Here is a 70658-nt window from a genome sequence, read left to right on the forward strand (position 1 = left end):
TCTCCTGGGAATGCATCTCCCTGTGCTTTGTTTTCTGCCAAGGCATCTCTTCAAAGGACTGTAGAAAATCATTCTCTGTGCTGACCTGCTTGTACTGCAGAGCTGCCTGTCTTGTTGCAATTGTTGTTGTTGTTGTTGTTGTTACCCAGCTGGCCACAAAGGACTCAGAAGGCCAGACTGTAGAGCCCCAGCAGGGCTGCCTTTTGTATCTCTTGGATAGTGGGATGTCTGCTTTCAAGTGAGCATTTTGCATTTTGTTTCCCTCAGGGCAAATGGTGAGCACAGAAAATCCCCGGAGGAAATACACCGAAAAGGAAATTGTTGGCAGAGGGTGAGTCCAACCACAGTTGCTTCTACACAGTCATGGGGCAGCTGATTTGCTGCTGGAATATCTGTCAAGTGTGAAGTCAGGCAAGCTGCAAACATATTCAGACACTGGGGTTAGTCTGCCCCATCTCTCAGTACCGGCCAGAATTTGGAAGTGTGGTCAGAAGGCATTATCAAAGACACTTCTATTTCATTGCCAGAAACAGCAACCTACCCCCTATCATAGCAGTCAGATAACACTTCTCAGGAGCATTTCTTCCCAAGAGTTTGCTGAAGGAAATAGTCTGTGGTGAGGATAAAAACCGCCCAGTTTAGAAACTGAAATCCACGATGAAAGAATCACCTGGCCTTTGGAGCTGAGGCACTAAACCCCAATGCTTCAGAAACAGGCCCAGTGCCCATGCACTGGAGAGGAACATGCATCATCTGCCTTCTGGCAGTGCCCTCCTGCATGCTGCAGGTTGGAGGCATTTCCAGCAGACATCTCCTGTCTGGGCTGGCTTTCACTCCAAGGTCTAAATGGCTTCTCCTTTCTTTGCTGCTGTTTTGTTTCTAGGGCTTTTGGAGAGGTTTGCAGAGCCATCGACACTGCCACGGGCGGAGAGGTAAATGTCAAGAGCCCCTGCAGATTCTGCTGCTCTCCAGGGCTTTCCTGTCTCGTGTCAGCTGCGGCTGCAGCTGTGGCTAGAGCTGTGCTGCAAAGGCACAAGAAGCACAGACTGGTGCCAGCCTGCCAACTGCATTTGGGGCAGCCTTTGTCCTGCTCAGCTGCCAGAAGGAAGGCAAGGAGGACAGCGGTTCCTTTCAGAGAAGGATGCTCTCCCTGGCTCTCAGATGCTCCAACAAAGGAGCATCTCACTGCTCTCTGGGGCTACGGCTTCAGAGTCCTGAATTCTCATTTCTGGCTGCCAGCAAATACATCTGAATGTTCCTGGCAGTTCCTTAGCCACCTGCAGTGCTGCACTTGGGAACTGCACGTAGGGAGAGATCTGCAAGGTGTCCCTAAAAGCCCCAAGCCCTGCCTATAGCCCGAGATGTATCCACAGAGTACCAAGTCACGCATTACTTCTTCTCAAGTACAGACAGACAGAGAGTGTGCTCAGAGCTTTGGGGGGGTGAGAGTTGACACACCATTGCTAACAAGTGGACAAGGCAAAATGTGGTCAGTGGCCACGTGTCCTGGATCTGGCCCCCAAAGGAGCAGAGAAATGGGCTGTAGGAATGTCACTTCCTAATTACTCCTTTGTCTAATTACAAGGCACTTTGGCACGGCTTGGCGGTGTCATTGCAAAATCTCTCTCCCCATGTGTGTTTTGGTCTCATTCCTCCAACTTCTAAAGTTACTGATTTTCAATGTCATTCTAGGTGGCTATCAAGAAAATCTATCTTCGGGGACCGAGCGAGATGGAGGATATTGTTACTGAAATCACGGTCATGAAGAGGAATATGAGTCCCCATCTTGTCCATTATTTAGACGGGTGAGTGGTCATGGTCTCATCCCATGAAGGTTTGTTTACATAGTAAAAGTATGCAAGGTTAAAACCCCACTTTGGACACTAGCAGAAAAGAAAGCTGTTAATTATTGCTTCATTATTATTTCTCTACTCATCTCCAATGGATGGGAAGAGAGTGCAGTTTATCTCCGTGAGTCATCCCTGGCTTTCCAACACATAGTTGAAAAATGGTTCAAAAACCTGCATCAACTCTACCATAAGAAGTCAGTACCCTGTAAGTTGGCTGCCTCCATGTTGTCTCAGGATGGATTTTTTAAGGTTTCTTCAATGCTGATGAAGCATGCTAGGGAGGATTTCCCTTGGATTGTTGCCCCTCTTTTTCAGGGCTGGCCATGCCAGGAACACTAGGTGCTTCTTTCCAGAAATACCACGCGGGACAGGTTTTTCATCTTGGCGTATACTAAACTGCACTTTTTGATTGCTGGCCATCAGAGACATCTCCTTTTGACAGATGTGCTGTTCTCCTTGAGACTGCACAGACTGCAAACAACCCACAGCCCGGAGGGAATGTCTTTAATTCTTTTAATTCTGTCCTTGTCACAAAGCAACCCGGAAACAAGAATCAAGCAAAGGAGCCAACGAATGCATGTTCATCTGCATGGCCTTGTTCCCTTCTTTCAGCTACCTTGTGCATGAAGAACTGTGGCTGGTGATGGAGTACATGGATGGAGGCAGTCTTTACGACACAATCCAAAAGACTCGCCTGACAGAAGACGAGATTGCCATCATCAGTCGGGAGGTCAGTCGGGGATCCCAGCTGTGCTTCCCAGAGCTTGGGCAGGATTGTCTGGGAAAGGGGCTCAGAGCAGGAGCGATTCCGTGAGCCAGGCTTTGTTTCTGTGTGGCTGATATGCTCTGGGCAAGCAAGAGCCTCTCAAATGAACTGCCTGCCAGTGCCCCTGCACTCACTGGACTCTGTTCTTGTCCTCTTGTCTCCTGCTGTTGCATTCTCACTCTGGCTCTTGTATTTGCTCTTCTCCATCTTGCCTCTCTAAACTTTGGTCTGTTGGCACTGCATTCCTTGCCTGTAAAAGCAAAGGTGGTGATGGTGGGAGCATTTGAAAGGAACAGCAAAGAAGAAAGAGAGACTCATTTCTCTGAGTCCTCAGCTGGAAAGGTTAGCAGTGCAGCCAGAGTGCTGTGTGCTTCTGAGCACATCCACTGCAGCAGCAGTCATCCTGGCTGGTTTGCAGGGCAGAGTCTACACCAGCAGTTGCTGTTGCTCTTTGGCAAGCTGACATGCCTTTCTTTAGAAAGGTGCTGCTCTGCCTGTGTTGGAGCAGCGAGCTCTTCCCCTCAGTGGCACTGTGTTCTGCCATTACTCCTCATTCCCCTGGAGAGGGAATCTTGGAGAGCTCTTTCCTTTCTTGTGTGATGAAATCACATCACTGATATTTGCCCTCCTGTTTCTGGTTTCTCTCTCAGTGCCTGCAAGGACTGCATTTTCTCCACGCCAACCACGTGATGCACAGAGATTTGAAAAGCCTCAACATCCTTCTCAAAACGGATGGCTCTGTCAAGCTGGGTCAGTATATTCTTGGGCAGGTGCAGCGTTCCAGGGATATGTGGGCTGTGGGGCTGCTTTTGAGTGAGTGCCAGCCCCCCCAAAATGGCGCTGGTGGCAGTGCAGGGAGCCTGTTGTGAGCTGACCACGCGGTGGCAACGTGCACAGACCTATGGCAAGGCTCGAGCAGTCCACAGTGGCATTGCTCTGTGCGTGTCCCTTCCAGAGGGAGGGAGCTACATGTCTAAAGTTTGAAAAGCCCCTGCTGGAGGCAGTGTAAAAAATGTGGGGATTTCTGAAGCAGCCAGCACCATATTTCCTTGGCTAAAGTCCTGAGGAAACAAGGCAGGGACGGTTGTCCAGGAGATTCAAGAGCACATTCTCAAACTTCTACCGGGAAATTCTTTTGCGTGCTTTCCTAATTGCACAGGATTCAAATAAAAACGGTCTTTTGCTCTCTCCCCAGCTGATTTTGGCCTCTCTGCTCAACTCACCCCTGAGCAGAGTAGACGGAGATCGGTGGTCGGGACTCTTCAGTGGATGGCACCTGAAGTGAACGGTGAACCCTATGGCCCCAAAGTGGACATATGGTCTTTGGGAATCGTGGTCATTGAAATGGTGGAAGGAGAAGCTCCTGACTGGGAGGAAAATTCTGCCATGGTAAGGTGTAAATACTCTCTGATCCCGCTGTCTTTCTCCCCCATCCCACTTTGTGTGTGCCACTGGACAAAATGCCATTGCCATCCGCTGGAACTACTTCCACCACAGTCCCTTTCTGAAAATGTCCCGGCAGCACATCAGCATCTGCTGGGGTTTTGGTTGCATCCGTGGGGGAACTCAAGCCTTAGCCCAGGCAAACAATCTCCCTTCTCAGGCAACACTGGGCTTTGGCTTAGAAGTCGTTCCAGCTCTTTTGGCTTTGTAGACAGCCCTAATAGCAGCAAACAAGCATCTTAGAAGTGGTGTTATCTTTCCTGAAATGAAGGAAAGTAACCCAAACCCGAGGATGTTTATAAAACAGTGGTTTGGAGAGAAGAAGTGCACCCCCATTCTTCTCACAAGGAAATTTGCCTGAAACCTTAACAAGAGGGTGTGAAGGCCACAGAGTCTCTTGTGCTTCTTGTGCGGTGCTGCTGAAACACTCAGTGACCGTCTTTCTTTCCTAACCCAAGCCGTCACCTCCATGTCACTAAGATGAAGCCTGGTCATGTGGAGAGCCGGCCAAACCCACCCCTTTGTTTCCAGGCACTTTCTAGGATGGCCATGCCATTAATGCATTGACTTGAGTGTCCAAATGAGCAGAGGGCTACCACATGGATGGCGTTTCTCCCTCTTCTGCTTTGACCACCAAAATTTTCCTTTTGCTGCCTAAGGGAAGCTGAAATTTGCAGTCTGATGAGAGACGGAGCTGCAGGTGTTTCCTGTGTGCCCAAAGAGGCATTTTCGTCCCACGACATTTGTGCATGCATCTTCATGTGTCTGTGTGGAAGATGAGATTCCAAATGTTTGTTTCCTTACCTGAGGAATAACTGAGGGATTTCCTTTCTTTGCTTGCAATTCCCATTGTTTTCAAGAACCAAGGAAAAAGCTTGATGACTTTGGTTTGATGGCAGCTGTGCTTAAGGGACCAACAAGAGCTGCAGAGATGCTTTTCATGTAATTATCTTTGGAAATAGTAGAGTGAGTTAGTAGAGCAAAGTCCCTCTTCCAAATAGCCTGTCAAGCTGCTCAGGTGAACCCTCAGAGAAGGAAACCTGCTTTTGCTGCTATTGTTTCCACTAACAAGGCCAGTCAATGAAATCAACTGCCAAGGCAAGAGCTGCTGGATGCTGGGAAAGCTGTGGCTGCATCGGGCTTTGGGTGTTTTGTTGGTCAGGAAAGTCATCTCTGCCTCTGTGCCACGGCAGAAAGTGCCACTGCAGAGTGCACCTGAAACAATGGGATCTGGGAGAGCAGTTCCAGATGTGAAAGAAGCGGGTGAGAAACTCGTGTTTCCTTTCTCTTCAGGCTCAACTCCTGAAAGCCACCAAAGGGATCCCAAAGCTGCAGCAGCCCAAGCTCCGCTCCCCTTTGCTGTGTGACTTCCTGAGCTGCTGCCTGCAGAGAGACGAGGCGCGGCGCTGGTCTGCCAAGGAGCTGCTGCAGGTAAAATGCCAAGGGGCTGCAGGGGAAACAGTGTCCCAGGGACGGGCTCCTCCTGCACTGAAGTGCAAGGCATCAGGGGAGCCTCCTCCTCCTCACCTCCACTCTTGGTGCTGTTCAAATGAGAACAGTCAGGAATCCTAGACTGGGCTGGGCTGGCAAGGGCCTGTAAGGGTCATCTGCTCCAAGTGCCCTGCAATATGACCAGGGACCTCTTTCAAGAGATCAGGATGCTCAGACCGGAGATATTTCCAGGCCTGGGGCACATAGCAGCTCTTGCAGCAAGCTGTGCCAATGTGGCCCCACTGTTGCTCCTTAGATGTACTCTGATTCAATCTCCTTTTCCTTTGAAAAATATTGCCCTGCCTTTGAGGCTCTTAGCTTGCAAAGTAATGGTTCATTCTTGTTTTTTTTTTTTTCTTTGTGCAGCATCCATTTGTAACATCAGCCAAGCCTGTGTCCAGCCTGGTGCCACTGATCACTTCAGTGAAAGAGTGGAAGGAGGAGACAGGAATCAGACAACTGTTTTCTCCAACACCAGTATAGAGAAGGATTGTAGAATAGGACTGTAGAGTAGGATTGCAGCTAGGACAGTGGAGTAGGATAGTAGCATAGGATTGGAAATAAAGTTTGTGAAACCTCAACTCCTTTCAAAGATTCCCCTCCTTCTGAGCCTCTGAGAAAGCTCAACATTTTCTTCTGAAGTGTCAGTTTTTTCTTAGAGGTGGAGAGTGACATTGATGGCTTCTTTGGTACAGTTGGAAAGTGGGGAAGGCTCTCCCGAGGGGAAGCGTGGCCGTGCTGGGCACAGCACAGACCGGTGGCATCGGCCGTCCGGAGCATGCACAGGAGCAGAGAAAGGCAAACCACAGGCGAGGGCTGCAGGCCTGGCTGAGGATTGCCACCCTTGTGCCGGCTGCCCTCTAACTCCTGGCCAAGGTGAGCAGTGTGTGCAGCGCTCTGGGCACAGGGGAGGGAGCCGGGCTGCTCCGCAGGCTCCGGCACAGGGCAGCCTCCTTCAGGCACGGCGCTTCTGCCGGGGGAAGCGAGGCCAGCGGCAGGCAGGGACAGCTTGTCAGCTCACATCTGCAGGAGCCGGGGCCTCACACGGCTCTGGGAGGAAGCGCCTGCAGTGCTGGAGTTGTGCACTGAGCCAGAGCAAAAGAGTGAAATGCAGAGTGTTCTGCAGAAATATTCCGGGGCGCCAGGCCAGCCTGCTTTGAGCTCTCTGGCACACAGCAAGCACTGTGCAATGCAGCCCTGAGCTGCTGGGAGATAGAGAGGTGTTAGAGAGGAGCCAACTGTCAGATGAAATTTAATGGGGTGACAACGTCATCAAAGCCAAAGAGAACTGTTTTTTAGGATGGATTCACCTGAGCTGGGTGTCTATCTCCCTCTCCCAAGAGCCAAACACACACACAACACACACACAGAAAATGCTGCTTTTTATTGCCTTTCCCAGCCCAGGGCGAACCGTGTCCCCTTTCCCTTTGGCCGGGAAATAGGAAACTTGTATTCTGTCCCCACCGCCTCCTTTTCTGTCCCCTCCCCTCTTCTCCTACTTCCCTTTTGGTTTGGTCTTCACGCTGGCCCCTCTCCCAGCTCACAGCAACACCCAACAAATCAACTAGAACAAACCCAAACCCTAAATAACAACCCCAAGAACCAACAGCTTTCGTTCTTTCTTCTCATAACCCTGCAGCTGCAGCAAAATATTACCTCCTATCTCACAGAGGGAATCGGGCAGGAGCCTGTGGCTCGTGCTTGAGCAGTGAACTGATTTGGAAGGGAGCAGAAGGGTTTCAGCAGGCAGTTTGTGTTTTTCTTCTGAATTGCTGAAGGAAAGACACAATGTGGCTTCAGTCAGCAAAAACATTTTCAAGGTGAATTAAAGAAATGCTTGTGAGCAATGCCCAGAGAAGGCAGGTTTTGAGAAAATATTGAACTGTAACAAATTGTGAATTCCCTTTGCATTAACAGACTGTTGAGCCCTCTATTCCTCCAGAGCAGTGATTGATGTGTGCAAGTGACTACCTTAGCCTTGAAAATAGTCTTCCCAAGAATGTAGCTGGAATGCATTCAAGGGGAAAAGAGTGGTTGTAGGAGGCTCTTGAGCATCAGAGGAGAATTGCAGCAATGGGATGTTCCCCAAATGACCACCCGAGACTCTCAAGAGAGCCCCACTCTCCTGTCAGTAACTTCTGAGAAGTGATTTAAATATGTCAACTAATTTGAGGGAATGTTTAGCCTGTGAGTTTCAGCAAAGTAATGAGTAGGTCTTGTTTCCATGGTTACAAATGAGTAGGTGGGATTTCTGGCTGAGCACGTGTTAGGAAAGTGATTCCCCACGCACCCAGCACTGAAATAAAGTCATCTATTGACAGGTGAAAATGAAACCTTTTCCAGCTGTTCCCCTCGGGTTTGCCTTTCTGGGGGCCAAAGCTCTGTGCTGCAGGTGGCCCGGGTGTGTGCAGAGCAAGGCAGCCTCCACAAAGCCCTTGGTTTCCCCACAAGTCGTCATGATTTGTTGCCAGGTGTGCCCAGCTGTGGCAGGAGAAAGAGCCCGCAGTGCAGTGGGCGCCGTGCCCTGCCCAGCCAGGGCTCTCTGGCACAGAGGAGCAGCAGCAGCACCTTTCAACCCACTCCTGCCCTGGCCTCACCTGGGACACAGAAGCCTCTGGAAATCAGCACCACCTGGCCCCTTCCCAGCTTGGAGCAGCTCCTGCTGGTGGGCACATCCTGCACTTCTACTGCTTCCGAACAGGAATCAAGGCACAGGGGGAGACGGACATACAGAGAAGCCCTGGGCTAGTGCAATAAATGGGCAAATGCATGGGGGAATGTGTTAGGAATCATTTCAGCTGTCATGCCAATCCTGCCTTCTCTCCTTTTCTCCCTTCACATTTCCTGTTCTTTTCCCTCTCACATTTCCACCCCTTCCCCCTCTCGAGTCTCACAGTTTTCCTCTCATGTTTGCCTCCCAAGTTTTACTCATTTTCCCCACCCTTTTCAGCTCCCTTTCCTCACGCTTTGCCTCTCACATTTCCCCAACTTCCCGCTTTTTCCTGCTTTTTTGTTCTCCCACGATTCTCACAATTTTCCCCTCACTTATCCTGCCCTTTTCTCCCCTCATGCTTTTCTCCTTTCCTCAGTCATTTTTCTCCAAGTTGTCTCCTCATGTTTCTCACTTTTGCCCTCATGTTTCCCAGGCTTTCCCTCTTACATTTCTCCCACTTTTCCCCTCACGTTTATCATTCTTTCCCCCTCATGTTGCTTCTACTTTTCCTCTAGCATTTTCTGCCCTTTTTTCACTCCTGTTTTCTGCCACTTTTCCCATCCAACTTCCCACCCTTTTTTCCCCCCTAATGTTTCCTGCCTTTTTCTGCCCTCTGGTTTCTCCCTCTTTTCCCCTCAGGATTCTCACAATGTTCCCCTCACATTTGCTGCCTGTTTCTCTCTCTCTGCCAGTAATTTTCTCACTCTCTTCCCCTCACATTTCCCTCCATTTTTTCCTCTATGTTTTTCAGCCTTCCCTGATCATGTTTCTTAGAATTTTCCCATCATATGTCCTGCCTTTTCCTCCTCTCACCTTCCTCTCCTACTTTCACTCACATCTTCACCATTTTCCCCTCCGTTTTCTCAGCCTTTCCCACACAGGTTTCCTACGCTTTTCTTCCCTCACACTTCCCTCCTTTTTCCTCTCCCATTTCTCACACTTGTCACCTCATGTTTTCTGCCTTTTTCCCCCTCACATTTCTTAACCCACTGCTTCCTGTCAGTGACTCTTCCTCTTCAGTAGTTGATGAGCTTCTTTTCTTCTTTCCTGCAATCCCCTCCTCCAAAGAATGGGTGCCAGAGCAGCGCTCCAAGAAGCCCCTGCCCGTGTGTCTGCTGAACAGAATGGCTGTGCTCGACTTGAACAATCTCGTGAAGAACAACCTAAACTGCAGTGGACTTTCAATTCCCTCTAGTCTTCATAGTGTTCTAAAGAAATAGGTACCCTGAGGGATACACGTCGCAGGTGCGCAGCCGCTGCACCATCCGCCTCAAGCAGATCCCATCTCCGTTTTCATCACCTCACAGTGACTGTGACTCCTGCCTGGACGAAACCACTTGTGATGCTGCTTGATGCTAATTGGAGTCCATGTGCACAAGGAGTGCTTTTAGCCCTCTTTCAAAAAAAAAAAAAAAAAAAAAAAAAGTTTTTATTTTAAAACGTTCAATGCCTGGAGTTTCGTATTTTCACCTATTTGAATTGCCTTGACATCAAAGTACTGCCAGTTGGCTTTCCAAACTGGCTGGTCTATGTTTGTGTGCACAGAGCAAAGGTGCCAGACCGTGTCCTTTTCCCGGGTGTCCGTTAATGTCCATTTCAACAGGCACTGAAGGGGGGCTCCTCCTGCCCCACACAGGATGGCAGCCAGAGGGCTGAGGCTGCGTCTCCTAGTGAGATCAGCCGCCCTGGCAGCCCAGCCCCAGCCGCCATCTTGTGTGTGGCTCTCCAGCCCTGGCCGCCATCTTGTGTGTGGCTCCCTCAGCCCTGGCCGCCATCTTTTGCACTGACCTAGTCCAGCTCTTAAGCGAATGTGTTGCTGTTTTGTCGGCAGTCAGGGTCCGCCCCAAAGACACCAACACCAGCAGGACAGGCTACAGGGAATGGCACGGGTTTGGCTCAAAGCAGCCAGCCCTGACTTGTCACTGTCCTTTATCCATGAACACGTGCCCATATGCAGCCACAGCAAATGTCCAACAGCAGCTCCATCAGCCACTTCCTCCCGCTGGCGTTGGCAGACACGCGGCAGCTGCAGCTCCTGCACTTCTGCCTCTTCCTGGGCATCTCCCTGGCTGCCCTCCTGGGCCACGGCCTCGTCACCAGCGCCGTAGCCTGCGGCCACCACCTGCACAGCCCCATGTTCTTCTTCCTGCTCAACCTGGCCCTCAGCGACCTGGGCTCCATCTGCACCACTGTCCCCAAAGCCATGCACAATTCCCTCTGGGACACCAGGACCATCTCCTACGCAGGATGTGCTGCACTGCGCAGGATTTCGGCGAGGGAAGAATGCAATCAATCAATACGATTGGTAAAGCATTGTTCAACTTTATTGCTCATAACATCCGTTCTTATACTTTTGCCCCAAGCATTCAGCATACTTGTCAAATTATAATTGGTTAGCATACACTACTCATCTATACTTGATTGGCTATATCAAGCGTGAGAAGGTTCCTCCCCTTGGCATGCTGAAAACTTTGTATACGTGCTTACTGCTACGCTCTATTAAGCACAAGTTCTTTTATCTTTGGCCTGTATCCGTGCTTACTGCTGTCCCAAGGACAGCTTATCTTAGCAGCGCGTAGGCTGCTAGCACTTGGTATCGGGCCATGAGGCCTCTAATGATCCGTGGCCTTGCTCTGCTAACCATTCTTCAACAATTCCCTCTTTTTTATTTTGTGCAGCAAACGCAGTGTGTCGAGTAGTTACTGTTTCTGCTATGCGATACATCATCTGTTGCAAGCAGCAAAAAAAGCAAGATACAAAAAGTACAAGCAGTATAATAACAATCACAATATTGATTACATGTTGCAGTAGGGAGGTTATCCAAGGCCCTAGCCCGAAAGATCATAGCCAATCTGTTAAACCCAAGCCTGTGTCTTGCTGCAAATGACTAGTGAGTTCTTACAACTTAGCTATTTGGGTATGAATTGACATGGAGTGATCTCTCTGTACTACCTTGTCAAACTGCCAGAGCAGTTGTAGGTTTTCTCTTGCCCTTAAGTCTTCAATTAAGTGTACCCCCTCTAACCCTGGCTGTCCAGTATCGATGTCGCTCTTGCAGGGTCATTAGCAGGACGGATCCATTTACTAGGTATCCATTGGGGCCCTGTGGGGGTAAGAACACAAACATAACCTCTACCCATGTACTGAACCTCTGCGGGACCTTCCCATACTCCAGTTTTGGGATCTCGGTACATGACTTTAAACAATGGCTTAGTTGCTTCCTCCTTTACTCCGCCTGAGTGGATGACCGCAGGGGGCTCCGAGTGGTCCCCCATTACACACAGATAGTTTAATACAAATAGTGTTTTTGATAGCATGGTCTGCGCATCCACCTCCTCCTTATATTTTAACAGATAATCCTTGAGTGTTTGGTGGGCTCGCTCCACAATCGCCTGACCTGTTGGTGAATGTGGGATACCTGTGATGTGTGTCACACCCCACTTCTGTAAGAACCTTTGGATCCTGCTGCTCACATATGCAGGGCCATTATCTGTCTTAATCTGTTCTGGCACCCCCATCACCGCAAAGCAAGTAGTTAGGTGTCGTACCACGTGGAGAGCTTTCTCTCCCGGCTGCGCTGAAGCCCAAATAAATTTACTGAAAGTATCAATTGTAACATGCACATATTTCAATCTACCAAAGGAGGATACGTGAGTTACATCCATTTGCCAGATGTGATTGGGTCCAAGGCCCCGTGGGTTTACTCCCATCCCTAGTCCAGGCCCATGCTGACTACAGAGAGGACAGGATCTGACAATACCACGGGCATCATTCAGAGATATGCGAAACTGTTTCTTTAGGCCTCGCGCATTCTGGTGAAAAGTCTCATGAGCAATACGTGCCTGCTGAAATCCGTCTTGTGGTACTGCAACAGAAACCAACTGATCAGCTATGGCATTACCCTGACCCAAACCTTCTGACCATTTGTGGCTTCGAATATGCAAAATCGCAAAAGGAGCTGAGCGCAGCCGAACAGCTTGCCTCAGCTGCCTCAAAAGTTCCCATAACCTGTCATTCTTTATATCCTTTATCAATGCATCCTCAATCCGCAGCACCACCCCTACTACGTATCATGAGTCTGTGACAATATTTACACCCTGATCAGGCCAATTCATAATGATCCAAAGGACAGCCCTTAATTCTAGCATCTGCAATGAGTCCTCAGTAGTCAAGTCCACGTGCCCTCCTCCATCCATCCAGATCAAGGCAGAGCGTTTACTTTGTGATGTCAGGGCACGGTTGTCACGTGGTCGTGGTGACATCACAAGGTTGCCTTGGTGCACGGAAGGCCTCAGGGGTGTCAGAGCAGCTCTTGGCCTTGCTCAGTGCAGGAACTTGGTCCTGTGCTTGAGGCTTTTGTCAGGGGGCAGCTGCTGACTGACAGGAGACTTCTTTTAGCTAGCGTTAGAGCGCAGTCTGCAAACTTGCACAGCAGTTGCCACAATGATTGGGCAACTCGCCGCTGCAGTTTTCACTGTTTATGGAGTTGCCTATTCCTGCTATTTCCTAACTAACCTGGCAGGTAAGTAGAGGTTTTCCCTGAGTGTCACCTAACCTGGTTTTTGTGTCTTCCTGCTCTTTCTTAGTGACTGAGTTCATTTGGAAACAGAAAGGCCATCCAGATGCCGCTTGGGTAAAGCTCCTGTCAACATGTTCAGCTCCAAAGGGGGTGTGTGTAGCCACGGCCGTGCGGGCAGCATTTGCAAGGGAGCCTGCAGGGGTTGCGTTCCCTCTGTTGGAGAGTCTGTGGCAGCAGAGTTTGCCAATTCCTCCCTTGCTGGGTCAAGCAGGACAACTTTGAAAATGTAGACTGGGAGGCCTTGGAAGGTCTTCTAAAAATGCTCTGGTTGTCTCCAGTTTTCTCAAAGCATCTGCTTCATTTTCCCTTGCCCACTGCAGGTCACCTGAGCCGGGTATTCAGAGGTGCTGATCCCAAGGTGAGTAAGGAAAGAACATTTGATGTTCTTGGCGTTTAAGAATTGTGCAGCAAGCTGTGAGCTTGGCCTGTGGCAGTAGAGTGTAGAGGGCCAGCTGAGTAGGCTGCAAGAAAATCCATTTCCATGTCTACAGCAGCAAGAGCAAAGGCATCACTGCCTATTTCCTAATTTTCCATTTCAGAGCTTTAAAAGAACTAAAAGATAAGTTTTGCAGAGAGAATGTGCTTCCTGATAGTAGTCAGGGGGGAATATGTAATTTGGAGCAATTTGCAGTGTCCAGTTGAATCAGCCCATTAGAATTTAGTCTGAGGGACTTAGAATCCCCTTGCTCTGCAAGTTGATGATTTGTGCTTAGTAGAGCTGGTTCTAGAGCTGAAGAGAAAGAAGGTTCTAAATGATAGGTCATGGCCTGTGTCTAACGCTCCTGTCTGTCCACAGATCCCAGAACCAAGAGCAGACTCTCCTCTGGCTTCCTCTGCTCCTAGACGAGAAGGCAAAGAGGAGCCAAATGACCACAAGGCTCCAGCTGTGGTCACACCACAGCCGCAACTTTCCAAGACGGTAAGTGCCACTTCTGGAGGGCGCTGTCTTTAGTGCGAGGCAGAGCTGCAAGTTTCTGAGCAGCCAGCTCTTGCTGTTGGTGGCTGAGGATGCCGAGTGCTGCAGTCCTGCCAGACCTAGCCATTCCCCTCAGCCAGTGACAGCTGGAAAATGGGCTTTGAGCTGCCATGTTTAGGCCCCAGCTTGCTGGGATTCTGATAGAGGCCAGCCTGGAGCAGGAAGGTTCCCTGTCTGCAGAGGAGGGAGCATGTCAAAGGCACTGTGCTCAGCCTTGGTGGATACGTAGGGGACGCTGTGGTCTGGGGACACCTGTCCCCCTCCACAGACTCGCCAAGTACCCACAGGCACAAAAAGTATTGATGTGACAACACAAGCTTTTTGGGGCGGTTTGTCCCCACGAGCTTCTTGGCTGTGCTTACCTGGGAGCATTTCAGAGACACACTGGGGACGTGGAGTTTCTGCTTCAAGTCAGGGATTTTGGTGCCTTGGTTGCCAGGTTGTTCTTTTGGTAAAATGGAAGCAGAGGTGGGCAGGGAAGCAGAAAGAAGTGGCTGAATTAATGTGAATTGTGGGCAGAAAGGTGAAAAAGCTGAGCTTGACAGCAGCTCCCAGTCACTGGCTGACAGCACCTTCCTAAGGGCTTGCATTTAAAATGGGATCTGGGGCTAATCTCTGCCAGCCACTTTTCTGACACAAACTCTTTTGTTGTCTCAGATCTCCACAGGCTCTTCTATTGAAGCTGCAGCAGCAGGAGCAGCAGTGTCACCTGAAGGGGCCTGGCCTGCCCCAGCTGAGCAGTGGAGCCTGGGCAGTTCCTTCATCTCCAGCACTGACAAAGCTGCTGCTCAGCAACAGGAGATGGAGTATGAGGAGGATGACTTCCTGGGGTTCATGAGTACGTCTTGTGTCTTTCTTCTCTGAGGGACAGTGTATTGTGAGCATGTGTCAGCATAGCTGGACCCATTGATCCTCCTCATCTCAGTGCCCTTTGTGATTGTACAGCACAAGTCATTGAAGCTGCTTCTTGCCCAGAGCAGCTGCCCGTCCTGTGCCCTCAGATAAGACCTGGTGGGGCTGAGAAGAGAGCCCAGCTGACTCTCTGCCTCCCATCACCTGTTGGCACAAAAGGGCACTGACGTGCACCTGGGTGTGTCTGCTCTCCAAGCCAATCCTGCTGTGTCCTCAGTGGGGGCAGCAGCTTGGAAGGGGCTGGGTGTGGCCGTGCCTTCTTGCCATTGCTTGTCAGTGCTGGTGCCTGGGCTTTGGCAGCTTTGTGGCGGTGGCTGCCCTGGCCCTGAGGGCTGGTGTGAGCACCGAGGCTGGAGCCTTCCTTAGCTGGGAGAGTGCCGCTGCCGGCCGGCCGCTGCAGCGCGGAGCTGCCCCGAGGCAGCAGCCCCTGCTCTGGGCCGGCTCCTGCACGGCCTGGGCTGGGCTCACAGAGGGTCAGCATCTCCTCTGGGCAGCTGTCCGTGTCCCGCCGGCACCTGAGGAGCACTGCTGTCCTTGCTGCCCTTGCCCGCTGCGGGAAGGTGGGCACGTGTGCGGGGCTGAGAGGGCGAGTGCAATGGCAGGGACTGATCCCTGCTGTCAGGGGGAGGAGAAGCAGTGTGGTTCTTCACGTGGGCCACGGGCAAGGGCGTCTTCCAGCTCAGCCTGCTCATCAAGGGTGAGGGTCCTGCTGCTGAAGGCCCCTTGGGGTTGGTTAGAGCATGAGCTGCTTGGGTTTACAAAGGGAAAGGCATTCCTTTGGGAAACTGCTGCAAGGTGGGGAAGATGCCCTCCTCTCCTGCGAATGCATCTCCCTGTGCTTTGTTTTCTGCCAAGGCATCTCTTCAAAGGACTGTAGAAAATCATTCTCTGTGCTGACCTGCTTGTACTGCAGAGCTGCCTGTCTTGTTGCAATTGTTGTTGTTGTTGTTGTTGTTACCCAGCTGGCCACAAAGGACTCAGAAGGCCAGACTGTAGAGCCCCAGCAGGGCTGCCTTTTGTATCTCTTGGATAGTGGGATGTCTGCTTTCAAGTGAGCATTTTGCATTTTGTTTCCCTCAGGGCAAATGGTGAGCACAGAAAATCCCCGGAGGAAATACACCGAAAAGGAAATTGTTGGCAGAGGGTGAGTCCAACCACAGTTGCTTCTACGCAGTCATGGGGCAGCTGATTTGCTGCTGGAATATCTGTCAAGTGTGAAGTCAGGCAAGCTGCAAACATATTCAGACACGCGGGTTAGTCTGCCCCATCTCTCAGTACCGGCCAGAATTTGGAAGTGTGGTCAGAAGGCATTATCAAAGACACTTCTATTTCATTGCCAGAAACAGCAACCTACCCCCTATCATAGCAGTCAGATAACACTTCTCAGGAGCATTTCTTCCCAAGAGTTTGCTGAAGGAAATAGTCTGTGGTGAGGATAAAAACCGCCCAGTTTAGAAACTGAAATCCACGATGAAAGAATCACCTGGCCTTTGGAGCTGAGGCACTAAACCCCAATGCTTCAGAAACAGGCCCAGTGCCCATGCACTGGAGAGGAACATGCATCATCTGCCTTCTGGCAGAGCCCTCCTGCATGCTGCAGGTTGGAGGCATTTCCAGCAGACATCTCCTGTCTGGGCTGGCTTTCACTCCAAGGTCTAAATGGCTTCTCCTTTCTTTGCTGCTGTTTTGTTTCTAGGGCTTTTGGAGAGGTTTGCAGAGCCATCGACACTGCCACGGGCGGAGAGGTAAATGTCAAGAGCCCCTGCAGATTCTGCTGCTCTCCAGGGCTTTCCTGTCTCGTGTCAGCTGCGGCTGCAGCTGTGGCTAGAGCTGTGCTGCAAAGGCACAAGAAGCACAGACTGGTGCCAGCCTGCCAACTGCATTTGGGGCAGCCTTTGTCCTGCTCAGCTGCCAGAAGGAAGGCAAGGAGGACAGCGGTTCCTTTCAGAGAAGGATGCTCTCTCCCTGGCTCTCAGATGCTCCAACAAAGGAGCATCTCACTGCTCTCTGGGGCTACGGCTTCAGAGTCCTGAATTCTCATTTCTGGCTGCCAGCAAATACATCTGAATGTTCCTGGCAGTTCCTTAGCCACCTGCAGTGCTGCACTTGGGAACTGCACGTAGGGAGAGATCTGCAAGGTGTCCCTAAAAGCCCCAAGCCCTGCCTATAGCCCGAGATGTATCCACAGAGTACCAAGTCACGCATTACTTCTTCTCAAGTACAGACAGACAGAGAGTGTGCTCAGAGCTTTGGGGGGGTGAGAGTTGACACACCATTGCTAACAAGTGGACAAGGCAAAATGTGGTCAGTGGCCACGTGTCCTGGATCTGGCCCCCAAAGGAGCAGAGAAATGGGCTGTAGGAATGTCACTTCCTAATTACTCCTTTGTCTAATTACAAGGCACTTTGGCACGGCTTGGCGGTGTCATTGCAAAATCTCTCTCCCCATGTGTGTTTTGGTCTCATTCCTCCAACTTCTAAAGTTACTGATTTTCAATGTCATTCTAGGTGGCTATCAAGAAAATCTATCTTCGGGGACCGAGCGAGATGGAGGATATTGTTACTGAAATCACGGTCATGAAGAGGAATATGAGTCCCCATCTTGTCCATTATTTAGACGGGTGAGTGGTCATGGTCTCATCCCATGAAGGTTTGTTTACATAGTAAAAGTATGCAAGGTTAAAACCCCACTTTGGACACTAGCAGAAAAGAAAGCTGTTAATTATTGCTTCATTATTATTTCTCTACTCATCTCCAATGGATGGGAAGAGAGTGCAGTTTATCTCCGTGAGTCATCCCTGGCTTTCCAACACATAGTTGAAAAATTGTTCAAAAACCTGCATCAACTCTACCATAAGAAGTCAGTACCCTGTAAGTTGGCTGCCTCCATGTTGTCTCAGGATGGATTTTTTAAGGTTTCTTCAATGCTGATGAAGCATGCTAGGGAGGATTTCCCTTGGATTGTTGCCCCTCTTTTCCAGGGCTGGCCATGCCAGGAACACTAGGTGCTTCTTTCCAGAAATACCACGCGGGACAGGTTTTTCATCTTGGCGTATACTAAACTGCACTTTTTGATTGCTGGCCATCAGAGACATCTCCTTTTGACAGATGTGCTGTTCTCCTTGAGACTGCACAGACTGCAAACAACCCACAGCCCGGAGGGAATGTCTTTAATTCTTTTAATTCTGTCCTTGTCACAAAGCAACCCGGAAACAAGAATCAAGCAAAGGAGCCAACGAATGCATGTTCATCTGCATGGCCTTGTTCCCTTCTTTCAGCTACCTTGTGCATGAAGAACTGTGGCTGGTGATGGAGTACATGGATGGAGGCAGTCTTTACGACACAATCCAAAAGACTCGCCTGACAGAAGACGAGATTGCCATCATCAGTCGGGAGGTCAGTCGGGGATCCCAGCTGTGCTTCCCAGAGCTTGGGCAGGATTGTCTGGGAAAGGGGCTCAGAGCAGGAGCGATTCCGTGAGCCAGGCTTTGTTTCTGTGTGGCTGATATGCTCTGGGCAAGCAAGAGCCTCTCAAATGAACTGCCTGCCAGTGCCCCTGCACTCACTGGACTCTGTTCTTGTCCTCTTGTCTCCTGCTGTTGCATTCTCACTCTGGCTCTTGTATTTGCTCTTCTCCATCTTGCCTCTCTAAACTTTGGTCTGTTGGCACTGCATTCCTTGCCTGTAAAAGCAAAGGTGGTGATGGTGGGAGCATTTGAAAGGAACAGCAAAGAAGAAAGAGAGACTCATTTCTCTGAGTCCTCAGCTGGAAAGGTTAGCAGTGCAGCCAGAGTGCTGTGTGCTTCTGAGCACATCCACTGCAGCAGCAGTCATCCTGGCTGGTTTGCAGGGCAGAGTCTACACCAGCAGTTGCTGTTGCTCTTTGGCAAGCTGACATGCCTTTCTTTAGAAAGGTGCTGCTCTGCCTCTGTTGGAGCAGCGAGCTCTTCCCCTCAGTGGCACTGTGTTCTGCCATTACTCCTCATTCCCCTGGAGAGGGAATCTTGGAGAGCTCTTTCCTTTCTTGTGTGATGAAATCACATCACTGATATTTGCCCTCCTGTTTCTGGTTTCTCTCTCAGTGCCTGCAAGGACTGCATTTTCTCCACGCCAACCACGTGATGCACAGAGATTTGAAAAGCCTCAACATCCTTCTCAAAACGGATGGCTCTGTCAAGCTGGGTCAGTATATTCTTGGGCAGGTGCAGCGTTCCAGGGATATGTGGGCTGTGGGGCTGCTTTTGAGTGAGTGCCAGCCCCCCCAAAATGGCGCTGGTGGCAGTGCAGGGAGCCTGTTGTGAGCTGACCACGCGGTGGCAACGTGCACAGACCTATGGCAAGGCTCGAGCAGTCCACAGTGGCATTGCTCTGTGCGTGCCCCTTCCAGAGGGAGGGAGCTACATGTCTAAAGTTTGAAAAGCCCCTGCTGGAGGCAGTGTAAAAAATGTGGGGATTTCTGAAGCAGCCAGCACCATATTTCCTTGGCTAAAGTCCTGAGGAAACAAGGCAGGGACGGTTGTCCAGGAGATTCAAGAGCACATTCTCAAACTTCTACCGGGAAATTCTTTTGCGTGCTTTCCTAATTGCACAGGATTCAAATAAAAACGGTCTTTTGCTCTCTCCCCAGCTGATTTTGGCCTCTCTGCTCAACTCACCCCTGAGCAGAGTAGACGGAGATCGGTGGTCGGGACTCTTCAGTGGATGGCACCTGAAGTGAACGGTGAACCCTATGGCCCCAAAGTGGACATATGGTCTTTGGGAATCGTGGTCATTGAAATGGTGGAAGGAGAAGCTCCTGACTGGGAGGAAAATTCTGCCATGGTAAGGTGTAAATACTCTCTGATCCCGCTGTCTTTCTCCCCCATCCCACTTTGTGTGTGCCACTGGACAAAATGCCATTGCCATCCGCTGGAACTACTTCCACCACAGTCCCTTTCTGAAAATGTCCCGGCAGCACATCAGCATCTGCTGGGGTTTTGGTTGCATCCGTGGGGGAACTCAAGCCTTAGCCCAGGCAAACAATCTCCCTTCTCAGGCAACACTGGGCTTTGGCTTAGAAGTCGTTCCAGCTCTTTTGGCTTTGTAGACAGCCCTAATAGCAGCAAACAAGCATCTTAGAAGTGGTGTTATCTTTCCTGAAATGAAGGAAAGTAACCCAAACCCGAGGATGTTTATAAAACAGTGGTTTGGAGAGAAGAAGTGCACCCCCATTCTTCTCACAAGGAAATTTGCCTGAAACCTTAACAAGAGGGTGTGAAGGCCACAGAGTCTCTTGTGCTTCTTGTGCGGTGCTGCTGAAACACTCAGTGACCGTCTTTCTTTCCTAACCCAAGCCGTCACCTCCATGTCACTAAGATGAAGCCTGGTCATGTGGAGAGCCGGCCAAACCCACCCCTTTGTTTCCAGGCACTTTCTAGGATGGCCATGCCATTAATGCATTGACTTGAGTGTCCAAATGAGCAGAGGGCTACCACATGGATGGCGTTTCTCCCTCTTCTGCTTTGACCACCAAAATTTTCCTTTTGCTGCCTAAGGGAAGCTGAAATTTGCAGTCTGATGAGAGACGGAGCTGCAGGTGTTTCCTGTGTGCCCAAAGAGGCATTTTCGTCCCACGACATTTGTGCATGCATCTTCATGTGTCTGTGTGGAAGATGAGATTCCAAATGTTTGTTTCCTTACCTGAGGAATAACTGAGGGATTTCCTTTCTTTGCTTGCAATTCCCATTGTTTTCAAGAACCAAGGAAAAAGCTTGATGACTTTGGTTTGATGGCAGCTGTGCTTAAGGGACCAACAAGAGCTGCAGAGATGCTTTTCATGTAATTATCTTTGGAAATAGTAGAGTGAGTTAGTAGAGCAAAGTCCCTCTTCCAAATAGCCTGTCAAGCTGCTCAGGTGAACCCTCAGAGAAGGAAACCTGCTTTTGCTGCTATTGTTTCCACTAACAAGGCCAGTCAATGAAATCAACTGCCAAGGCAAGAGCTGCTGGATGCTGGGAAAGCTGTGGCTGCATCGGGCTTTGGGTGTTTTGTTGGTCAGGAAAGTCATCTCTGCCTCTGTGCCACGGCAGAAAGTGCCACTGCAGAGTGCACCTGAAACAATGGGATCTGGGAGAGCAGTTCCAGATGTGAAAGAAGCGGGTGAGAAACTCGTGTTTCCTTTCTCTTCAGGCTCAACTCCTGAAAGCCACCAAAGGGATCCCAAAGCTGCAGCAGCCCAAGCTCCGCTCCCCTTTGCTGTGTGACTTCCTGAGCTGCTGCCTGCAGAGAGACGAGGCGCGGCGCTGGTCTGCCAAGGAGCTGCTGCAGGTAAAATGCCAAGGGGCTGCAGGGGAAACAGTGTCCCAGGGACGGGCTCTTCCTGCACTGAAGTGCAAGGCATCAGGGGAGCCTCCTCCTCCTCACCTCCACTCTTGGTGCTGTTCAAATGAGAACAGTCAGGAATCCTAGACTGGGCTGGGCTGGCAAGGGCCTGTAAGGGTCATCTGCTCCAAGTGCCCTGCAATATGACCAGGGACCTCTTTCAAGAGATCAGGATGCTCAGACCGGAGATATTTCCAGGCCTGGGGCACATAGCAGCTCTTGCAGCAAGCTGTGCCAATGTGGCCCCACTGTTGCTCCTTAGATGTACTCTGATTCAATCTCCTTTTCCTTTGAAAAATATTGCCCTGCCTTTGAGGCTCTTAGCTTGCAAAGTAATGGTTCATTCTTGTTTTTTTTTTTTTCTTTGTGCAGCATCCATTTGTAACATCAGCCAAGCCTGTGTCCAGCCTGGTGCCACTGATCACTTCAGTGAAAGAGTGGAAGGAGGAGACAGGAATCAGACAACTGTTTTCTCCAACACCAGTATAGAGAAGGATTGTAGAATAGGACTGTAGAGTAGGATTGCAGCTAGGACAGTGGAGTAGGATAGTAGCATAGGATTGGAAATAAAGTTTGTGAAACCTCAACTCCTTTCAAAGATTCCCCTCCTTCTGAGCCTCTGACAAAGCTCAACATTTTCTTCTGAAGTGTCAGTTTTTTCTTAGAGGTGGAGAGTGACATTGATGGCTTCTTTGGTACAGTTGGAAAGTGGGGAAGGCTCTCCCGAGGGGAAGCGTGGCCGTGCTGGGCACAGCACAGACCGGTGGCATCGGCCGTCCGGAGCGTGCACAGGAGCAGAGAAAGGCAAACCACAGGCGAGGGCTGCAGGCCTGGCTGAGGATTGCCACCCTTGTGCCGGCTGCCCTCTAACTCCTGGCCAAGGTGAGCAGTGTGTGCAGCGCTCTGGGCACAGGGGAGGGAGCCGGGCTGCTCCGCAGGCTCCGGCACAGGGCAGCCTCCTTCAGGCACGGCGCTTCTGCCGGGGGAAGCGAGGCCAGCGGCAGGCAGGGACAGCTTGTCAGCTCACATCTGCAGGAGCCGGGGCCTCACACGGCTCTGGGAGGAAGCGCCTGCAGTGCTGGAGTTGTGCACTGAGCCAGAGCAAAAGAGTGAAATGCAGAGTGTTCTGCAGAAATATTCCGGGGCGCCAGGCCAGCCTGCTTTGAGCTCTCTGGCACACAGCAAGCACTGTGCAATGCAGCCCTGAGCTGCTGGGAGATAGAGAGGTGTTAGAGAGGAGCCAACTGTCAGATGAAATTTAATGGGGTGACAACGTCATCAAAGCCAAAGAGAACTGTTTTTTAGGATGGATTCACCTGAGCTGGGTGTGTATCTCCCTCTCCCAAGAGCCAAACACACACACAACACACACACAGAAAATGCTGCTTTTTATTGCCTTTCCCAGCCCAGGGCGAACCGTGTCCCCTTTCCCTTTGGCCGGGAAATAGGAAACTTGTATTCTGTCCCCACCGCCTCCTTTTCTGTCCCCTCCCCTCTTCTCCTACTTCCCTTTTGGTTTGGTCTTCACGCTGGCCCCTCTCCCAGCTCACAGCAACACCCAACAAATCAACTAGAACAAACCCAAACCCTAAATAACAACCCCAAGAACCAACAGCTTTCGTTCTTTCTTCTCATAACCCTGCAGCTGCAGCAAAATATTACCTCCTATCTCACAGAGGGAATCGGGCAGGAGCCTGTGGCTCGTGCTTGAGCAGTGAACTGATTTGGAAGGGAGCAGAAGGGTTTCAGCAGGCAGTTTGTGTTTTTCTTCTGAATTGCTGAAGGAAAGACACAATGTGGCTCCAGTCAGCAAAAACATTTTCAAGGTGAATTAAAGAAATGCTTGTGAGCAATGCCCAGAGAAGGCAGGTTTTGAGAAAATATTGAACTGTAACAAATTGTGAATTCCCTTTGCATTAACAGACTGTTGAGCCCTCTATTCCTCCAGAGCAGTGATTGATGTGTGCAAGTGACTACCTTAGCCTTGAGAATAGTCTTCCCAAGAATGTAGCTGGAATGCATTCAAGGGGAAAAGAGTGGTTGTAGGAGGCTCTTGAGCATCAGAGGAGAATTGCAGCAATGGGATGTTCCCCAAATGACCAGCCGAGACTCTCAAGAGAGCCCTACTCTCCTGTCAGTAACTTCTGAGAAGTGATTTAAATATGTCAACTAATTTGAGGGAATGTTTAGCCTGTGAGTTTCAGCAAAGTAATGAGTAGGTCTTGTTTCCATGGTTACAAATGAGTAGGTGGGATTTCTGGCTGAGCACGTGTTAGGAAAGTGATTCCCCACGCACCCAGCACTGAAATAAAGTCATCTATTGACAGGTGAAAATGAAACCTTTTCCAGCTGTTCCCCTCGGGTTTACCTTTCTGGGGGCCAAAGCTCTGTGCTGCAGGTGGCCCGGGTGTGTGCAGAGCAAGGCAGCCTCCACAAAGCCCTTGGTTTCCCCACAAGTCGTCATGATTTGTTGCCAGGTGTGCCCAGCTGTGGCAGGAGAAAGAGCCCGCAGTGCAGTGGGCGCCGTGCCCTGCCCAGCCAGGGCTCTCTGGCACAGAGGAGCAGCAGCAGCACCTTTCAACCCGCTCCTGCCCTGGCCTCACCTGGGACACAGAAGCCTCTGGAAATCAGCACCACCTGGCCCCTTCCCAGCTTGGAGCAGCTCCTGCTGGTGGGCACATCCTGCACTTCTACTGCTTCCAAACAGGAATCAAGGCACAGGGGGAGACGGACATACAGAGAAGCCCTGGGCTAGTGCAATAAATGGGCAAATGCATGGGGGAATGTGTTAGGAATCATTTCAGCTGTCATGCCAATCCTGCCTTCTCTCCTTTTCTCCCTTCACATTTCCTGTTCTTTTCCCTCTCACATTTCCACCCCTTCCCCCTCTCGAGTCTCACAGTTTTCCTCTCATGTTTGCCTCCCAAGTTTTACTCATTTTCCCCACCCTTTTCAGCTCCCTTTCCTCACGCTTTGCCTCTCACATTTCCCCAACTTCCCGCTTTTTCCTGCTTTTTTGTTCTCCCACGATTCTCACAATTTTCCCCTCACTTATCCTGCCCTTTTCTCCCCTCATGCTTTTCTCCTTTCCTCAGTCATTTTTCTCCAAGTTGTCTCCTCATGTTTCTCACTTTTGCCCTCATGTTTCCCAGGCTTTCCCTCTTACATTTCTCCCACTTTTCCCCTCACGTTTATCATTCTTTCCCCCTCATGTTGCTTCTACTTTTCCTCTAGCATTTTCTGCCCTTTTTTCACTCCTGTTTTCTGCCACTTTTCCCATCCAACTTCCCACCCTTTTTTCCCCCCTAATGTTTCCTGCCTTTTTCTGCCCTCTGGTTTCTCCCTCTTTTCCCCTCAGGATTCTCACAATGTTCCCCTCACATTTGCTGCCTGTTTCTCTCTCTCTGCCAGTAATTTTCTCACTCTCTTCCCCTCACATTTCCCTCCATTTTTTCCTCTATGTTTTTCAGCCTTCCCTGATCATGTTTCTTAGAATTTTCCCATCATATGTCCTGCCTTTTCCTCCTCTCACCTTCCTCTCCTACTTTCACTCACATCTTCACCATTTTCCCCTCCGTTTTCTCAGCCTTTCCCACACAGGTTTCCTACGCTTTTCTTCCCTCACACTTCCCTCCTTTTTCCTCTCCCATTTCTCACACTTGTCACCTCATGTTTTCTGCCTTTTTCCCCCTCACATTTCTTAACCCACTGCTTCCTGTCAGTGACTCTTCCTCTTCAGTAGTTGATGAGCTTCTTTTCTTCTTTCCTGCAATCCCCTCCTCCAAAGAATGGGTGCCAGAGCAGCGCTCCAAGAAGCCCCTGCCCGTGTGTCTGCTGAACAGAATGGCTGTGCTCGACTTGAACAATCTCGTGAAGAACAACCTAAACTGCAGTGGACTTTCAATTCCCTCTAGTCTTCATAGTGTTCTAAAGAAATAGGTACCCTGAGGGATACACGTCGCAGGTGCGCAGCCGCTGCACCATCCGCCTCAAGCAGATCCCATCTCCGTTTTCATCACCTCACAGTGACTGTGACTCCTGCCTGGACGAAACCACTTGTGATGCTGCTTGATGCTAATTGGAGTCCATGTGCACAAGGAGTGCTTTTAGCCCTCTTTCAAAAAAAAAAAAGAAAAAAAAAAAAAAGTTTTTATTTTAAAACGTTCAATGCCTGGAGTTTCGTATTTTCACCTATTTGAATTGCCTTGACATCAAAGTACTGCCAGTTGGCGTTCCAAACTGGCTGGTCTATGTTTGTGTGCACAGAGCAAAGGTGCCAGACCGTGTCCTTTTCCCGGGTGTCCGTTAATGTCCATTTCAACAGGCACTGAAGGGGGGCTCTGCCTGCCCCACACAGGATGGCAGCCAGAGGGCTGAGGCTGCGCCTCCTAGTGAGATCAGCCGCCCTGGCAGCCCAGCCCCAGCCGCCATCTTGTGTGTGGCTCTCCAGCCCTGGCCGCCATCTTGTGTGTGGCTCCCTCAGCCCTGGCCGCCATCTTTTGCACTGACCTAGTCCAGCTCTTAAGCGAATGTGTTGCTGTTTTGTCGGCAGTCAGGGTCCGCCCCAAAGACACCAACACCAGCAGGACAGGCTACAGGGAATGGCACGGGTTTGGCTCAAAGCAGCCAGCCCTGACTTGTCACTGTCCTTTATCCATGAACACGTGCCCATATGCAGCCACAGCAAATGTCCAACAGCAGCTCCATCAGCCACTTCCTCCCGCTGGCGTTGGCAGACACGCGGCAGCTGCAGCTCCTGCACTTCTGCCTCTTCCTGGGCATCTCCCTGGCTGCCCTCCTGGGCCACGGCCTCGTCACCAGCGCCGTAGCCTGCGGCCACCACCTGCACAGCCCCATGTTCTTCTTCCTGCTCAACCTGGCCCTCAGCGACCTGGGCTCCATCTGCACCACTGTCCCCAAAGCCATGCACAATTCCCTCTGGGACACCAGGACCATCTCCTACGCAGGATGTGCTGCACTGCGGAGGATTTCGGCGAGGGAAGAATGCAATCAATCAATACGATTGGTAAAGCATTGTTCAACTTTATTGCTCATAACATCCGTTCTTATACTTTTGCCCCAAGCATTCAGCATACTTGTCAAATTATAATTGGTTAGCATACACTACTCATCTATACTTGATTGGCTATATCAAGCGTGAGAAGGTTCCTCCTCTTGGCATGCTGAAAACTTTGTATACGTGCTTACTGCTACGCTCTATTAAGCACAAGTTCTTTTATCTTTGGCCTGTATCCGTGCTTACTGCTGTCCCAAGGACAGCTTATCTTAGCAGCGCGTAGGCTGCTAGCACTTGGTATCGGGCCATGAGGCCTCTAATGATCCGTGGCCTTGCTCTGCTAACCATTCTTCAACAATTATCTCTTTTTTATTTTGTGCAGCAAACGCAGCGTGCCGAGTAGTTACTGTTTCTGCTATGCGATACATCATCTGTTGCAAGCAGCAAAAAAAGCAAGATACAAAAAGTACAAGCAGTATAATAACAATCACAATATTGATTACATGTTGCAGTAGGGAGGTTATCCAAGGCCCTAGCCCGAAAGATCATAGCCAATCTGTTAAACCCAAGCCTGTGTCTTGCTGCAAATGACTAGTGAGTTCTTACAACTTAGCTATTTGGGTATGAATTGACATGGAGTGATCTCTCTGTACTACCTTGTCAAACTGCCAGAGCAGTTGTAGGTTTTCTCTTGCCCTTAAGTCTTCAATTAAGTGTACCCCCTCTAACCCTGGCTGTCCAGTATCGATGTCGCTCTTGCAGGGTCATTAGCAGGACGGATCCATTTACTAGGTATCCATTGGGGCCCTGTGGGGGTAAGAACACAAACATAACCTCTACCCATGTACTGAACCTCTGCGGGACCTTCCCATACTCCAGTTTTGGGATCTCGGTACATGACTTTAAACAATGGCTTAGTTGCTTCCTCCTTTACTCCGCCTGAGTGGATGACCGCAGGGGGCTCCGAGTGGTCCCCCATTACACACAGATAGTTTAATACAAATAGTGTTTTTGATAGCATGGTCTGCGCATCCACCTCCTCCTTATATTTTAACAGATAATCCTTGAGTGTTTGGTGGGCTCGCTCCACAATCGCCTGACCTGTTGGTGAATGTGGGATACCTGTGATGTGTGTCACACCCCACTTCTGTAAGAACCTTTGGATCCTGCTGCTCACATATGCAGGGCCATTATCTGTCTTAATCTGTTCTGGCACCCCCATCACCGCAAAGCAAGTAGTTAGGTGTCGTACCACGTGGAGAGCTTTCTCTCCCGGCTGCGCTGAAGCCCAAATAAATTTACTGAAAGTATCAATTGTAACATGCACATATTTCAATCTACCAAAGGAGGATACGTGAGTTACATCCATTTGCCAGATGTGATTGGGTCCAAGGCCCCGTGGGTTTACTCCCATCCCTAGTCCAGGCCCATGCTGACTACAGAGAGGACAGGATCTGACAATACCACGGGCATCATTCAGAGATATGCGAAACTGTTTCTTTAGGCCTCGCGCATTCTGGTGAAAAGTCTCATGAGCAATACGTGCCTGCTGAAATCCGTCTTGTGGTACTGCAACAGAAACCAACTGATCAGCTATGGCATTACCCTGACCCAAACCTTCTGACCATTTGTGGCTTCGAATATGCAAAATCGCAAAAGGAGCTGAGCGCAGCCGAACAGCTTGCCTCAGCTGCCTCAAAAGTTCCCATAACCTGTCATTCTTTATATCCTTTATCAATGCATCCTCAATCCGCAGCACCACCCCTACTACGTATCATGAGTCTGTGACAATATTTACACCCTGATCAGGCCAATTCATAATGATCCAAAGGACAGCCCTTAATTCTAGCATCTGCAATGAGTCCTCAGTAGTCAAGTCCACGTGCCCTCCTCCATCCATCCAGATCAAGGCAGAGCGTTTACTTTGTGATGTCAGGGCACGGTTGTCACGTGGTCGTGGTGACATCACAAGGTTGCCTTGGTGCACGGAAGGCCTCAGGGGTGTCAGAGCAGCTCTTGGCCTTGCTCAGTGCAGGAACTTGGTCCTGTGCTTGAGGCTTTTGTCAGGGGGCAGCTGCTGACTGACAGGAGACTTCTTTTAGCTAGCGTTAGAGCGCAGTCTGCAAACTTGCACAGCAGTTGCCACAATGATTGGGCAACTCGCCGCTGCAGTTTTCACTGTTTATGGAGTTGCCTATTCCTGCTATTTCCTAACTAACCTGGCAGGTAAGTAGAGGTTTTCCCTGAGTGTCACCTAACCTGGTTTTTGTGTCTTCCTGCTCTTTCTTAGTGACTGAGTTCATTTGGAAACAGAAAGGCCATCCAGATGCCGCTTGGGTAAAGCTCCTGTCAACATGTTCAGCTCCAAAGGGGGTGTGTGTAGCCACGGCCGTGCGGGCAGCATTTGCAAGGGAGCCTGCAGGGGTTGCGTTCCCTCTGTTGGAGAGTCTGTGGCAGCAGAGTTTGCCAATTCCTCCCTTGCTGGGTCAAGCAGGACAACTTTGAAAATGTAGACTGGGAGGCCTTGGAAGGTCTTCTAAAAATGCTCTGGTTGTCTCCAGTTTTCTCAAAGCATCTGCTTCATTTTCCCTTGCCCACTGCAGGTCACCTGAGCCGGGTATTCAGAGGTGCTGATCCCAAGGTGAGTAAGGAAAGAACATTTGATGTTCTTGGCGTTTAAGAATTGTGCAGCAAGCTGTGAGCTTGGCCTGTGGCAGTAGAGTGTAGAGGGCCAGCTGAGTAGGCTGCAAGAAAATCCATTTCCATGTCTACAGCAGCAAGAGCAAAGGCATCACTGCCTATTTCCTAATTTTCCATTTCAGAGCTTTAAAAGAACTAAAAGATAAGTTTTGCAGAGAGAATGTGCTTCCTGATAGTAGTCAGGGGGGAATATGTAATTTGGAGCAATTTGCAGTGTCCAGTTGAATCAGCCCATTAGAATTTAGTCTGAGGGACTTAGAATCCCCTTGCTCTGCAAGTTGATGATTTGTGCTTAGTAGAGCTGGTTCTAGAGCTGAAGAGAAAGAAGGTTCTAAATGATAGGTCATGGCCTGTGTCTAACGCTCCTGTCTGTCCACAGATCCCAGAACCAAGAGCAGACTCTCCTCTGGCTTCCTCTGCTCCTGGACGAGAAGGCAAAGAGGAGCCAAATGACCACAAGGCTCCAGCTGTGGTCACACCACAGCCGCAACTTTCCAAGACGGTAAGTGCCACTTCTGGAGGGCGCTGTCTTTAGTGCGAGGCAGAGCTGCAAGTTTCTGAGCAGCCAGCTCTTGCTATTGGTGGCTGAGGATGCCGAGTGCTGCAGTCCTGCCAGACCTAGCCATTCCCCTCAGCCAGTGACAGCTGGAAAATGGGCTTTGAGCTGCCATGTTTAGGCCCCAGCTTGCTGGGATTCTGATAGAGGCCAGCCTGGAGCAGGAAGGTTCCCTGTCTGCAGAGGAGGGAGCATGTCAAAGGCACTGTGCTCAGCCTTGGTGGATACGTAGGGGACGCTGTGGTCTGGGGACACCTGTCCCCCTCCACAGACTCGCCAAGTACCCACAGGCACAAAAAGTATTGATGTGACAACACAAGCTTTTTGGGGCGGTTTGTCCCCACGAGCTTCTTGGCTGTGCTTACCTGGGAGCATTTCAGAGACACACTGGGGACGTGGAGTTTCTGCTTCAAGTCAGGGATTTTGGTGCCTTGGTTGCCAGGTTGTTCTTTTGGTAAAATGGAAGCAGAGGTGGGCAGGGAAGCAGAAAGAAGTGGCTGAATTAATGTGAATTGTGGGCAGAAAGGTGAAAAAGCTGAGCTTGACAGCAGCTCCCAGTCACTGGCTGACAGCACCTTCCTAAGGGCTTGCATTTAAAATGGGATCTGGGGCTAATCTCTGCCAGCCACTTTTCTGACACAAACTCTTTTGTTGTCTCAGATCTCCACAGGCTCTTCTATTGAAGCTGCAGCAGCAGGAGCAGCAGTGTCACCTGAAGGGGCCTGGCCTGCCCCAGCTGAGCAGTGGAGCCTGGGCAGTTCCTTCATCTCCAGCACTGACAAAGCTGCTGCTCAGCAACAGGAGATGGAGTATGAGGAGGATGACTTCCTGGGGTTCATGAGTACGTCTTGTGTCTTTCTTCTCTGAGGGACAGTGTATTGTGAGCATGTGTCAGCATAGCTGGACCCATTGATCCTCCTCATCTCAGTGCCCTTTGTGATTGTACAGCACAAGTCATTGAAGCTGCTTCTTGCCCAGAGCAGCTGCCCGTCCTGTGCCCTCAGATAAGACCTGGTGGGGCTGAGAAGAGAGCCCAGCTGACTCTCTGCCTCCCATCACCTGCTGGCACAAAAGGGCACTGACGTGCACCTGGGTGTGTCTGCTCTCCAAGCCAATCCTGCTGTGTCCTCAGTGGGGGCACCAGCTTGGAAGGGGCTGGGTGTGGCCGTGCCTTCTTGCCATTACTTGTCAGTGCTGGTGCCTGGGCTTTGGCAGCTTTGTGGCGGTGGCTGCCCTGGCCCTGAGGGCTGGTGTGAGCGCCGAGGCTGGAGCCTTCCTTAGCTGGGAGAGTGCCGCTGCCGGCCGGCCGCTGCAGCGCGGAGCTGCCCCGAGGCAGCAGCCCCTGCTCTGGGCCGGCTCCTGCACGGCCTGGGCTGGGCTCACAGAGGGTCAGCATCTCCTCTGGGCAGCTGTCCGTGTCCCGCCGGCACCTGAGGAGCACTGCTGTCCTTGCTGCCCTTGCCCGCTGCGGGAAGGTGGGCACGTGTGCGGGGCTGAGAGGGCGAGTGCAATGGCAGGGACTGATCCCTGCTGTCAGGGGGAGGAGAAGCAGTGTGGTTCTTCACGTGGGCCACGGGCAAGGGCGTCTTCCAGCTCAGCCTGCTCATCAAGGGTGAGGGTCCTGCTGCTGAAGGCCCCTTGGGGTTGTTTAGAGCATGAGCTGCTAGGGTTTACAAAGGGAAAGGCATTCCTTTGGGAAACTGCTGCAAGGTGGGGAAGATGCCCTCCTCTCCTGGGAATGCATCTCCCTGTGCTTTGTTTTCTGCCAAGGCATCTCTTCAAAGGACTGTAGAAAATCATTCTCTGTGCTGACCTGCTTGTACTGCAGAGCTGCCTGTCTTGTTGCAATTGTTGTTGTTGTTGTTGTTGTTACCCAGCTGGCCACAAAGGACTCAGAAGGCCAGACTGTAGAGCCCCAGCAGGGCTGCCTTTTGTATCTCTTGGATAGTGGGATGTCTGCTTTCAAGTGAGCATTTTGCATTTTGTTTCCCTCAGGGCAAATGGTGAGCACAGAAAATCCCCGGAGGAAATACACCGAAAAGGAAATTGTTGGCAGAGGGTGAGTCCAACCACAGTTGCTTCTACACAGTCATGGGGCAGCTGATTTGCTGCTGGAATATCTGTCAAGTGTGAAGTCAGGCAAGCTGCAAACATATTCAGACACTGGGGTTAGTCTGCCCCATCTCTCAGTACCGGCCAGAATTTGGAAGTGTGGTCAGAAGGCATTATCAAAGACACTTCTATTTCATTGCCAGAAACAGCAACCTACCCCCTATCATAGCAGTCAGATAACACTTCTCAGGAGCATTTCTTCCCAAGAGTTTGCTGAAGGAAATAGTCTGTGGTGAGGATAAAAACCGCCCAGTTTAGAAACTGAAATCCACGATGAAAGAATCACCTGGCCTTTGGAGCTGAGGCACTAAACCCCAATGCTTCAGAAACAGGCCCAGTGCCCATGCACTGGAGAGGAACATGCATCATCTGCCTTCTGGCAGTGCCCTCCTGCATGCTGCAGGTTGGAGGCATTTCCAGCAGACATCTCCTGTCTGGGCTGGCTTTCACTCCAAGGTCTAAATGGCTTCTCCTTTCTTTGCTGCTGTTTTGTTTCTAGGGCTTTTGGAGAGGTTTGCAGAGCCATCGACACTGCCACGGGCGGAGAGGTAAATGTCAAGAGCCCCTGCAGATTCTGCTGCTCTCCAGGGCTTTCCTGTCTCGTGTCAGCTGCGGCTGCAGCTGTGGCTAGAGCTGTGCTGCAAAGGCACAAGAAGCACAGACTGGTGCCAGCCTGCCAACTGCATTTGGGGCAGTCTTTGTCCTGCTCAGCTGCCAGAAGGAAGGCAAGGAGGACAGCGGTTCCTTTCAGAGAAGGATGCTCTCCCTGGCTCTCAGATGCTCCAACAAAGGAGCATCTCACTGCTCTCTGGGGCTACGGCTTCAGAGTCCTGAATTCTCATTTCTGGCTGCCAGCAAATACATCTGAATGTTCCTGGCAGTTCCTTAGCCACCTGCAGTGCTGCACTTGGGAACTGCACGTAGGGAGAGATCTGCAAGGTGTCCCTAAAAGCCCCAAGCCCTGCCTATAGCCCGAGATGTATCCACAGAGTACCAAGTCACGCATTACTTCTTCTCAAGTACAGACAGACAGAGAGTGTGCTCAGAGCTTTGGGGGGGTGAGAGTTGACACACCATTGCTAACAAGTGGACAAGGCAAAATGTGGTCAGTGGCCACGTGTCCTGGATCTGGCCCCCAAAGGAGCAGAGAAATGGGCTGTAGGAATGTCACTTCCTAATTACTCCTTTGTCTAATTACAAGGCACTTTGGCACGGCTTGGCGGTGTCATTGCAAAATCTCTCTCCCCATGTGTGTTTTGGTCTCATTCCTCCAACTTCTAAAGTTACTGATTTTCAATGTCATTCTAGGTGGCTATCAAGAAAATCTATCTTCGGGGACCGAGCGAGATGGAGGATATTGTTACTGAAATCACGGTCATGAAGAGGAATATGAGTCCCCATCTTGTCCATTATTTAGACGGGTGAGTGGTCATGGTCTCATCCCATGAAGGTTTGTTTACATAGTAAAAGTATGCAAGGTTAAAACCCCACTTTGGACACTAGCAGAAAAGAAAGCTGTTAATTATTGCTTCATTATTATTTCTCTACTCATCTCCAATGGATGGGAAGAGAGTGCAGTTTATCTCCGTGAGTCATCCCTGGCTTTCCAACACATAGTTGAAAAATTGTTCAAAAACCTGCATCAACTCTACCATAAGAAGTCAGTACCCTGTAAGTTGGCTGCCTCCATGTTGTCTCAGGATGGATTTTTTAAGGTTTCTTCAATGCTGATGAAGCATGCTAGGGAGGATTTCCCTTGGATTGTTGCCCCTCTTTTCCAGGGCTGGCCATGCCAGGAACACTAGGTGCTTCTTTCCAGAAATACCACGCGGGACAGGTTTTTCATCTTGGCGTATACTAAACTGCACTTTTTGATTGCTGGCCATCAGAGACATCTCCTTTTGACAGATGTGCTGTTCTCCTTGAGACTGCACAGACTGCAAACAACCCACAGCCCGGAGGGAATGTCTTTAATTCTTTTAATTCTGTCCTTGTCACAAAGCAACCCGGAAACAAGAATCAAGCAAAGGAGCCAACGAATGCATGTTCATCTGCATGGCCTTGTTCCCTTCTTTCAGCTACCTTGTGCATGAAGAACTGTGGCTGGTGATGGAGTACATGGATGGAGGCAGTCTTTACGACACAATCCAAAAGACTCGCCTGACAGAAGACGAGATTGCCATCATCAGTCGGGAGGTCAGTCGGGGATCCCAGCTGTGCTTCCCAGAGCTTGGGCAGGATTGTCTGGGAAAGGGGCTCAGAGCAGGAGCGATTCCGTGAGCCAGGCTTTGTTTCTGTGTGGCTGATATGCTCTGGGCAAGCAAGAGCCTCTCAAATGAACTGCCTGCCAGTGCCCCTGCACTCACTGGACTCTGTTCTTGTCCTCTTGTCTCCTGCTGTTGCATTCTCACTCTGGCTCTTGTATTTGCTCTTCTCCATCTTGCCTCTCTAAACTTTGGTCTGTTGGCACTGCATTCCTTGCCTGTAAAAGCAAAGGTGGTGATGGTGGGAGCATTTGAAAGGAACAGCAAAGAAGAAAGAGAGACTCATTTCTCTGAGTCCTCAGCTGGAAAGGTTAGCAGTGCAGCCAGAGTGCTGTGTGCTTCTGAGCACATCCACTGCAGCAGCAGTCATCCTGGCTGGTTTGCAGGGCAGAGTCTACACCAGCAGTTGCTGTTGCTCTTTGGCAAGCTGACATGCCTTTCTTTAGAAAGGTGCTGCTCTGCCTCTGTTGGAGCAGCGAGCTCTTCCCCTCAGTGGCACTGTGTTCTGCCATTACTCCTCATTCCCCTGGAGAGGGAATCTTGGAGAGCTCTTTCCTTTCTTGTGTGATGAAATCACATCACTGATATTTGCCCTCCTGTTTCTGGTTTCTCTCTCAGTGCCTGCAAGGACTGCATTTTCTCCACGCCAACCACGTGATGCACAGAGATTTGAAAAGCCTCAACATCCTTCTCAAAACGGATGGCTCTGTCAAGCTGGGTCAGTATATTCTTGGGCAGGTGCAGCGTTCCAGGGATATGTGGGCTGTGGGGCTGCTTTTGAGTGAGTGCCAGCCCCCCCAAAATGGCGCTGGTGGCAGTGCAGGGAGCCTGTTGTGAGCTGACCACGCGGTGGCAACGTGCACAGACCTATGGCAAGGCTCGAGCAGTCCACAGTGGCATTGCTCTGTGCGTGCCCCTTCCAGAGGGAGGGAGCTACATGTCTAAAGTTTGAAAAGCCCCTGCTGGAGGCAGTGTAAAAAATGTGGGGATTTCTGAAGCAGCCAGCACCATATTTCCTTGGCTAAAGTCCTGAGGAAACAAGGCAGGGACGGTTGTCCAGGAGATTCAAGAGCACATTCTCAAACTTCTACCGGGAAATTCTTTTGCGTGCTTTCCTAATTGCACAGGATTCAAATAAAAACGGTCTTTTGCTCTCTCCCCAGCTGATTTTGGCCTCTCTGCTCAACTCACCCCTGAGCAGAGTAGACGGAGATCGGTGGTCGGGACTCTTCAGTGGATGGCACCTGAAGTGAACGGTGAACCCTATGGCCCCAAAGTGGACATATGGTCTTTGGGAATCGTGGTCATTGAAATGGTGGAAGGAGAAGCTCCTGACTGGGAGGAAAATTCTGCCATGGTAAGGTGTAAATACTCTCTGATCCCGCTGTCTTTCTCCCCCATCCCACTTTGTGTGTGCCACTGGACAAAATGCCATTGCCATCCGCTGGAACTACTTCCACCACAGTCCCTTTCTGAAAATGTCCCGGCAGCACATCAGCATCTGCTGGGGTTTTGGTTGCATCCGTGGGGGAACTCAAGCCTTAGCCCAGGCAAACAATCTCCCTTCTCAGGCAACACTGGGCTTTGGCTTAGAAGTCGTTCCAGCTCTTTTGGCTTTGTAGACAGCCCTAATAGCAGCAAACAAGCATCTTAGAAGTGGTGTTATCTTTCCTGAAATGAAGGAAAGTAACCCAAACCCGAGGATGTTTATAAAACAGTGGTTTGGAGAGAAGAAGTGCACCCCCATTCTTCTCACAAGGAAATTTGCCTGAAACCTTAACAAGAGGGTGTGAAGGCCACAGAGTCTCTTGTGCTTCTTGTGCGGTGCTGCTGAAACACTCAGTGACCGTCTTTCTTTCCTAACCCAAGCCGTCACCTCCATGTCACTAAGATGAAGCCTGGTCATGTGGAGAGCCGGCCAAACCCACCCCTTTGTTTCCAGGCACTTTCTAGGATGGCCATGCCATTAATGCATTGACTTGAGTGTCCAAATGAGCAGAGGGCTACCACATGGATGGCGTTTCTCCCTCTTCTGCTTTGACCACCAAAATTTTCCTTTTGCTGCCTAAGGGAAGCTGAAATTTGCAGTCTGATGAGAGACGGAGCTGCAGGTGTTTCCTGTGTGCCCAAAGAGGCATTTTCGTCCCACGACATTTGTGCATGCATCTTCATGTGTCTGTGTGGAAGATGAGATTCCAAATGTTTGTTTCCTTACCTGAGGAATAACTGAGGGATTTCCTTTCTTTGCTTGCAATTCCCATTGTTTTCAAGAACCAAGGAAAAAGCTTGATGACTTTGGTTTGATGGCAGCTGTGCTTAAGGGACCAACAAGAGCTGCAGAGATGCTTTTCATGTAATTATCTTTGGAAATAGTAGAGTGAGTTAGTAGAGCAAAGTCCCTCTTCCAAATAGCCTGTCAAGCTGCTCAGGTGAACCCTCAGAGAAGGAAACCTGCTTTTGCTGCTATTGTTTCCACTAACAAGGCCAGTCAATGAAATCAACTGCCAAGGCAAGAGCTGCTGGATGCTGGGAAAGCTGTGGCTGCATCGGGCTTTGGGTGTTTTGTTGGTCAGGAAAGTCATCTCTGCCTCTGTGCCACGGCAGAAAGTGCCACTGCAGAGTGCACCTGAAACAATGGGATCTGGGAGAGCAGTTCCAGATGTGAAAGAAGCGGGTGAGAAACTCGTGTTTCCTTTCTCTTCAGGCTCAACTCCTGAAAGCCACCAAAGGGATCCCAAAGCTGCAGCAGCCCAAGCTCCGCTCCCCTTTGCTGTGTGACTTCCTGAGCTGCTGCCTGCAGAGAGACGAGGCGCGGCGCTGGTCTGCCAAGGAGCTGCTGCAGGTAAAATGCCAAGGGGCTGCAGGGGAAACAGTGTCCCAGGGACGGGCTCCTCCTGCACTGAAGTGCAAGGCATCAGGGGAGCCTCCTCCTCCTCACCTCCACTCTTGGTGCTGTTCAAATGAGAACAGTCAGGAATCCTAGACTGGGCTGGGCTGGCAAGGGCCTGTAAGGGTCATCTGCTCCAAGTGCCCTGCAATATGACCAGGGACCTCTTTCAAGAGATCAGGATGCTCAGACCGGAGATATTTCCAGGCCTGGGGCACATAGCAGCTCTTGCAGCAAGCTGTGCCAATGTGGCCCCACTGTTGCTCCTTAGATGTACTCTGATTCAATCTCCTTTTCCTTTGAAAAATATTGCCCTGCCTTTGAGGCTCTTAGCTTGCAAAGTAATGGTTCATTCTTGTTTTTTTTTTTTTTCTTTGTGCAGCATCCATTTGTAACATCAGCCAAGCCTGTGTCCAGCCTGGTGCCACTGATCACTTCAGTGAAAGAGTGGAAGGAGGAGACAGGAATCAGACAACTGTTTTCTCCAACACCAGTATAGAGAAGGATTGTAGAATAGGACTGTAGAGTAGGATTGCAGCTAGGACAGTGGAGTAGGATAGTAGCATAGGATTGGAAATAAAGTTTGTGAAACCTCAACTCCTTTCAAAGATTCCCCTCCTTCTGAGCCTCTGACAAAGCTCAACATTTTCTTCTGAAGTGTCAGTTTTTTCTTAGAGGTGGAGAGTGACATTGATGGCTTCTTTGGTACAGTTGGAAAGTGGGGAAGGCTCTCCCGAGGGGAAGCGTGGCCGTGCTGGGCACAGCACAGACCGGTGGCATCGGCCGTCCGGAGCGTGCACAGGAGCAGAGAAAGGCAAACCACAGGCGAGGGCTGCAGGCCTGGCTGAGGATTGCCACCCTTGTGCCGGCTGCCCTCTAACTCCTGGCCAAGGTGAGCAGTGTGTGCAGCGCTCTGGGCACAGGGGAGGGAGCCGGGCTGCTCCGCAGGCTCCGGCACAGGGCAGCCTCCTTCAGGCACGGCGCTTCTGCCGGGGGAAGCGAGGCCAGCGGCAGGCAGGGACAGCTTGTCAGCTCACATCTGCAGGAGCCGGGGCCTCACACGGCTCTGGGAGGAAGCGCCTGCAGTGCTGGAGTTGTGCACTGAGCCAGAGCAAAAGAGTGAAATGCAGAGTGTTCTGCAGAAATATTCCGGGGCGCCAGGCCAGCCTGCTTTGAGCTCTCTGGCACACAGCAAGCACTGTGCAATGCAGCCCTGAGCTGCTGGGAGATAGAGAGGTGTTAGAGAGGAGCCAACTGTCAGATGAAATTTAATGGGGTGACAACGTCATCAAAGCCAAAGAGAACTGTTTTTTAGGATGGATTCACCTGAGCTGGGTGTCTATCTCCCTCTCCCAAGAGCCAAACACACACACAACACACACACAGAAAATGCTGCTTTTTATTGCCTTTCCCAGCCCAGGGCGAACCGTGTCCCCTTTCCCTTTGGCCGGGAAATAGGAAACTTGTATTCTGTCCCCACCGCCTCCTTTTCTGTCCCCTCCCCTCTTCTCCTACTTCCCTTTTGGTTTGGTCTTCACGCTGGCCCCTCTCCCAGCTCACAGCAACACCCAACAAATCAACTAGAACAAACCCAAACCCTAAATAACAACCCCAAGAACCAACAGCTTTCGTTCTTTCTTCTCATAACCCTGCAGCTGCAGCAAAATATTACCTCCTATCTCACAGAGGGAATCGGGCAGGAGCCTGTGGCTCGTGCTTGAGCAGTGAACTGATTTGGAAGGGAGCAGAAGGGTTTCAGCAGGCAGTTTGTGTTTTTCTTCTGAATTGCTGAAGGAAAGACACAATGTGGCTCCAGTCAGCAAAAACATTTTCAAGGTGAATTAAAGAAATGCTTGTGAGCAATGCCCAGAGAAGGCAGGTTTTGAGAAAATATTGAACTGTAACAAATTGTGAATTCCCTTTGCATTAACAGACTGTTGAGCCCTCTATTCCTCCAGAGCAGTGATTGATGTGTGCAAGTGACTACCTTAGCCTTGAGAATAGTCTTCCCAAGAATGTAGCTGGAATGCATTCAAGGGGAAAAGAGTGGTTGTAGGAGGCTCTTGAGCATCAGAGGAGAATTGCAGCAATGGGATGTTCCCCAAATGACCAGCCGAGACTCTCAAGAGAGCCCTACTCTCCTGTCAGTAACTTCTGAGAAGTGATTTAAATATGTCAACTAATTTGAGGGAATGTTTAGCCTGTGAGTTTCAGCAAAGTAATGAGTAGGTCTTGTTTCCATGGTTACAAATGAGTAGGTGGGATTTCTGGCTGAGCACGTGTTAGGAAAGTGATTCCCCACGCACCCAGCACTGAAATAAAGTCATCTATTGACAGGTGAAAATGAAACCTTTTCCAGCTGTTCCCCTCGGGTTTACCTTTCTGGGGGCCAAAGCTCTGTGCTGCAGGTGGCCCGGGTGTGTGCAGAGCAAGGCAGCCTCCACAAAGCCCTTGGTTTCCCCACAAGTCGTCATGATTTGTTGCCAGGTGTGCCCAGCTGTGGCAGGAGAAAGAGCCCGCAGTGCAGTGGGCGCCGTGCCCTGCCCGGCCAGGGCTCTCTGGCACAGAGGAGCAGCAGCAGCACCTTTCAACCCACTCCTGCCCTGGCCTCACCTGGGACACAGAAGCCTCTGGAAATCAGCACCACCTGGCCCCTTCCCAGCTTGGAGCAGCTCCTGCTGGTGGGCATATCCTGCACTTCTACTGCTTCCGAACAGGAATCAAGGCACAGGGGGAGACGGACATACAGAGAAGCCCCGGGCTAGTGCAATAAATGGGCAAATGCATGGGGGAATGTGTTAGGAATCATTTCAGCTGTCATGCCAATCCTGCCTTCTCTCCTTTTCTCCCTTCACATTTCCTGTTCTTTTCCCTCTCACATTTCCACCCCTTCCCCCTCTCGAGTCTCACAGTTTTCCTCTCATGTTTGCCTCCCAAGTTTTACTCATTTTCCCCACCCTTTTCAGCTCCCTTTCCTCACGCTTTGCCTCTCACATTTCCCCAACTTCCCGCTTTTTCCTGCTTTTTTGTTCTCCCACGATTCTCACAATTTTCCCCTCACTTATCCTGCCCTTTTCTCCCCTCATGCTTTTCTCCTTTCCTCAGTCATTTTTCTCCAAGTTGTCTCCTCATGTTTCTCACTTTTGCCCTCATGTTTCCCAGGCTTTCCCTCTTACATTTCTCCCACTTTTCCCCTCACGTTTATCATTCTTTCCCCCTCATGTTGCTTCTACTTTTCCTCTAGCATTTTCTGCCCTTTTTTCACTCCTGTTTTCTGCCACTTTTCCCATCCAACTTCCCACCCTTTTTTCCCCCCTAATGTTTCCTGCCTTTTTCTGCCCTCTGGCTTCTCCCTCTTTTCCCCTCAGGATTCTCACAATGTTCCCCTCACATTTGCTGCCTGTTTCTCTCTCTCTGCCAGTAATTTTCTCACTCTCTTCCCCTCACATTTCCCTCCATTTTTTCCTCTATGTTTTTCAGCCTTCCCTGATCATGTTTCTTAGAATTTTCCCATCATATGTCCTGCCTTTTCCTCCTCTCACCTTCCTCTCCTACTTTCACTCACATCTTCACCATTTTCCCCTCCGTTTTCTCAGCCTTTCCCACACAGGTTTCCTACGCTTTTCTTCCCTCACACTTCCCTCCTTTTTCCTCTCCCATTTCTCACACTTGTCACCTCATGTTTTCTGCCTTTTTCCCCCTCACATTTCTTAACCCACTGCTTCCTGTCAGTGACTCTTCCTCTTCAGTAGTTGATGAGCTTCTTTTCTTCTTTCCTGCAATCCCCTCCTCCAAAGAATGGGTGCCAGAGCAGCGCTCCAAGAAGCCCCTGCCCGTGTGTCTGCTGAACAGAATGGCTGTGCTCGACTTGAACAATCTCGTGAAGAACAACCTAAACTGCAGTGGACTTTCAATTCCCTCTAGTCTTCATAGTGTTCTAAAGAAATAGGTACCCTGAGGGATACACGTCGCAGGTGCGCAGCCGCTGCACCATCCGCCTCAAGCAGATCCCATCTCCGTTTTCATCACCTCACAGTGACTGTGACTCCTGCCTGGACGAAACCACTTGTGATGCTGCTTGATGCTAATTGGAGTCCATGTGCACAAGGAGTGCTTTTAGCCCTCTTTCAAAAAAAAAAAAGAAAAAAAAAAAAAAGTTTTTATTTTAAAACGTTCAATGCCTGGAGTTTCGTATTTTCACCTATTTGAATTGCCTTGACATCAAAGTACTGCCAGTTGGCGTTCCAAACTGGCTGGTCTATGTTTGTGTGCACAGAGCAAAGGTGCCAGACCGTGTCCTTTTCCCGGGTGTCCGTTAATGTCCATTTCAACAGGCACTGAAGGGGGGCTCTGCCTGCCCCACACAGGATGGCAGCCAGAGGGCTGAGGCTGCGCCTCCTAGTGAGATCAGCCGCCCTGGCAGCCCAGCCCCAGCCGCCATCTTGTGTGTGGCTCTCCAGCCCTGGCCGCCATCTTGTGTGTGGCTCCCTCAGCCCTGGCCGCCATCTTTTGCACTGACCTAGTCCAGCTCTTAAGCGAATGTGTTGCTGTTTTGTCGGCAGTCAGGGTCCGCCCCAAAGACACCAACACCAGCAGGACAGGCTACAGGGAATGGCACGGGTTTGGCTCAAAGCAGCCAGCCCTGACTTGTCACTGTCCTTTATCCATGAACACGTGCCCATATGCAGCCACAGCAAATGTCCAACAGCAGCTCCATCAGCCACTTCCTCCCGCTGGCGTTGGCAGACACGCGGCAGCTGCAGCTCCTGCACTTCTGCCTCTTCCTGGGCATCTCCCTGGCTGCCCTCCTGGGCCACGGCCTCGTCACCAGCGCCGTAGCCTGCGGCCACCACCTGCACAGCCCCATGTTCTTCTTCCTGCTCAACCTGGCCCTCAGCGACCTGGGCTCCATCTGCACCACTGTCCCCAAAGCCATGCACAATTCCCTCTGGGACACCAGGACCATCTCCTACGCAGGATGTGCTGCACTGCGGAGGATTTCGGCGAGGGAAGAATGCAATCAATCAATACGATTGGTAAAGCATTGTTCAACTTTATTGCTCATAACATCCGTTCTTATACTTTTGCCCCAAGCATTCAGCATACTTGTCAAATTATAATTGGTTAGCATACACTACTCATCTATACTTGATTGGCTATATCAAGCGTGAGAAGGTTCCTCCTCTTGGCATGCTGAAAACTTTGTATACGTGCTTACTGCTACGCTCTATTAAGCACAAGTTCTTTTATCTTTGGCCTGTATCCGTGCTTACTGCTGTCCCAAGGACAGCTTATCTTAGCAGCGCGTAGGCTGCTAGCACTTGGTATCGGGCCATGAGGCCTCTAATGATCCGTGGCCTTGCTCTGCTAACCATTCTTCAACAATTCCCTCTTTTTTATTTTGTGCAGCAAACGCAGCGTGCCGAGTAGTTACTGTTTCTGCTATGCGATACATCATCTGTTGCAAGCAGCAAAAAAAGCAAGATACAAAAAGTACAAGCAGTATAATAACAATCACAATATTGATTACATGTTGCAGTAGGGAGGTTATCCAAGGCCCTAGCCCGAAAGATCATAGCCAATCTGTTAAACCCAAGCCTGTGTCTTGCTGCAAATGACTAGTGAGTTCTTACAACTTAGCTATTTGGGTATGAATTGACATGGAGTGATCTCTCTGTACTACCTTGTCAAACTGCCAGAGCAGTTGTAGGTTTTCTCTTGCCCTTAAGTCTTCAATTAAGTGTACCCCCTCTAACCCTGGCTGTCCAGTATCGATGTCGCTCTTGCAGGGTCATTAGCAGGACGGATCCATTTACTAGGTATCCATTGGGGCCCTGTGGGGGTAAGAACACAAACATAACCTCTACCCATGTACTGAACCTCTGCGGGACCTTCCCATACTCCAGTTTTGGGATCTCGGTACATGACTTTAAACAATGGCTTAGTTGCTTCCTCCTTTACTCCGCCTGAGTGGATGACCGCAGGGGGCTCCGAGTGGTCCCCCATTACACACAGATAGTTTAATACAAATAGTGTTTTTGATAGCATGGTCTGCGCATCCACCTCCTCCTTATATTTTAACAGATAATCCTTGAGTGTTTGGTGGGCTCGCTCCACAATCGCCTGACCTGTTGGTGAATGTGGGATACCTGTGATGTGTGTCACACCCCACTTCTGTAAGAACCTTTGGATCCTGCTGCTCACATATGCAGGGCCATTATCTGTCTTAATCTGTTCTGGCACCCCCATCACCGCAAAGCAAGTAGTTAGGTGTCGTACCACGTGGAGAGCTTTCTCTCCCGGCTGCGCTGAAGCCCAAATAAATTTACTGAAAGTATCAATTGTAACATGCACATATTTCAATCTACCAAAGGAGGATACGTGAGTTACATCCATTTGCCAGATGTGATTGGGTCCAAGGCCCCGTGGGTTTACTCCCATCCCTAGTCCAGGCCCATGCTGACTACAGAGAGGACAGGATCTGACAATACCACGGGCATCATTCAGAGATATGCGAAACTGTTTCTTTAGGCCTCGCGCATTCTGGTGAAAAGTCTCATGAGCAATACGTGCCTGCTGAAATCCGTCTTGTGGTACTGCAACAGAAACCAACTGATCAGCTATGGCATTACCCTGACCCAAACCTTCTGACCATTTGTGGCTTCGAATATGCAAAATCGCAAAAGGAGCTGAGCGCAGCCGAACAGCTTGCCTCAGCTGCCTCAAAAGTTCCCATAACCTGTCATTCTTTATATCCTTTATCAATGCATCCTCAATCCGCAGCACCACCCCTACTACGTATCATGAGTCTGTGACAATATTTACACCCTGATCAGGCCAATTCATAATGATCCAAAGGACAGCCCTTAATTCTAGCATCTGCAATGAGTCCTCAGTAGTCGAGTCCACGTGCCCTCCTCCATCCATCCAGATCAAGGCAGAGCGTTTGCTTTGTGATGTCAGGGCACGGTTGTCACGTGGTCGTGGTGACATCACAAGGTTGCCTTGGTGCACGGAAGGCCTCAGGGGTGTCAGAGCAGCTCTTGGCCTTGCTCAGTGCAGGAACTTGGTCCTGTGCTTGAGGCTTTTGTCAGGGGGCAGCTGCTGACTGACAGGAGACTTCTTTTAGCTAGCGTTAGAGCGCAGTCTGCAAACTTGCACAGCAGTTGCCACAATGATTGGGCAACTCGCCGCTGCAGTTTTCACTGTTTATGGAGTTGCCTATTCCTGCTATTTCCTAACTAACCTGGCAGGTAAGTAGAGGTTTTCCCTGAGTGTCACCTAACCTGGTTTTTGTGTCTTCCTGCTCTTTCTTAGTGACTGAGTTCATTTGGAAACAGAAAGGCCATCCAGATGCCGCTTGGGTAAAGCTCCTGTCAACATGTTCAGCTCCAAAGGGGGTGTGTGTAGCCACGGCCGTGCGGGCAGCATTTGCAAGGGAGCCTGCAGGGGTTGCGTTCCCTCTGTTGGAGAGTCTGTGGCAGCAGAGTTTGCCAATTCCTCCCTTGCTGGGTCAAGCAGGACAACTTTGAAAATGTAGACTGGGAGGCCTTGGAAGGTCTTCTAAAAATGCTCTGGTTGTCTCCAGTTTTCTCAAAGCATCTGCTTCATTTTCCCTTGCCCACTGCAGGTCACCTGAGCCGGGTATTCAGAGGTGCTGATCCCAAGGTGAGTAAGGAAAGAACATTTGATGTTCTTGGCGTTTAAGAATTGTGCAGCAAGCTGTGAGCTTGGCCTGTGGCAGTAGAGTGTAGAGGGCCAGCTGAGTAGGCTGCAAGAAAATCCATTTCCATGTCTACAGCAGCAAGAGCAAAGGCATCACTGCCTATTTCCTAATTTTCCATTTCAGAGCTTTAAAAGAACTAAAAGATAAGTTTTGCAGAGAGAATGTGCTTCCTGATAGTAGTCAGGTAGGAATATGTAATTTGGAGCAATTTGCAGTGTCCAGTTGAATCAGCCCATTAGAATTTAGTCTGAGGGACTTAGAATCCCCTTGCTCTGCAAGTTGATGATTTGTGCTTAGTAGAGCTGGTTCTAGAGCTGAAGAGAAAGAAGGTTCTAAATGATAGGTCATGGCCTGTGTCTAACGCTCCTGTCTGTCCACAGATCCCAGAACCAAGAGCAGACTCTCCTCTGGCTTCCTCTGCTCCTGGACGAGAAGGCAAAGAGGAGCCAAATGACCACAAGGCTCCAGCTGTGGTCACACCACAGCCGCAACTTTCCAAGACGGTAAGTGCCACTTCTGGAGGGCGCTGTCTTTAGTGCGAGGCAGAGCTGCAAGTTTCTGAGCAGCCAGCTCTTGCTGTTGGTGGCTGAGGATGCCGAGTGCTGCAGTCCTGCCAGACCTAGCCATTCCCCTCAGCCAGTGACAGCTGGAAAATGGGCTTTGAGCTGCCATGTTTAGGCCCCAGCTTGCTGGGATTCTGATAGAGGCCAGCCTGGAGCAGGAAGGTTCCCTGTCTGCAGAGGAGGGAGCATGTCAAAGGCACTGTGCTCAGCCTTGGTGGATACGTAGGGGACGCTGTGGTCTGGGGACACCTGTCCCCCTCCACAGACTCGCCAAGTACCCACAGGCACAAAAAGTATTGATGTGACAACACAAGCTTTTTGGGGCGGTTTGTCCCCACGAGCTTCTTGGCTGTGCTTACCTGGGAGCATTTCAGAGACACACTGGGGACGTGGAGTTTCTGCTTCAAGTCAGGGATTTTGGTGCCTTGGTTGCCAGGTTGTTCTTTTGGTAAAATGGAAGCAGAGGTGGGCAGGGAAGCAGAAAGAAGTGGCTGAATTAATGTGAATTGTGGGCAGAAAGGTGAAAAAGCTGAGCTTGACAGCAGCTCCCAGTCACTGGCTGACAGCACCTTCCTAAGGGCTTGCATTTAAAATGGGATCTGGGGCTAATCTCTGCCAGCCACTTTTCTGACACAAACTCTTTTGTTGTCTCAGATCTCCACAGGCTCTTCTATTGAAGCTGCAGCAGCAGGAGCAGCAGTGTCACCTGAAGGGGCCTGGCCTGCCCCAGCTGAGCAGTGGAGCCTGGGCAGTTCCTTCATCTCCAGCACTGACAAAGCTGCTGCTCAGCAACAGGAGATGGAGTATGAGGAGGATGACTTCCTGGGGTTCATGAGTACGTCTTGTGTCTTTCTTCTCTGAGGGACAGTGTATTGTGAGCATGTGTCAGCATAGCTGGACCCATTGATCCTCCTCATCTCAGTGCCCTTTGTGATTGTACAGCACAAGTCATTGAAGCTGCTTCTTGCCCAGAGCAGCTGCCCGTCCTGTGCCCTCAGATAAGACCTGGTGGGGCTGAGAAGAGAGCCCAGCTGACTCTCTGCCTCCCATCACCTGTTGGCACAAAAGGGCACTGACGTGCACCTGGGTGTGTCTGCTCTCCAAGCCAATCCTGCTGTGTCCTCAGTGGGGGCACCAGCTTGGAAGGGGCTGGGTGTGGCCGTGCCTTCTTGCCATTGCTTGTCAGTGCTGGTGCCTGGGCTTTGGCAGCTTTGTGGCGGTGGCTGCCCTGGCCCTGAGGGCTGGTGTGAGCGCCGAGGCTGGAGCCTTCCTTAGCTGGGAGAGTGCCGCTGCCGGCCGGCCGCTGCAGCGCGGAGCTGCCCCGAGGCAGCAGCCCCTGCTCTGGGCCGGCTCCTGCACGGCCTGGGCTGGGCTCACAGAGGGTCAGCATCTCCTCTGGGCAGCTGTCCGTGTCCCGCCGGCACCTGAGGAGCACTGCTGTCCTTCCTGCCCTTGCCCGCTGCGGGAAGGTGGGCACGTGTGCGGGGCTGAGAGGGCGAGTGCAATGGCAGGGACTGATCCCTGCTGTCAGGGGGAGGAGAAGCAGTGTGGTTCTTCACGTGGGCCACGGGCAAGGGTGTCTTCCAGCTCAGCCTGCTCATCAAGGGTGAGGGTCCTGCTGCTGAAGGCCCCTTGGGGTTGTTTAGAGCATGAGCTGCTTGGGTTTACAAAGGGAAAGGCATTCCTTTGGGAAACTGCTGCAAGGTGGGGAAGATGCCCTCCTCTCCTGGGAATGCATCTCCCTGTGCTTTGTTTTCTGCCAAGGCATCTCTTCAAAGGACTGTAGAAAATCATTCTCTGTGCTGACCTGCTTGTACTGCAGAGCTGCCTGTCTTGTTGCAATTGTTGTTGTTGTTGTTGTTGTTACCCAGCTGGCCACAAAGGACTCAGAAGGCCAGACTGTAGAGCCCCAGCAGGGCTGCCTTTTGTATCTCTTGGATAGTGGGATGTCTGCTTTCAAGTGAGCATTTTGCATTTTGTTTCCCTCAGGGCAAATGGTGAGCACAGAAAATCCCCGGAGGAAATACACCGAAAAGGAAATTGTTGGCAGAGGGTGAGTCCAACCACAGTTGCTTCTACACAGTCATGGGGCAGCTGATTTGCTGCTGGAATATCTGTCAAGTGTGAAGTCAGGCAAGCTGCAAACATATTCAGACACGCGGGTTAGTCTGCCCCATCTCTCAGTACCGGCCAGAATTTGGAAGTGTGGTCAGAAGGCATTATCAAAGACACTTCTATTTCATTGCCAGAAACAGCAACCTACCCCCTATCATAGCAGTCAGATAACACTTCTCAGGAGCATTTCTTCCCAAGAGTTTGCTGAAGGAAATAGTCTGTGGTGAGGATAAAAACCGCCCAGTTTAGAAACTGAAATCCACGATGAAAGAATCACCTGGCCTTTGGAGCTGAGGCACTAAACCCCAATGCTTCAGAAACAGGCCCAGTGCCCATGCACTGGAGAGGAACATGCATCATCTGCCTTCTGGCAGTGCCCTCCTGCATGCTGCAGGTTGGAGGCATTTCCAGCAGACATCTCCTGTCTGGGCTGGCTTTCACTCCAAGGTCTAAATGGCTTCTCCTTTCTTTGCTGCTGTTTTGTTTCTAGGGCTTTTGGAGAGGTTTGCAGAGCCATCGACACTGCCACGGGCGGAGAGGTAAATGTCAAGAGCCCCTGCAGATTCTGCTGCTCTCCAGGGCTTTCCTGTCTCGTGTCAGCTGCGGCTGCAGCTGTGGCTAGAGCTGTGCTGCAAAGGCACAAGAAGCACAGACTGGTGCCAGCCTGCCAACTGCATTTGGGGCAGCCTTTGTCCTGCTCAGCTGCCAGAAGGAAGGCAAGGAGGACAGCGGTTCCTTTCAGAGAAGGATGCTCTCCCTGGCTCTCAGATGCTCAGACAAAGGAGCATCTCACTGCTCTCTGGGGCTACGGCTTCAGAGTCCTGAATTCTCATTTCTGGCTGCCAGCAAATACATCTGAATGTTCCTGGCAGTTCCTTAGCCACCTGCAGTGCTGCACTTGGGAACTGCACGTAGGGAGAGATCTGCAAGGTGTCCCTAAAAGCCCCAAGCCCTGCCTATAGCCCGAGATGTATCCACAGAGTACCAAGTCACGCATTACTTCTTCTCAAGTACAGACAGACAGAGAGTGTGCTCAGAGCTTTGGGGGGGTGAGAGTTGACACACCATTGCTAACAAGTGGACAAGGCAAAATGTGGTCAGTGGCCACGTGTCCTGGATCTGGCCCCCAAAGGAGCAGAGAAATGGGCTGTAGGAATGTCACTTCCTAATTACTCCTTTGTCTAATTACAAGGCACTTTGGCACGGCTTGGCGGTGTCATTGCAAAATCTCTCTCCCCATGTGTGTTTTGGTCTCATTCCTCCAACTTCTAAAGTTACTGATTTTCAATGTCATTCTAGGTGGCTATCAAGAAAATCTATCTTCGGGGACCGAGCGAGATGGAGGATATTGTTACTGAAATCACGGTCATGAAGAGGAATATGAGTCCCCATCTTGTCCATTATTTAGACGGGTGAGTGGTCATGGTCTCATCCCATGAAGGTTTGTTTACATAGTAAAAGTATGCAAGGTTAAAACCCCACTTTGGACACTAGCAGAAAAGAAAGCTGTTAATTATTGCTTCATTATTATTTCTCTACTCATCTCCAATGGATGGGAAGAGAGTGCAGTTTATCTCCGTGAGTCATCCCTGGCTTTCCAACACATAGTTGAAAAATTGTTCAAAAACCTGCATCAACTCTACCATAAGAAGTCAGTACCCTGTAAGTTGGCTGCCTCCATGTTGTCTCAGGATGGATTTTTTAAGGTTTCTTCAATGCTGATGAAGCATGCTAGGGAGGATTTCCCTTGGATTGTTGCCCCTCTTTTCCAGGGCTGGCCATGCCAGGAACACTAGGTGCTTCTTTCCAGAAATACCACGCGGGACAGGTTTTTCATCTTGGCGTATGCTAAACTGCACTTTTTGATTGCTGGCCATCAGAGACATGTCCTTTTGACAGATTTGCTGTTCTCCTTGAGACTGCACAGACTGCAAACAACCCACAGCCCGGAGGGAATGTCTTTAATTCTTTTAATTCTGTCCTTGTCACAAAGCAACCCGGAAACAAGAATCAAGCAAAGGAGCCAACGAATGCATGTTCATCTGCATGGCCTTGTTCCCTTCTTTCAGCTACCTTGTGCATGAAGAACTGTGGCTGGTGATGGAGTACATGGATGGAGGCAGTCTTTACGACACAATCCAAAAGACTCGCCTGACAGAAGACGAGATTGCCATCATCAGTCGGGAGGTCAGTCGGGGATCCCAGCTGTGCTTCCCAGAGCTTGGGCAGGATTGTCTGGGAAAGGGGCTCAGAACAGGAGCGATTCCATGAGCCAGGCTTTGTTTCTGTGTGGCTGATATGCTCTGGGCAAGCAAGAGCCTCTCAAATGAACTGCCTGCCAGTGCCCCTGCACTCACTGGACTCTGTTCTTGTCCTCTTGTCTCCTGCTGTTGCATTTTCACTCTGGCTCTTGTATTTGCTCTTCTCCATCTTGCCTCTCTAAACTTTGGTCTGTTGGCACTGCATTCCTTGCCTGTAAAAGCAAAGGTGGTGATGGTGGGAGCATTTGAAAGGAACAGCAAAGAAGAAAGAGAGACTCATTTCTCTGAGTCCTCAGCTGGAAAGGTTAGCAGTGCAGCCAGAGTGCTGTGTGCTTCTGAGAACATCCACTGCAGCAGCAGTCATCCTGGCTGGTTTGCAGGGCAGAGTCTACACCAGCAGTTGCTGTTGCTCTTTGGCAAGCTGACATGCCTTTCTTTAGAAAGGTGCTGCTCTGCCTGTGTTGGAGCAGCGAGCTCTTCCCCTCAGTGGCACTGTGTTCTGCCATTACTCCTCATTCCCCTGCAGAGGGAATCTTGGAGAGCTGTTTCCTTTCTTGTGTGATGAAATCACATCACTGATATTTGCCCTCCTGTTTCTGGTTTCTCTCTCAGTGCCTGCAAGGACTGCATTTTCTCCACGCCAACCATGTGATGCACAGAGATTTGAAAAGCCTCAACATCCTTCTCAAAACGGATGGCTCTGTCAAGCTGGGTCAGTATATTCTTGGGCAGGTGCAGCGTTCCAGGGATATGTGGGCTGTGGGGCTGCTTTTGAGTGAGTGCCAGCCCCCCCAAAATGGCGCTGGTGGCAGTGCAGGGAGCCTGTTGTGAGCTGACCACGCGGTGGCAACGTGCACAGACCTATGGCAAGGCTCGAGCAGTCCACAGTGGCATTGCTCTGTGTGTGTCCCTTCCAGAGGGAGGGAGCTACATGTCTAAAGTTTGAAAAGCCCCTGCTGGAGGCAGTGTAAAAAATGTGGGGATTTCTGAAGCAGCCAGCACCATATTTCCTTGGCTAAAGTCCTGAGGAAACAGAGCAGGGACAGTTGTCCAGGAGGTTCAAGAGCACATTCTCAAACTTCTACCGGGAAATTCTTTTGCGTGCTTTCCTAATTGCACAGGATTCAAATAAAAACGGTCTTTTGCTCTCTCCCCAGCTGATTTTGGCCTCTCTGCTCAACTCACCCCTGAGCAGAGTAGACGGAGATCGGTGGTTGGGACTCTTCAGTGGATGGCACCTGAAGTGAACGGTGAACCCTATGGCCCCAAAGTGGACATATGGTCTTTGGGAATCGTGGTCATTGAAATGGTGGAAGGAGAAGCTCCTGACTGGGAGGAAAATTCTGCCATGGTAAGGTGTAAATACTCTCTGATCCCGCTGTCTTTCTCCCCCATCCCACTTTGTGTGTGCCACTGGACAAAATGCCATTGCCATCCGCTGGAACTACTTCCACCACAGTCCCTTTCTGAAAATGTCCCGGCAGCACATCAGCATCTGCTGGGGTTTTGGTTGCATCCGTGGGGGAACTCAAGCCTTAGCCCAGGCAAACAATCTCCCTTCTCAGGCAACACTGGGCTTTGGCTTAGAAGTCGTTCCAGCTCTTTTGGCTTTGTAGACAGCCCTAATAGCAGCAAACAAGCATCTTAGAAGTGGTGTTATCTTTCCTGAAATGAAGGAAAGTAACCCAAACCCGAGGATGTTTATAAAACAGTGGTTTGGAGAGAAGAAGTGCACCCCCATTCTTCTCACAAGGAAATTTGCCTGAAACCTTAACAAGAGGGTGTGAAGGCCACAGAGTCTCTTGTGCTTCTTGTGCGGTGCTGCTGAAACACTCAGTGACCGTCTTTCTTTCCTAACCCAAGCCGTCACCTCCATGTCACTAAGATGAAGCCTGGCCATGTGGAGAGCCGGCCAAACCCACCCCTTTGTTTCCAGGCACTTTCTAGGATGGCCATGCCATTAATGCATTGACTTGAGTGTCCAAATGAGCAGAGGGCTACCACATGGATGGCGTTTCTCCCTCTTCTGCTTTGACCACCAAAATTTTCCTTTTGCTGCCTAAGGGAAGCTGAAATTTGCAGTCTGATGAGAGACGGAGGTGCAGGTGTTTCCTGTGTGCCCAAAGAGGCATTTTCGTCCCAAGACATTTGTGCATGCATCTTCATGTGTCTGTGTGGAAGATGAGATTCCAAATGTTTGTTTCCTTACCTGAGGAATAACTGAGGGATTTCCTTTCTTTGCTTGCAATTCCCATTGTTTTCAAGAACCAAGGAAAAAGCTTGATGACTTTGGTTTGATGGCAGCTGTGCTTAAGGGACCAACAAGAGCTGCAGAGATGCTTTTCATGTAATTATCTTTGGAAATAGTAGAGTGAGTTAGTAGAGCAAAGTCCCTCTTCCAAATAGCCTGTCAAGCTGCTCAGGTGAACCCTCAGAGAAGGAAACCTGCTTTTGCTGCTATTGTTTCCACTAACAAGGCCAGTCAATGAAATCAACTGCCAAGGCAAGAGCTGCTGGATGCTGGGAAAGCTGTGGCTGCATCGGGCTTTGGGTGTTTTGTTGGTCAGGAAAGTCATCTCTGTCTCTGTGCCACGGCAGAAAGTGCCACTGCAGAGTGCACCTGAAACAATGGGATCTGGGAGAGCAGTTCCAGACGTGAAAGAAGCGGGTGAGAAACTCGTGTTTCCTTTCTCTTCAGGCTCAACTCCTGAAAGCCACCAAAGGGATCCCAAAGCTGCAGCAGCCCAAGCTCCTCTCCCCTTTGCTGTGTGACTTCCTGAGCTGCTGCCTGCAGAGAGACGAGGCGCGGCGCTGGTCTGCCAAGGAGCTGCTGCAGGTAAAATGCCAAGGGGCTGCAGGGGAAACAGTGTCCCAGGGACGGGCTCCTCCTGCACTGAAGTGCAAGGCATCAGGGGAGCCTCCTCCTCCTCACCTCCACTCTTGGTGCTGTTCAAATGAGAACAGTCAGGAATCCTAGACTGGGCTGGGCTGGCAAGGGCCTGTAAGGGTCATCTGCTCCAAGTGCCCTGCAATATGACCAGGGACCTCTTTCAAGAGATCAGGATGCTCAGACCGGAGATATTTCCAGGCCTGGGGCACATAGCAGCTCTTGCAGCAAGCTGTGCCAATGTGGCCCCACTGTTGCTCCTTAGACGTACTCTGATTCAATCTCCTTTTCCTTTGAAAAATATTGCCCTGCCTTTGAGGCTCTTAGCTTGCAAAGTAATGGTTCATTCTTGTTTTTTTTTTTTTTCTTTGTGCAGCATCCATTTGTAACATCAGCCAAGCCTGTGTCCAGCCTGGTGCCACTGATCACTTCAGTGAATGAGTGGAAGGAGGAGACAGGAATCAGACAACTGTTTTCTCCAACACCAGTATAGAGAAGGATTGTAGAATAGGACTGTAGAGTAGGATTGCAGCTAGGACAGTGGAGTAGGATAGTAGCATAGGATTGGAAATAAAGTTTGTGAAACCTCAACTCCTTTCAAAGATTCCCCTCCTTCTGAGCCTCTGACAAAGCTGAACATTTTCTCCTGAAGTGTCAGTTTTTTCTTAGAGGTGGAGAGTGACATTGATGGCTTCTTTGGTACAGTTGGAAAGTGGGGAAGGCTCTCCCGAGGGGAAGCGTGGCCGTGCTGGGCACAGCACAGACCGGTGGCATCGGCCGTCCGGAGCGTGCACAGGAGCAGAGAAAGGCAAACCACAGGCGAGGGCTGCAGGCCTGGCTGAGGATTGCCACCCTTGTGCCGGCTGCCCTCTAACTCCTGGCCAAGGTGAGCAGTGTGTGCAGCGCTCTGGGCACAGGGGAGGGAGCCGGGCTGCTCCGCAGGCTCCGGCACAGGGCAGCCTCCTTCAGGCACGGCGCTTCTGCCGGGGGAAGCGAGGCCAGCGGCAGGCAGGGACAGCTTGTCAGCTCACATCTGCAGGAGCCGGGGCCTCACACGGCTCTGGGAGGAAGCGCCTGCAGTGCTGGAGTTGTGCACTGAGCCAGAGCAAAAGAGTGAAATGCAGAGTGTTCTGCAGAAATATTCCGGGGCGCCAGGCCAGCCTGCTTTGAGCTCTCTGGCACACAGCAAGCACTGTGCAATGCAGCCCTGAGCTGCTGGGAGATAGAGAGGTGTTAGAGAGGAGCCAACTGTCAGATGAAATTTAATGGGGTGACAACGTCATCAAAGCCAAAGAGAACTGTTTTTTAGGATGGATTCACCTGAGCTGGGTGTGTATCTCCCTCTCCCAAGAGCCAAACACACACACAACACACACACAGAAAATGCTGCTTTTTATTGCCTTTCCCAGCCCAGGGCGAACCGTGTCCCCTTTCCCTTTGGCCGGGAAATAGGAAACTTGTATTCTGTCCCCACTGCCTCCTTTTCTGTCCCCTCCCCTCTTCTCCTACTTCCCTTTTGGTTTGGTCTTCACGCTGGCCCCTCTCCCAGCTCACAGCAACACCCAACAAATCAACTAGAACAAACCCAAACCCTAAATAACAACCCCAAGAACCAACAGCTTTCGTTCTTTCTTCTCATAACCCTGCAGCTGCAGCAAAATATTACCTCCTGTCTCACAGAGGGAATCGGGCAGGAGCCTGTGGCTCGTGCTTGAGCAGTGAACTGATTTGGAAGGGAGCAGAAGGGTTTCAGCAGGCAGTTTGTGTTTTTCTTCTGAATTGCTGAAGGAAAGACACAATGTGGCTTCAGTCAGCAAAAACATTTTCAAGGTGAATTAAAGAAATGCTTGTGAGCAATGCCCAGAGAAGGCAGGTTTTGAGAAAATATTGAACTGTAACAAATTGTGAATTCCCTTTGCATTAACAGACTGTTGAGCCCTCTATTCCTCCAGAGCAGTGATTGATGTGTGCAAGTGACTACCTTAGCCTTGAGAATAGTCTTCCCAAGAATGTAGCTGGAATGCATTCAAGGGGAAAAGAGTGGTTGTAGGAGGCTCTTGAGCATCAGAGGAGAATTGCAGCAATGGGATGTTCCCCAAATGACCAGCCAAGACTCTCAAGAGAGCCCTACTCTCCTGTCAGTAACTTCTGAGAAGTGATTTAAATATGTCAACTAATTTGAGGGAATGTTTAGCCTGTGAGTTTCAGCAAAGTAATGAGTAGGTCTTGTTTCCATGGTTACAAATGAGTAGGTGGGATTTCTGGCTGAGCACGTGTTAGGAAAGTGATTCCCCACGCACCCAGCACTGAAATAAAGTCAACTATTGACAGGTGAAAATGAAACCTTTTCCAGCTGTTCCCCTCGGGTTTACCTTTCTGGGGGCCAAAGCTCTGTGCTGCAGGTGGCCCGGGTGTGTGCAGAGCAAGGCAGCCTCCACAAAGCCCTTGGTTTCCCCACAAGTCGTCATGATTTGTTGCCAGGTGTGCCCAGCTGTGGCAGGAGAAAGAGCCCGCAGTGCAGTGGGCGCCGTGCCCTGCCCAGCCAGGGCTCTCTGGCACAGAGGAGCAGCAGCAGCACCTTTCAACCCACTCCTGCCCTGGCCTCACCTGGGACACAGAAGCCTCTGGAAATCAGCACCACCTGGCCCCTTCCCAGCTTGGAGCAGCTCCTGCTGGTGGGCACATCCTGCACTTCTACTGCTTCCGAACAGGAATCAAGGCACAGGGGGAGACTGACATACAGAGAAGCCCTGGGCTAGTGCAATAAATGGGCAAATGCATGGGGGAATGTGTTAGGAATCATTTCAGCTGTCATGCCAATCCTGCCTTCTCTCCTTTTCTCCCTTCACATTTCCTGTTCTTTTCCCTCTCACATTTCCACCCCTTCCCCCTCTCGAGTCTCACAGTTTTCCTCTCATGTTTGCCTCCCAAGTTTTACTCATTTTCCCCACCCTTTTCAGCTCCCTTTCCTCACGCTTTGCCTCTCACATTTCCCCAACTTCCCGCTTTTTCCTGCTTTTTTGTTCTCCCACGATTCTCACAATTTTCCCCTCACTTATCCTGCCCTTTTCTCCCCTCATGCTTTTCTCCTTTCCTCAGTCATTTTTCTCCAAGTTGTCTCCTCATGTTTCTCACTTTTGCCCTCATGTTTCCCAGGCTTTCCCTCTTACATTTCTCCCACTTTTCCCCTCACGTTTATCATTCTTTCCCCCTCATGTTGCTTCTACTTTTCCTCTAGCATTTTCTGCCCTTTTTTCACTCCTGTTTTCTGCCACTTTTCCCATCCAACTTCCCACCCTTTTTTCCCCCCTAATGTTTCCTGCCTTTTTCTGCCCTCTGGTTTCTCCCTCTTTTCCCCTCAGGATTCTCACAATGTTCCCCTCACATTTGCTGCCTGTTTCTCTCTCTCTGCCAGTAATTTTCTCACTCTCTTCCCCTCACATTTCCCTCCATTTTTTCCTCTATGTTTTTCAGCCTTCCCTGATCATGTTTCTTAGAATTTTCCCATCATATGTCCTGCCTTTTCCTCCTCTCACCTTCCTCTCCTACTTTCACTCACATCTTCACCATTTTCCCCTCCGTTTTCTCAGCCTTTCCCACACAGGTTTCCTACGCTTTTCTTCCCTCACACTTCCCTCCTTTTTCCTCTCCCATTTCTCACACTTGTCACCTCATGTTTTCTGCCTTTTTCCCCCTCACATTTCTTAACCCACTGCTTCCTGTCAGTGACTCTTCCTCTTCAGTAGTTGATGAGCTTCTTTTCTTCTTTCCTGCAATCCCCTCCTCCAAAGAATGGGTGCCAGAGCAGCGCACCAAGAAGCCCCTGCCCGTGTGTCTGCTGAACAGAATGGCTGTGCTCGACTTGAACAATCTCGTGAAGAACAACCTAAACTGCAGTGGACTTTCAATTCCCTCTAGTCTTCATAGTGTTCTAAAGAAATAGGTACCCTGAGGGATACACGTCGCAGGTGCGCAGCCGCTGCACCATCCGCCTCAAGCAGATCCCATCTCCGTTTTCATCACCTCACAGTGACTGTGACTCCTGCCTGGACGAAACCACTTGTGATGCTGCTTGATGCTAATTGGAGTCCATGTGCACAAGGAGTGCTTTTAGCCCTCTTTCAAAAAAAAAAAAAAAAAAAAAAAAAAAAGTTTTTATTTTAAAACGTTCAATGCCTGGAGTTTCGTATTTTCACCTATTTGAATTGCCTTGACATCAAAGTACTGCCAGTTGGCGTTCCAAACTGGCTGGTCTATGTTTGTGTGCACAGAGCAAAGGTGCCAGACCGTGTCCTTTTCCCGGGTGTCCGTTAATGTCCATTTCAACAGGCACTGAAGGGGGGCTCTGCCTGCCCCACACAGGATGGCAGCCAGAGGGCTGAGGCTGCGCCTCCTAGTGAGATCAGCCGCCCTGGCAGCCCGGCCCCAGCCGCCATCTTGTGTGTGGCTCTCCAGCCCTGGCCGCCATCTTGTGTGTGGCTCCCTCAGCCCTGGCCGCCATCTTTTGCACTGACCTAGTCCAGCTCTTAAGCGAATGTGTTGCTGTTTTGTCGGCAGTCAGGGTCCGCCCCAAAGACACCAACACCAGCAGGACAGGCTACAGGGAATGGCACGGGTTTGGCTCAAAGCAGCCAGCCCTGACTTGTCACTGTCCTTTATCCATGAACACGTGCCCATATGCAGCCACAGCAAATGTCCAACAGCAGCTCCATCAGCCACTTCCTCCCGCTGGCGTTGGCAGACACGCGGCAGCTGCAGCTCCTGCACTTCTGCCTCTTCCTGGGCATCTCCCTGGCTGCCCTCCTGGGCCACGGCCTCGTCACCAGCGCCGTAGCCTGCGGCCACCACCTGCACAGCCCCATGTTCTTCTTCCTGCTCAACCTGGCCCTCAGCGACCTGGGCTCCATCTGCACCACTGTCCCCAAAGCCATGCACAATTCCCTCTGGGACACCAGGACCATCTCCTACGCAGGATGTGCTGCACTGCGGAGGATTTCGGCGAGGGAAGAATGCAATCAATCAATATGATTGGTAAAGCATTGTTCAACTTTATTGCTCATAACATCCGTTCTTATACTTTTGCCCCAAGCATTCAGCATACTTGTCAAATTATAATTGGTTAGCATACACTACTCATCTATACTTGATTGGCTATATCAAGCGTGAGAAGGTTCCTCCTCTTGGCATGCTGAAAACTTTGTATACGTGCTTACTGCTACGCTCTATTAAGCACAAGTTCTTTTATCTTTGGCCTGTATCCGTGCTTACTGCTGTCCCAAGGACAGCTTATCTTAGCAGCGCGTAGGCTGCTAGCACTTGGTATCGGGCCATGAGGCCTCTAATGATCCGTGGCCTTGCTCTGCTAACCATTCTTCAACAATTCCCTCTTTTTTATTTTGTGCAGCAAACGCAGCGTGCCGAGTAGTTACTGTTTCTGCTATGCGATACATCATCTGTTGCAAGCAGCAAAAAAAGCAAGATACAAAAAGTACAAGCAGTATAATAACAATCACAATATTGATTACATGTTGCAGTAGGGAAGTTATCCAAGGCCCTAGCCCGAAAGATCATAGCCAATCTGTTAAACCCAAGCCTGTGTCTTGCTGCAAATGACTAGTGAGTTCTTACAACTTAGCTATTTGGGTATGAATTGACATGGAGTGATCTCTCTGTACTACCTTGTCAAACTGCCAGAGCAGTTGTAGGTTTTCTCTTGCCCTTAAGTCTTCAATTAAGTGTACCCCCTCTAACCCTGGCTGTCCAGTATCGATGTCGCTCTTGCAGGGTCATTAGCAGGACGGATCCATTTACTAGGTATCCATTGGGGCCCTGTGGGGGTAAGAACACAAACATAACCTCTACCCATGTACTGAACCTCTGCGGGACCTTCCCATACTCCAGTTTTGGGATCTCGGTACATGACTTTAAACAATGGCTTAGTTGCTTCCTCCTTTACTCCGCCTGAGTGGATGACCGCAGGGGGCTCCGAGTGGTCCCCCATTACACACAGATAGTTTAATACAAATAGTGTTTTTGATAGCATGGTCTGCGCATCCACCTCCTCCTTATATTTTAACAGATAATCCTTGAGTGTTTGGTGGGCTCGCTCCACAATCGCCTGACCTGTTGGTGAATGTGGGATACCTGTGATGTGTGTCACACCCCACTTCTGTAAGAACCTTTGGATCCTGCTGCTCACATATGCAGGGCCATTACCTGTCTTAATCTGTTCTGGCACCCCCATCACCGCAAAGCAAGTAGTTAGGTGTCGTACCACGTGGAGAGCTTTCTCTCCCGGCTGCGCTGAAGCCCAAATAAATTTACTGAAAGTATCAATTGTAACATGCACATATTTCAATCTACCAAAGGAGGATACGTGAGTTACATCCATTTGCCAGATCTGATTGGGTCCAAGGCCCCGTGGGTTTACTCCCATCCCTAGTCCAGGCCCATGCTGACTACAGAGAGGACAGGATCTGACAATACCACGGGCATCATTCAGAGATATGCGAAACTGTTTCTTTAGGCCTCGCGCATTCTGGTGAAAAGTCTCATGAGCAATACGTGCCTGCTGAAATCCGTCTTGTGGTACTGCAACAGAAACCAACTGATCAGCTATGGCATTACCCTGACCCAAACCTTCTGACCATTTGTGGCTTCGAATATGCAAAATCGCAAATGGAGCTGAGCGCAGCCGAACAGCTTGCCTCAGCTGCCTCAAAAGTTCCCATAACCTGTCATTCTTTATATCCTTTATCAATGCATCCTCAATCCCCAGCACCACCCCTACTACGTATCATGAGTCTGTGACAATATTTACACCCTGATCAGGCCAATTCATAATGATCCAAAGGACAGCCCTTAATTCTAGCATCTGCAATGAGTCCTCAGTAGTCGAGTCCACGTGCCCTCCTCCATCCATCCAGATCAAGGCAGAGCGTTTGCTTTGTGACGTCAGGGCACGGTTGTCACGTGGTCGTGGTGACATCGCAAGGTTGCCTTGGTGCACGGAAGGCCTCAGGGGTGTCAGAGCAGCTCTTGGCCTTGCTCAGTGCAGGAACTTGGTCCTGTGCTTGAGGCTTTTGTCAGGGGGCAGCTGCTGACTGACAGGAGACTTCTTTTAGCTAGCGTTAGAGCGCAGTCTGCAAACTTGCACAGCAGTTGCCACAATGATTGGGCAACTCGCCGCTGCAGTTTTCACTGTTTATGGAGTTGCCTATTCCTGCTATTTCCTAACTAACCTGGCAGGTAAGTAGAGGTTTTCCCTGAGTGTCACCTAACCTGGTTTTTGTGTCTTCCTGCTCTTTCTTAGTGACTGAGTTCATTTGGAAACAGAAAGGCCATCCAGATGCCGCTTGGGTAAAGCTCCTGTCAACATGTTCAGCTCCAAAGGGGGTGTGTGTAGCCACAGCCGTGCGGGCAGCATTTGCAAGGGAGCCTGCAGGGGTTGCGTTCCCTCTGTTGGAGAGTCTGTGGCAGCAGAGTTTGCCAATTCCTCCCTTGCTGGGTCAAGCAGGACAACTTTGAAAATGTAGACTGGGAGGCCTTGGAAGGTCTTCTAAAAATGCTCTGGTTGTCTCCAGTTTTCTCAAAGCATCTGCTTCATTTTCCCTTGCCCACTGCAGGTCACCTGAGCCGGGTATTCAGAGGTGCTGATCCCAAGGTGAGTAAGGAAAGAACATTTGATGTTCTTGGCGTTTAAGAATTGTGCAGCAAGCTGTGAGCTTGGCCTGTGGCAGTAGAGTGTAGAGGGCCAGCTGAGTAGGCTGCAAGAAAATCCATTTCCATGTCTACAGCAGCAAGAGCAAAGGCATCACTGCCTATTTCCTAATTTTCCATTTCAGAGCTTTAAAAGAACTAAAAGATAAGTTTTGCAGAGAGAATGTGCTTCCTGATAGTAGTCAGGGGGGAATATGTAATTTGGAGCAATTTGCAGTGTCCAGTTGAATCAGCCCATTAGAATTTAGTCTGAGGGACTTAGAATCCCCTTGCTCTGCAAGTTGATGATTTGTGCTTAGTAGAGCTGGTTCTAGAGCTGAAGAGAAAGAAGGTTCTAAATGATAGGTCATGGCCTGTGTCTAACGCTCCTGTCTGTCCACAGATCCCAGAACCAAGAGCAGACTCTCCTCTGGCTTCCTCTGCTCCTGGACGAGAAGGCAAAGAGGAGCCAAATGACCACAAGGCTCCAGCTGTGGTCACACCACAGCCGCAACTTTCCAAGACGGTAAGTGCCACTTCTGGAGGGCGCTGTCTTTAGTGCGAGGCAGAGCTGCAAGTTTCTGAGCAGCCAGCTCTTGCTGTTGGTGGATGAGGATGCCGAGTGCTGCAGTCCTGCCAGACCTAGCCATTCCCCTCAGCCAGTGACAGCTGGAAAATGGGCTTTGAGCTGCCATGTTTAGGCCCCAGCTTGCTGGGATTCTGATAGAGGCCAGCCTGGAGCAGGAAGGTTCCCTGTCTGCAGAGGAGGGAGCATGTCAAAGGCACTGTGCTCAGCCTTGGTGGATACGTAGGGGACGCTGTGGTCTGGGGACACCTGTCCCCCTCCACAGACTCGCCAAGTACCCACAGGCACAAAAAGTATTGATGTGACAACACAAGCTTTTTGGGGCGGTTTGTCCCCACGAGCTTCTTGGCTGTGCTTACCTGGGAGCATTTCAGAGACACACTGGGGACGTGGAGTTTCTGCTTCAAGTCAGGGATTTTGGTGCCTTGGTTGCCAGGTTGTTCTTTTGGTAAAATGGAAGCAGAGGTGGGCAGGGAAGCAGAAAGAAGTGGCTGAATTAATGTGAATTGTGGGCAGAAAGGTGAAAAAGCTGAGCTTGACAGCAGCTCCCAGTCACTGGCTGACAGCACCTTCCTAAGGGCTTGCATTTAAAATGGGATCTGGGGCTAATCTCTGCCAGCCACTTTTCTGACACAAACTCTTTTGTTGTCTCAGATCTCCACAGGCTCTTCTATTGAAGCTGCAGCAGCAGGAGCAGCAGTGTCACCTGAAGGGGCCTGGCCTGCCCCAGCTGAGCAGTGGAGCCTGGGCAGTTCCTTCATCTCCAGCACTGACAAAGCTGCTGCTCAGCAACAGGAGATGGAGTATGAGGAGGATGACTTCCTGGGGTTCATGAGTACGTCTTGTGTCTTTCTTCTCTGAGGGACAGTGTATTGTGAGCATGTGTCAGCATAGCTGGACCCATTGATCCTCCTCATCTCAGTGCCCTTTGTGATTGTACAGCACAAGTCATTGAAGCTGCTTCTTGCCCAGAGCAGCTGCCCGTCCTGTGCCCTCAGATAAGACCTGGTGGGGCTGAGAAGAGAGCCCAGCTGACTCTCTGCCTCCCATCACCTGTTGGCACAAAAGGGCACTGACGTGCACCTGGGTGTGTCTGCTCTCCAAGCCAATCCTGCTGTGTCCTCAGTGGGGGCAGCAGCTTGGAAGGGGCTGGGTGTGGCCGTGCCTTCTTGCCATTGCTTGTCAGTGCTGGTGCCTGGGCTTTGGCAGCTTTGTGGCGGTGGCTGCCCTGGCCCTGAGGGCTGGTGTGAGCGCCGAGGCTGGAGCCTTCCTTAGCTGGGAGAGTGCCGCTGCCGGCCGGCCGCTGCAGCGCGGAGCTGCCCCGAGGCAGCAGCCCCTGCTCTGGGCCGGCTCCTGCACGGCCTGGGCTGGGCTCACAGAGGGTCAGCATCTCCTCTGGGCAGCTGTCCGTGTCCCGCCGGCACCTGAGGAGCACTGCTGTCCTTGCTGCCCTTGCCCGCTGCGGGAAGGTGGGCACGTGTGCGGGGCTGAGAGGGCGAGTGCAATGGCAGGGACTGATCCCTGCTGTCAGGGGCAGGAGAAGCAGTGTGGTTCTTCACGTGGGCCACGGGCAAGTGCGTCTTCCAGCTCAGCCTGCTCATCAAGGGTGAGGGTCCTGCTGCTGAAGGCCCCTTGGGGTTGGTTAGAGCATGAGCTGCTTGGGTTTACAAAGGGAAAGGCATTCCTTTGGGAAACTGCTGCAAGGTGGGGAAGATGCCCTCCTCTCCTGCGAATGCATCTCCCTGTGCTTTGTTTTCTGCCAAGGCATCTCTTCAAAGGACTGTAGAAAATCATTCTCTGTGCTGACCTGCTTGTACTGCAGAGCTGCCTGTCTTGTTGCAATTGTTGTTGTTGTTGTTGTTGTTGTTACCCAGCTGGCCACAAAGGACTCAGAAGGCCAGACTGTAGAGCCCCAGCAGGGCTGCCTTTTGTATCTCTTGGATAGTGGGATGTCTGCTTTCAAGTGAGCATTTTGCATTTTGTTTCCCTCAGGGCAAATGGTGAGCACAGAAAATCCCCGGAGGAAATACACCGAAAAGGAAATTGTTGGCAGAGGGTGAGTCCAACCACAGTTGCTTCTACACAGTCATGGGGCAGCTGATTTGCTGCTGGAATATCTGTCAAGTGTGAAGTCAGGCAAACTGCAAACATATTCAGACACTGGGGTTAGTCTGCCCCATCTCTCAGTACCGGCCAGAATTTGGAAGTGTGGTCAGAAGGCATTATCAAAGACACTTCTATTTCATTGCCAGAAACAGCAACCTACCCCCTATCATAGCAGTCAGATAACACTTCTCAGGAGCATTTCTTCCCAAGAGTTTGCTGAAGGAAATAGTCTGTGGTGAGGATAAAAACCGCCCAGTTTAGAAACTGAAATCCACGATGAAAGAATCACCTGGCCTTTGGAGCTGAGGCACTAAACCCCAATGCTTCAGAAACAGGCCCAGTGCCCATGCACTGGAGAGGAACATGCATCATCTGCCTTCTGGCAGTGCCCTCCTGCATGCTGCAGGTTGGAGGCATTTCCAGCAGACATCTCCTGTCTGGGCTGGCTTTCACTCCAAGGTCTAAATGGCTTCTCCTTTCTTTGCTGCTGTTTTGTTTCTAGGGCTTTTGGAGAGGTTTGCAGAGCCATCGACACTGCCACGGGCGGAGAGGTAAATGTCAAGAGCCCCTGCAGATTCTGCTGCTCTCCAGGGCTTTCCTGTCTCGTGTCAGCTGCGGCTGCAGCTGTGGCTAGAGCTGTGCTGCAAAGGCACAAGAAGCACAGACTGGTGCCAGCCTGCCAACTGCATTTGGGGCAGTCTTTGTCCTGCTCAGCTGCCAGAAGGAAGGCAAGGAGGACAGCGGTTCCTTTCAGAGAAGGATGCTCTCCCTGGCTCTCAGATGCTCCAACAAAGGAGCATCTCACTGCTCTCTGGGGCTACGGCTTCAGAGTCCTGAATTCTCATTTCTGGCTGCCAGCAAATACATCTGAATGTTCCTGGCAGTTCCTTAGCCACCTGCAGTGCTGCACTTGGGAACTGCACGTAGGGAGAGATCTGCAAGGTGTCCCTAAAAGCCCCAAGCCCTGCCTATAGCCCGAGATGTATCCACAGAGTACCAAGTCACGCATTACTTCTTCTCAAGTACAGACAGACAGAGAGTGTGCTCAGAGCTTTGGGGGGGTGAGAGTTGACACACCATTGCTAACAAGTGGACAAGGCAAAATGTGGTCAGTGGCCACGTGTCCTGGATCTGGCCCCCAAAGGAGCAGAGAAATGGGCTGTAGGAATGTCACTTCCTAATTACTCCTTTGTCTAATTACAAGGCACTTTGGCACGGCTTGGCGGTGTCATTGCAAAATCTCTCTCCCCATGTGTGTTTTGGTCTCATTCCTCCAACTTCTAAAGTTACTGATTTTCAATGTCATTCTAGGTGGCTATCAAGAAAATCTATCTTCGGGGACCGAGCGAGATGGAGGATATTTTTACTGAAATCACGGTCATGAAGAGGAATATGAGTCCCCATCTTGTCCATTATTTAGACGGGTGAGTGGTCATGGTCTCATCCCATGAAGGTTTGTTTACATAGTAAAAGTATGCAAGGTTAAAACCCCACTTTGGACACTAGCAGAAAAGAAAGCTGTTAATTATTGCTTCATTATTATTTCTCTACTCATCTCCAATGGATGGGAAGAGAGTGCAGTTTATCTCCGTGAGTCATCCCTGGCTTTCCAACACATAGTTGAAAAATTGTTCAAAAACCTGCATCAACTCTACCATAAGAAGTCAGTACCCTGTAAGTTGGCTGCCTCCATGTTGTCTCAGGATGGATTTTTTAAGGTTTCTTCAATGCTGATGAAGCATGCTAGGGAGGATTTCCCTTGGATTGTTGCCCCTCTTTTCCAGGGCTGGCCATGCCAGGAACACTAGGTGCTTCTTTCCAGAAATACCACGCGGGACAGGTTTTTCATCTTGGCGTATGCTAAACTGCACTTTTTGATTGCTGGCCATCAGAGACATGTCCTTTTGACAGATTTGCTGTTCTCCTTGAGACTGCACAGACTGCAAACAACCCACAGCCCGGAGGGAATGTCTTTAATTCTTTTAATTCTGTCCTTGTCACAAAGCAACCCGGAAACAAGAATCAAGCAAAGGAGCCAACGAATGCATGTTCATCTGCATGGCCTTGTTCCCTTCTTTCAGCTACCTTGTGCATGAAGAACTGTGGCTGGTGATGGAGTACATGGATGGAGGCAGTCTTTACGACACAATCCAAAAGACTCGCCTGACAGAAGACGAGATTGCCATCATCAGTCGGGAGGTCAGTCGGGGATCCCAGCTGTGCTTCCCAGAGCTTGGGCAGGATTGTCTGGGAAAGGGGCTCAGAACAGGAGCGATTCCATGAGCCAGGCTTTGTTTCTGTGTGGCTGATATGCTCTGGGCAAGCAAGAGCCTCTCAAATGAACTGCCTGCCAGTGCCCCTGCACTCACTGGACTCTGTTCTTGTCCTCTTGTCTCCTGCTGTTGCATTTTCACTCTGGCTCTTGTATTTGCTCTTCTCCATCTTGCCTCTCTAAACTTTGGTCTGTTGGCACTGCATTCCTTGCCTGTAAAAGCAAAGGTGGTGATGGTGGGAGCATTTGAAAGGAACAGCAAAGAAGAAAGAGAGACTCATTTCTCTGAGTCCTCAGCTGGAAAGGTTAGCAGTGCAGCCAGAGTGCTGTGTGCTTCTGAGAACATCCACTGCAGCAGCAGTCATCCTGGCTGGTTTGCAGGGCAGAGTCTACACCAGCAGTTGCTGTTGCTCTTTGGCAAGCTGACATGCCTTTCTTTAGAAAGGTGCTGCTCTGCCTGTGTTGGAGCAGCGAGCTCTTCCCCTCAGTGGCACTGTGTTCTGCCATTACTCCTCATTCCCCTGCAGAGGGAATCTTGGAGAGCTGTTTCCTTTCTTGTGTGATGAAATCACATCACTGATATTTGCCCTCCTGTTTCTGGTTTCTCTCTCAGTGCCTGCAAGGACTGCATTTTCTCCACGCCAACCATGTGATGCACAGAGATTTGAAAAGCCTCAACATCCTTCTCAAAACGGATGGCTCTGTCAAGCTGGGTCAGTATATTCTTGGGCAGGTGCAGCGTTCCAGGGATATGTGGGCTGTGGGGCTGCTTTTGAGTGAGTGCCAGCCCCCCCAAAATGGCGCTGGTGGCAGTGCAGGGAGCCTGTTGTGAGCTGACCACGCGGTGGCAACGTGCACAGACCTATGGCAAGGCTCGAGCAGTCCACAGTGGCATTGCTCTGTGTGTGTCCCTTCCAGAGGGAGGGAGCTACATGTCTAAAGTTTGAAAAGCCCCTGCTGGAGGCAGTGTAAAAAATGTGGGGATTTCTGAAGCAGCCAGCACCATATTTCCTTGGCTAAAGTCCTGAGGAAACAGAGCAGGGACAGTTGTCCAGGAGGTTCAAGAGCACATTCTCAAACTTCTACCGGGAAATTCTTTTGCGTGCTTTCCTAATTGCACAGGATTCAAATAAAAACGGTCTTTTGCTCTCTCCCCAGCTGATTTTGGCCTCTCTGCTCAACTCACCCCTGAGCAGAGTAGACGGAGATCGGTGGTTGGGACTCTTCAGTGGATGGCACCTGAAGTGAACGGTGAACCCTATGGCCCCAAAGTGGACATATGGTCTTTGGGAATCGTGGTCATTGAAATGGTGGAAGGAGAAGCTCCTGACTGGGAGGAAAATTCTGCCATGGTAAGGTGTAAATACTCTCTGATCCCGCTGTCTTTCTCCCCCATCCCACTTTGTGTGTGCCACTGGACAAAATGCCATTGCCATCCGCTGGAACTACTTCCACCACAGTCCCTTTCTGAAAATGTCCCGGCAGCACATCAGCATCTGCTGGGGTTTTGGTTGCATCCGTGGGGGAACTCAAGCCTTAGCCCAGGCAAACAATCTCCCTTCTCAGGCAACACTGGGCTTTGGCTTAGAAGTCGTTCCAGCTCTTTTGGCTTTGTAGACAGCCCTAATAGCAGCAAACAAGCATCTTAGAAGTGGTGTTATCTTTCCTGAAATGAAGGAAAGTAACCCAAACCCGAGGATGTTTATAAAACAGTGGTTTGGAGAGAAGAAGTGCACCCCCATTCTTCTCACAAGGAAATTTGCCTGAAACCTTAACAAGAGGGTGTGAAGGCCACAGAGTCTCTTGTGCTTCTTGTGCGGTGCTGCTGAAACACTCAGTGACCGTCTTTCTTTCCTAACCCAAGCCGTCACCTCCATGTCACTAAGATGAAGCCTGGCCATGTGGAGAGCCGGCCAAACCCACCCCTTTGTTTCCTGGCACTTTCTAGGATGGCCATGCCATTAATGCATTGACTTGAGTGTCCAAATGAGCAGAGGGCTACCACATGGATGGCGTTTCTCCCTCTTCTGCTTTGACCACCAAAATTTTCCTTTTGCTGCCTAAGGGAAGCTGAAATTTGCAGTCTGATGAGAGACGGAGGTGCAGGTGTTTCCTGTGTGCCCAAAGAGGCATTTTCGTCCCAAGACATTTGTGCATGCATCTTCATGTGTCTGTGTGGAAGATGAGATTCCAAATGTTTGTTTCCTTACCTGAGGAATAACTGAGGGATTTCCTTTCTTTGCTTGCAATTCCCATTGTTTTCAAGAACCAAGGAAAAAGCTTGATGACTTTGGTTTGATGGCAGCTGTGCTTAAGGGACCAACAAGAGCTGCAGAGATGCTTTTCATGTAATTATCTTTGGAAATAGTAGAGTGAGTTAGTAGAGCAAAGTCCCTCTTCCAAATAGCCTGTCAAGCTGCTCAGGTGAACCCTCAGAGAAGGAAACCTGCTTTTGCTGCTATTGTTTCCACTAACAAGGCCAGTCAATGAAATCAACTGCCAAGGCAAGAGCTGCTGGATGCTGGGAAAGCTGTGGCTGCATCGGGCTTTGGGTGTTTTGTTGGTCAGGAAAGTCATCTCTGTCTCTGTGCCACGGCAGAAAGTGCCACTGCAGAGTGCACCTGAAACAATGGGATCTGGGAGAGCAGTTCCAGACGTGAAAGAAGCGGGTGAGAAACTCGTGTTTCCTTTCTCTTCAGGCTCAACTCCTGAAAGCCACCAAAGGGATCCCAAAGCTGCAGCAGCCCAAGCTCCTCTCCCCTTTGCTGTGTGACTTCCTGAGCTGCTGCCTGCAGAGAGACGAGGCGCGGCGCTGGTCTGCCAAGGAGCTGCTGCAGGTAAAATGCCAAGGGGCTGCAGGGGAAACAGTGTCCCAGGGACGGGCTCCTCCTGCACTGAAGTGCAAGGCATCAGGGGAGCCTCCTCCTCCTCACCTCCACTCTTGGTGCTGTTCAAATGAGAACAGTCAGGAATCCTAGACTGGGCTGGGCTGGCAAGGGCCTGTAAGGGTCATCTGCTCCAAGTGCCCTGCAATATGACCAGGGACTTCTTTCAAGAGATCAGGATGCTCAGACCGGAGATATTTCCAGGCCTGGGGCACATAGCAGCTCTTGCAGCAAGCTGTGCCAATGTGGCCCCACTGTTGCTCCTTAGACGTACTCTGATTCAATCTCCTTTTCCTTTGAAAAATATTGCCCTGCCTTTGAGGCTCTTAGCTTGCAAAGTAATGGTTCATTCTTGTTTTTTTTTTTTTTCTTTGTGCAGCATCCATTTGTAACATCAGCCAAGCCTGTGTCCAGCCTGGTGCCACTGATCACTTCAGTGAATGAGTGGAAGGAGGAGACAGGAATCAGACAACTGTTTTCTCCAACACCAGTATAGAGAAGGATTGTAGAATAGGACTGTAGAGTAGGATTGCAGCTAGGACAGTGGAGTAGGATAGTAGCATAGGATTGGAAATAAAGTTTGTGAAACCTCAACTCCTTTCAAAGATTCCCCTCCTTCTGAGCCTCTGACAAAGCTGAACATTTTCTCCTGAAGTGTCAGTTTTTTCTTAGAGGTGGAGAGTGACATTGATGGCTTCTTTGGTACAGTTGGAAAGTGGGGAAGGCTCTCCCGAGGGGAAGCGTGGCCGTGCTGGGCACAGCACAGACCGGTGGCATCGGCCGTCCGGAGCGTGCACAGGAGCAGAGAAAGGCAAACCACAGGCGAGGGCTGCAGGCCTGGCTGAGGATTGCCACCCTTGTGCCGGCTGCCCTCTAACTCCTGGCCAAGGTGAGCAGTGTGTGCAGCGCTCTGGGCACAGGGGAGGGAGCCGGGCTGCTCCGCAGGCTCCGGCACAGGGCAGCCTCCTTCAGGCACGGCGCTTCTGCCGGGGGAAGCGAGGCCAGCGGCAGGCAGGGACAGCTTGTCAGCTCACATCTGCAGGAGCCGGGGCCTCACACGGCTCTGGGAGGAAGCGCCTGCAGTGCTGGAGTTGTGCACTGAGCCAGAGCAAAAGAGTGAAATGCAGAGTGTTCTGCAGAAATATTCCGGGGCGCCAGGCCAGCCTGCTTTGAGCTCTCTGGCACACAGCAAGCACTGTGCAATGCAGCCCTGAGCTGCTGGGAGATAGAGAGGTGTTAGAGAGGAGCCAACTGTCAGATGAAATTTAATGGGGTGACAACGTCATCAATGCCAAAGAGAACTGTTTCTTAGGAAGGATTCACCTGAGCTGGGTGTGTATCTCCCTCTCCCAAGAGCCAAACACACACACAACACACACACAGAAAATGCTGCTTTTTATTGCCTTTCCCAGCCCAGGGCGAACCGTGTCCCCTTTCCCTTTGGCCGGGAAATAGGAAACTTGTATTCTGTCCCCACCGCCTCCTTTTCTGTCCCCTCCCCTCTTCTCCTACTTCCCTTTTGGTTTGGTCTTCACGCTGGCCCCTCTCCAAGCAACACCCAACAAATCAACTAGAACAAATCCAAACCCTAAATAACAACCCCAAGAACCAACAGCTTTCGTCCTTTCTTCTCATAACCCTGCAGCTGCAGCAAAATATTACCTCCTATCTCACAGAGGGAATCGGGCAGGAGCCTGTGGCTCGTGCTTGAGCAGTGAACTGATTTGGAAGGGAGCAGAAGGGTTTCAGCAGGCAGTTTGTGTTTTTCTTCTGAATTGCTTAAGGAAAGACACAATGTGGCTTCAGTCAGCAAAAACATTTTCAAGGTGAATTAAAGAAATGCTTGTGAGCAATGCCCAGAGAAGGCAGGTTTTGAGAAAATATTGAACTGTAACAAATTGTGAATTCCCTTTGCATTAACAGACTGTTGAGCCCTCTATTCCTCCAGAGCAGTGATTGATGTGTGCAAGTGACTACCTTAGCCTTGAGAATAGTCTTCCCAAGAATGTAGCTGGGATGCATTCAAGGGGAAAAGAGTGGTTGTAGGAGGCTCTTGAGCATCAGAGGAGAATTGCAGCAATGGGATGTTCCCCAAATGACCAGCCGAGACTCTCAAGAGAGCCCTACTCTCCTGTCAGTAACTTCTGAGAAGTGATTTAAATATGTCAACTAATTTGAGGGAATGTTTAGCCTGTGAGTTTCAGCAAAGTAATGAGTAGGTCTTATTTCCATGGTTACAAATGAGTAGGTGGGATTTCTGGCTGAGCACGTGTTAGGAAAGTGATTCCCCACGCACCCAGCACTGAAATGAAGTCATCTATTGACAGGTGAAAATGAAACCTTTTCAAGCTGTTCCCCTCGGGTTTGCCTTTCTGGGGGCCAAAGCTCTGTGCTGCAGGTGGCCCGGGTGTGTGCAGAGCAAGGCAGCCTCCACAAAGCCCTTGGTTTCCCCACAAGTCGTCATGATTTGTTGCCAGGTGTGCCCAGCTGTGGCAGGAGAAAGAGCCCGCAGTGCAGTGGGCGCCGTGCCCTGCCCGGCCAGGGCTCTCTGGCACAGAGGAGCAGCAGCAGCACCTTTCAACCCACTCCTGCCCTGGCCTCACCTGGGACACAGAAGCCTCTGGAAATCAGCACCACCTGGCCCCTTCCCAGCTTGGAGCAGCTCCTGCTGGTGGGCACATCCTGCACTTCTACTGCTTCCGAACAGGAATCAAGGCACAGGGGGAGACGGACATACAGAGAAGCCCTGGGCTAGTGCAATAAATGGGCAAATGCATGGGGGAATGTGTTAGGAATCATTTCAGCTGTCATGCCAATCCTGCCTTCTCTCCTTTTCTCCCTTCACATTTCCTGTTCTTTTCCCTCTCACATTTCCACCCCTTCCCCCTCTCGAGTCTCACAGTTTTCCTCTCATGTTTGCCTCCCAAGTTTTAC

Source organism: Chamaea fasciata, unplaced genomic scaffold (assembly GCF_029207755.1).
Source record: "Chamaea fasciata isolate MVZ Bird 193981 ecotype frontalis unplaced genomic scaffold, bChaFas1.0.hap1 SCAF_54, whole genome shotgun sequence".
In the NCBI taxonomy this organism is placed as follows: domain Eukaryota; kingdom Metazoa; phylum Chordata; class Aves; order Passeriformes; family Sylviidae; genus Chamaea; species Chamaea fasciata.